Below are 72,089 nucleotides of genomic sequence, written 5' to 3'. Positions count from 1 at the left end.
GTCTGCAGATTTTGCACAATTTCAAAACTGAACTGAAGCTGTGTCGATGGTTGTTTTGCCTCACAGTTGTGCTGCATTCACAGAAGTGTTCACATGTTCAAACTGGTTTGAAACCATTAAGATGCCACAACATTACAATGTCAACCACAAACAGAAAATCCATACAAAATAGTGTCCATTTTAAGAAAAATTTAAGAAAATGTAATGGATACAAATGACACAGTCCTGTCCTATCCTTTATTGTCTGGGTTTCACCAAAACTCTTCCTTATATTAGAGCATCAGAGTGACTCCTAACTGATGTAATTTTAGAGTTTCAGTGTCAAACCCACATTGCTGTGTGAAAGCCGCAAAAAGATGGAAAAAAGGGAAAGTATCTTTTAGATAAAGTTTAAATCAAAATACTAAAACAATAAAATAGATCATCATTGGGGGGTTATGTTAAACGTGCCACTGACGATCCAAGCACGTTAAGTAGAGATTGTGAAATATGGGAAAGAGCCAAAATTACTTGTATGGATTTTCATACATTTCTTACTCATAGTAATTGGATGCCATACTTAAGTATAGATCAGTAAATAGGAAATATATGATATGTATAAATAATTAGAAGAAAAAAAAGTCAACATAAGAAAAATACAACATGACATGGTGGGATAATTCTGAAAATATTAGTACCGGTACATACAAAAAAAAAAAAAAAAAGACCGGGAAAAGCTTTTCTTTTTGTCTCTTGTGGTCTATAAAGCTTAGAGCAGTGCGTGTGAGGCAGCCAGGCATCCTTCAGAATAAAGGTATCACTATCAAGCCATATTCTCTCTGTGGCTCTCCGCCTTTTAGGTCCCATCCCGGAGCTTTTATCTCGGCGGCCGCTCCGCTGAATGGCTCCCCCGAGCGTTGTTGAATTACGCCAACACAGAGGCCGCTCGATGCGCTGTCTCTTACCGTATTAGAAAATGTCTGTCTTGATGGCCGCCGCCGTGCCGAAGGGACAGCTTGCTGACGGTGTCCGACACACAAACTGCAAGCACGGTAGCACACACACACGCACACGCGCGCACGCACACACACACACACACACACACACATACACACACACACACACACACACGCTGTATTGCCATGCGCTCGCCCACTCCACTCTTCACTCTCATGCATTATTGACACAGAGGTGAAATATGAAAGTGCGGGACGCCCCATGGGACACCCCGTTGCCCTCGCAATCCAGGAAAGGGTCAGACCCCCCCCCCCCCACACACACACACACACACACACACACACACACACACTCACACACACACACACACACACACGCACACACTCACACTCACACACACACACACACACACACTCACACACACACACACACACACACACACACACACACACACACACACACACACACTCACAGGTTCTCAGTACTTAAAAACATAGTCAGCCGTAGACCGAGATATGGGGCCGATATTGGCAATGGAGTTTCCGTCCCTTGATCACAGCTAGTCAGTATGTTTTTACCGCAGCGCTGGACCAGCCGGGGTCATGAGATGGAAAAGTCAGTCACCCAGTCACTCATGGACGTTTAGTGAGTTTAATGGGGACATGGCTGTACAGTAGCTCGGGATAGCAAGGTGGTAGAAAGTCAGGATTCGATGGGTGGGTAGGAATAGTGGTTAGGGGGGTAAGGGTGGTGTTTCTCTCCACAAGAGAGAAAGCGCACGGTTCGGTGGTCGGTGGTGACTTGTACTGGTTAACCAAGCTCAGTTGCGTATTGAGCCCATAGTTGCTTACGTACTGTACGTAGGTGACATGAAAACACTGCATACTACTTGGTCAGAGTTGTTTTTTCCCAGCAGTCTTTTGTCTTGCTGCCTTCAGCCTGTTCTGAAATAAAATGTCTACATTGAAATGAGTCGACATGAAACTAAGATAATACAATGGCTATCATCATTTTAGCGGAGAAAATACTAACATTTGGGGGTTTTCTTTTAGCATTAGCCACCGTATTGCCCATGATTCGCAAGGCATTCTCGGAGATTTCTCATAACACTCGCTTTGGAGTGTGCCTCTAAACCAGGGGTGGCCAAACTTTTTTGGTTGGGGGCCACATACAGAAGAATATAAGGAGTCGCGGGCCAAACAATATTAAGCGCGGCAGTTTTCGCGGCAAAAAAATTGGACCAGAAAACCCTTGTGCCATCAAAAATTGAATTTCTACCTAAATAAATATATGACATAGTTTATTGATGCACTCACCTATTACAATGGGTATTTCTGTATGTTATCAAATTTTCTTTTCCTGTACAGGTTAAGACAGAGATAATTTAATATAACATTAGTATTAAACATTAATTCATTTTTTTTTATTTTTTTTTAATAAATAGACCATGTCAGGGTGCCCAAGTATAACCCATTTTCAATGGTTTTAAATTGAAAAAACGAAATGGGGGGAATCTTTTTTCCCCCGTTTTCGTTTTCGTTTTCCGTTTTAAACTTTGAAACAGAAAAACAGAAAAACGGAAAAACGTTTTTAGCAATTTTATTTTATTTTATTTTTTACTTTTTTTCCCCTAAATTCATGGCGGGCCACTTAAAAACGGGCAGCGGGCCGCAGTTGGCCCGCGGGCCGTAGTTTGGCCACCCCTGCTCTAAACAAAGCTCACTTTGGAGGGCTATATACTTTAGCCATACCACTTCCCCCGAGCACTCTATCCCAACAAGAATGGGGTCACCCTACCCCGACACGTGAACGCGCCAAACGCAGGGTCAAGGGTTAAGTGCTAGGGACAAGGGGTGTATGGGGACCGGCCCTTAATCTCCTTCCTTTGAAAATGATTTTCAAAAACAGATTAGATGCAGGGGGTATGAAAGCCCCATCTGTCTCTCTGAGCCCCCCTCCCCCTTTCAACACACACGTACGCACACACACAAACACACACACACACACACACACACACGCATTTAGGGATTGTCTGCATTGTCTCTTTGACATGCTGATCTATGAATATATTAAATATTCATCAGTGTGTGATTAAAATATTCACCAGCGATCTGCGGAGACGAGCTCATCCAAACTTCAGACTGTGGCGATAATTCAATATTATCGTTATTATCGTCTTTCAAGCGGAATCATATCTTGATGATGTGAAGATATTTTTTATATCCGAACACACATTTCTGCTGTCTCAATTGACGATGACAAGCACATTTTACGCTGATGAAATGAGGTGCTTGAATAGTTCTGGTGTTTGTTTGACATCACACTAACGTTACCAATGAGATGAACATTCATTTAATTATTTTAACGTGATTTTGCGACACATTTCATGTATTGTGTGATATTATTTGATATTTGATTATCGTAATATTGATTTCACCCATATCGTCCAGTCGTGCTTCAGACGCCTGAGCTGTAATGTTGTAAAACGCTTTTCAGTTGTAAAATAACACTATACCAGCCATTATATGGAATAGACGTGCATGCATGTTAAGCATCATGAATTCATTATCTTGTATATTTTTTCAGCTGAGTATTTGAGTAGAAGGAGCGCACCTTAAGGAGATTGTCAATGTGGTGTAACTGTGGGCTTGTCTTGTCCTTGTCCACCCCAACCCCCCCGTTGCCTATTCCACCCTATGACAAATATGCAAATGCGCAAAAGTAGGCTACAGACTGTGTTTGCTTTGCATTCAGATTCATACTAGGACTGCACAGCATGAACATTTAAAAAAAATAAAAAAAATCATATTGAGATTATATTCATGGTTATTGCCATTGCGATATGAGTCACGATTTTGGTGGGAATGCACATTTTTGCATTACATTTTCACTGAGAATTTTTTTTTTATGTGATTTTTACTGCATGGTGGGTCTGTACCAAACAAGCATGTCCCTTACGTCTGGAGATGATTTGTAGGCCGGGGTATCTCTGTAGCACCACAGTGCTTCATTTATTTAATGCTATGTTGTTGTGACACATTTGACCTTAAACTTAAATAAATAAAAATATGGTTATTACTGGTCATTGCTCCACCCCCTCTGCCAATCTGCTGAGACTTGTAGATTACCAAATGCTTCCTCTGATACATGTGAAGTCGCCAGCCATTTGTTTTCACTTGACGGTGAGGAGTTTCACCGGCAGGTTAAACTCCTATTGCCCCCAGTTCCCCTCCCCTCCCCTCCGAACAAGCCGACCAGAGGAGGCGCTAGGGCAGCGACCAGGACTCATACCCCACCGGCTTCCCATCTGACCAAGCCGGAAGTACACATTTTACCTTCTTAAACAAAAATACCCAGGAAGGGGAATTAGTTACTTATGACTAATTACTCATTAAAAAAGTAATACAATTACTTTACTTATTACTTGGTATCAAAAGTAATTAGTTACGTCCCTTGTTACTTTGATATATTACCTTTAGCCACCCCATCCCCCCACCCCCCTTCCATTACCTATTTAGCCAGCTCCTTTTAGAACTGAAAGCACTTTATTGAAACAATAATTAACCTTACAGGAGGAGTCAACAATCAACCAAACTGCATACTTTTTATTTGCCTAGCTAGGACAAAAAACGGATTGTGTTCTGGCAACGAAGTGGTCTCACATAGCCAGACCTATCTCCACACTTTCTTTTTTAGCACTGTGCCAGCGCTGGAGAAAGCAATGCAGTAACTTCAAGTTACTTGGATTAGTAACTGTAATGTAATTACTTTTTGGAAATTGTAATCCCTTACATTACTAGCGGTAGGCTAGTGTTACTTGTTTGAAATACCATATGGCTGCTTGGCAGAGGGAGAAGAGGAGAGCAATGAACTGGTAGCGTACCGGTAGTTGGACGACAACGATGGTGATGATGATGATGATGATGATGAAGGACGTCTCAGTTGTTTTCCTTTGTTCCAATCCGTACTCTACAATACTAAGCATGTTCAAAACTGCCTGTACCTCTTGTTTGTACTACTAAGTACTATCATACTGGTAAGCAATTGGATACTTTCCAATGCCGGTCCCAAATAGACACCGCTCCCTTATAGACGCTGGGTCTGAAAACAGTTTTTGGTAAATAAACACCCGGGCATTTATTTGAAGTTTTACGGTAACACTGCTGACTTTTCCCAGAATTCTGACTTTAATCTGAGAATTCTGACAATCTCAAAATGTATGCATGTGTTGAATGTATTCTGGAGTTTCCCTACCATCCCCCCCCCCCCCTTAATGAATGTTATTAGTCTGTTTCAAAAGAGAGTTGTAGTCCCATTATGATGGTCTGAATGCTGTTTCAGAGGCTTGTTTAAGAATAGACTTATGGTGGAATACAGGACAGAACAATCCATGTCATTTTCTGGCATGCAAATAGTCAAATTGAGAGATATTGACGAGGCCTGTAGTCCTCAGCAGCGTTCAGCGTGCGTTGCTGTGCGTCAGCTGCAGGCAGCATTGTGGTCGCTTCACCCCCCACTGACAGGCTTTACCTCTCCTCAAAGCCCATCTGCTGGGCTGCTCCTGTTAAACAATGGCTGCTCTGTGCATTCCCTGCTTCTTCATTTCTAACTGACTTCCAACTAAGCGTTTGCCTCTTGAATGGGAATGTTGGATGTCTTCTCACAGTCCGGAAGTTGCAGTATCAGTCTCCATCTTGCTGACAACTGCAGTCCTGACTCTCTCTGGACTGTTGGCCACTGGTCAGCGCTGCGCCAGGTGCCACCACAGCATTAAAATGACCACTGTTAGAGAAAATGTATATGTCCGCTCAAAAGCTTCTTCCCTCTGTGTTTAGAATGAACACTTTTATCCAAATAAAGTATGGTAGGGCTGCAACTAATGATTATTTTCATTTGCGATTAATCGATTTGTTGTTTGGTCTATAAAATGTCAGAAAATGGAGAAAAAATTTCGATCAGTGTTTCTCAACCCCAAAAACCCAAAGATATTCACTTTAGTGTCATAGAGGAGTAAAGAAACTGGAAAATATTCACATTTAAGAAGCTGGAATCAGAAGATTTGTTTAAAAAAAAAAAAAGTACTCAACCCGAGTACCGTAATCAATTATTAAAATAGTTACATATTAATTTAATAATAATACATTTTAATCAGCTCTATGTATCAATTCAAAGCTCATTTTGTTTCATTGCGTCTCCCCCTGCAAAAACAAACCAAAGCCATGTTAAAAAAGCTGCTGTGTGTATCCTATGATTTATTGCTTGTCATTTGTGTTGCGCCCGTCGTCTTCATCATCATTGTTTGTCCTGACTGACAGCTATTAGGCTTATGGTTTGGGTTACGGGTAACAACGGAACACATCGTCAGGCCAACCGGGTCTCTCACGACGAGGAAGTTGCAAGACGAGGACGTTACGTGTCGGTGTCAGCAAATAATTATAAAATATAATATTTTACTTGAAATGCGTAAAATTTGACCAAAAATACAATAGGCGTGTGTTAGCAAAATATTGAACTGGGGAACATAGGACCCTGCTCTGTTAGTGTTGGATGAGAGGACAGTGGCTCTTCAGATGGTGTTAGTGTGTTGTTTCAGGTTGGTTGGTTGGATGCAGGCATACATCATCAAGTAAACAACATGCATTGCATATTCTTTGTATAATTTAGTATGTGGGTTTCTGAGATGGAGTATGTTACATACATTTGCACTTTAATGTATTTATGGTCTGTTGATGTGCATGTGTTTGGGTGGTGTGTGTGTGTGTGTGTGTGTGTGTGTGTGTGTGTGTGTGTGTGTGTGTGTGTGTGTGTGTGTGTGTCTGTGTCTGTGTGTGTGTAGGTCTGCATATCATGGATGGTTTATTTTTGCTGAAACCTTTACTTCACTTTTCAGTTAATTTAAAATGCACTTAGGGTGAACGTGTCTGTCTGCAGGACCTCAGGTTGGAAATGTCTTAAAATGTCTCAGATCGAATTATCTAAATTCAAGTACAAAGATAGGACTTCCTTTCCTCCCCAGTTTCACGTTCATTTCAGTGGCAAGACTGGACTTTTTTATTCTAACATGAACAAGGTCTAAGACATCTTGGAAGTTACTGAGCTGCTGTTAGTTCTACAAAGGCCCAAGTGGTTAGATAATACTGTGTATGATTTCATCCCAAGCAATGCAACACTTGGCAAAAAAAAGTGCATAAACAATAGGTCAGTTATATTCTGATGAATTTCACTGCTAATAATAGCTCCACAACTGGTCAGTTTCTGATTTAGCAGTTTCTGCAATGTTTGTGGAGAGTAAAAAAAAAAAAAAAAACTATTAACAGTACATTAATCGCCAACTATTTTAATCGATTAATCGGTTTGAGTCTTTACAAAATAAAAAGTCAAAATTCTCTGATTCCAGCAGATGTGAATTATTTCTAGTTTCTCGACTCCTCTATGACAGTAAACTGAATATGTTTGGCTTGTGGACAAAACAAGACTTTTGAGTTTGGGCGTCGCCTCACAGCGAGAAGGTCATGGGTTCGAATCTCCATACCGCTCCATTCTGTGTGTGGAGGTAGCATGTTCTCCCCCTGTTTGCCTGCATTTCCTCCTGGTGCTGTGGTTTCCTCCCACAGTCCAAAGATATGCTGTGTTTCTGTGGTATCGTGATGTCATCTAAAAATGTCTAATATGTGCAGTATGATAACCTCTCTTGTGTGTAGATATATACAGTATGATGTAGTGACTGTGATGGCGCTATGTAAAGCCCTTGGAGATATGCTTGTGATAAGGGGCTATAAACAGAACTGAACTGACGTCATCTTGGGCTTTGGGAAACACTGATGGACATTTTTCACCATTTTGGGACATTTTATACTTATAGGCCAAACAACCAATCGATTAATCAAGAAAACAATCGACAGATGAATCAACAATGAAAATAATTGATAATTGCAGCCCCTATAGTGTCTGTCTGTCCCTCCCTGTAACTTTAATTGTAACTGTAATGAGTCCATAGTATTCCCTCTTCCTGCACATTGAAACATTGGGAATGTGGGTATTTATTTCCCGCTGCTTCTTCTTCCCAAGCATTTAGAGCATAACAAGCTCCTCCAGGCAGCCTGGTGACTGTTATGATGTGTATGAAGGAGTGGGAAGAGAGGCAACTGTGTAGGAAGGAGGCATATATCATGCAGTGCATCCTGCCTCAATCTGTGGGCTGCCAGTGTGTACTGTATTTAAAGTACAACAGCTCCACCTACAGGCTTTTTGTTATAATTACATGTTTTATTGGCTGTCTACTAGGACTAACGATTTTACCTTGATGCTGAGACAGAGATGGGGACTTGGACTTGAGTCGCACTTAAGTCACACACACAGTGGCTTGAGACTTGACTTGAGACTCGTCCTCAAAGACTTGAGACTCGACTTGGACTTGAGTTTTCGGACTTGTGAACATTATTATTATTTTATTTTTATTTTGGTGCATTAACATTAAGTCTACTAATAATAAGGTCAACTAATCAATGCTGACACTGTATGCTAATAAAGGAGTGAGGATAAAGTACGTGCTTTGAATTCCTTCCTGGTTGTTTTTTAGCTATGCAGTGTTCTAAGCAGACCGGATGGCATCCAGCAGAATGATAGAACGCTCATCCATAAGAGACTTGAGACTTGACTTGGACTTCCCCCTCAAAGACTTGAGACTTGACTTGGACTTGCAAAAAATGACTTGTGAGCATCTCTGTGCTGAAAGTCAAAAATCCTCCCAGAACTACAATCCTCCAGTAATATTTCTGGATTGGCCCTTTTCACTCAGCGGGTATCTTTCATCCGTTTTGACCAGATATGCTGCATGCCAACAAAACTCGGAAAATGTATTGGGAATGGTTCATATTCTCGAGAGAATCCATAGTCACATTTGAACTCAACCAGTATTCTAGAAAAAAAAAAATATTGACACAAGGTCATATTTGGAATACATAGGCCTACATGACAACAATAAGATGTAATGTATCTTTTATCCTAATATAATGTCCTCACAATTATTGAGTGCATATTTGACCAGATGTGGCGCATATGGACAAAACTCTGAATACGCATCAGAAATTGTTCGTATTCTCTAGAGCTGTGGTAGCCGGTACGCGCAGGGAGCCAATGAGGTGTCTGAAACAAACAGGCTTAGACACAGGAAAAGAAAAGAAAGAAAAAGCATACATACATCATCAACATTCAATATTACAACGTAGTGCTACCAGCCGCATAAGCTGCTAATGATCTGCTTGTAAGAGATGTTGTGGATCTCACGCAAGGGGTCTATGAGAAACCAGCCGGGGGTGTCATCCGTTGCCCCTAACCTCATCGAGGTAGGCTAGAAACAGGTCCCAAATAGTTGATTTTTTTTAAAGTGAGTTGGTCCTCAGGAACCCGAGTATCTCCATCCGTATATACAGAGATCATGTCCATCAACCACAGTTGAAATGAAGGTGAAGAGGGTAAAACATTATTAATAATGATTGTGAGGAATTATTAGGGAACATAGCCGAGTCTCCTGTAGCCACGGTTCAATGCATATTATTCATTATTTAAAGGTAAACCGAGCAAATTTATATTCTAGAGAATATTCTCGCCCTTTTCGTCCAGTGTCAGTGTATTCTAGTTTCAATTGATTTTGATGCATTGTTTTGGTTGTTAAAGCTCTTTGAAAGACGTTTCTTTTAACACGAATAAAAAATTATATTATCTGTAATATTAATTGACATGGTTATTATGTTTCTTCATTTCAGAGCACAAAACTGATCAAGTCCTCCCAGAGCCTGCAGCAGAGTGCAGACATAAGCCAGGTCGGTTGAATTACTTATTTTCTTTTTCCAGTTTGTTCAAAGGTAGCCTTGCTTCCCAGACTCTCTTCCTGCAGCGGGAGAGTCCAAAGGTACATTCCAGTGTGGGAATGATGTATGTATAGGAAAACCTGGAAAAGTCATGGCATTTTAAAATGGCATTTTGCAAAAATGCTAAATGGGAGAAACATTTTGGAAAAGTTGTGACATTTTATTTGTGACAGAGGTAACTATTGTAACCTTGTAATTAAAGACAAATTTAACATTTATACATGCTAAACTTGCACAAACAAAAACGTCAAAGGTTAAAGTAATACAAAAAAGAGAGAAAATGAATGAAAATGAATCGATTCAGCAGATTCGTGGAAGATCAGAATTGCAATTCTTATATGAATCTTTTTTCTTTCTTTTTTTGGGACACCTTTTGTCCCCAAGTAGGAACCCTGGACTGTTGAATGTTCGGAGACACTGCATCAGACTGTGTTCCCCCAATAATAATAATTAAAAGAATAATGGAATATCATGCAAAGGAATGACAGCATGTAGAGCAAAACCATTTCCGTATCACCACAAGACACATTTTCATTCATTGTCTTCTTTGTCTCATTACGTTTAATTGCTGTTATTCTGCACGCCCTCTGCCTCACATGGCTGTAACTCTCATACTCTCAATCATCTGTTTCCATTTAATACTTCACATGTTGGAAATGCTGGCTGCTGCAGCCCCAGGGGATCATTTCCTCTTATCCTAATAGCAATGCTTATTATCACAATGCCTTGGTAATGTCTATAGAAATATAGCTCTGTTTTGATTCCATTATAGCACACAAGGGGGCGGTGTAGGCTTTCCACCTGTCTAAGCATCACTGGGCTTGAGCAGTTACAAGCCTGACGTCGCCTCAGCAGTTAATGGCTGAATTGAATGAGTGAAATGCCAATACCACCTCATGTCCCCGGCTGTTATTTATAATGCTGTGTTCACATCCTGTCACCAACAAATGACAAATATGATCTCCATGAACCAGATACAAAGCATAGCTCATCTCTATCTAATATGGCATCACATGATCATGTTTGGAGTCATATATAGCCTACTGGGAGCGCCCGTCTCCCTCTGCCCCCTCCCCCCGACCCCGTATGTACTGAATCGGAAATCGATCTTCAATCAAATCGTGATCCGAGGAATCGAAATCGAGTCGAGTCGTGAGATTGCCAAAGATTCACACCCCTAACCCCTAACAGACAATGTTTTTGTCGACATTAAAGAGGACATGATGAAACATTTAACCATATCACTAGTTCATTTGCATTTCTCCTCAAACAAGACAGGACAATGCTTTCAAGTCTGACATTTACCTAGATTTGCTAGTAGAAATATGAACAACATTTCATCTTTTCGCCAACTGGGGTGCTGCTTGATGATGTGACTAGGTTGCCTGTACAGTGCACTCCAGTGGAGTACAGGCTAGTTAAAGGAACGGAAACGGAAAGGAAGGAAGTTAAAGGAAACTAGATGAATAGTTTGACAGTTATTGAGAGTTGATTTGAGTTAATGAGTTATTAATTTGAGTTAGTGTGGACCAGTGATGTCACTGGTCCACACTTTAACACTCAATAACTGTCAAATTAAATGACAGACTTCAAAACCGTTCACAGTTTTCTGATATACTACTGATGTTCTAATGATACAAAGCTGGTTGAAAATGGGCAGAGTGTTCCTTTAGGTGGTGGCATTAAGTATTTTGAATTCTAACAGGCTCACAGCATGTGCTGTACAGTCAACCTAGTGACATCATCAAGCAGCGCCCCAGTTGGCGAAAAGGAAATCTAGGTACATTTCAGACTTGAAAGCAGTGTCCTGTCATGTCTGAGGTGAAATACAAATGAACTATACAGTAGAGTCTATGATCAAATGTTTCATGTCCTCTTTAAGTAACACTTTGACGTATTCGCTTAAGTTCAATGTAACTTTCTGATGTCTGATTATTGTAAAGTACCTATTTACTTCAAGGAAAGTGTTACACCCAGTGGCGTTTGAGAGGTTGTTTGTCAATACATATTGTATAGCGATGGGACGATATATCGCAATTCAATATTTCACATTCATGTAAATTAAGGGTAACTTGGGGCAGGCAGCCTATGAGGCAAGGAACGTTACTGAATACTATTTTCCTATTGCACTTTAATTTACAGTCACCATCATTATGCTAAAGCCATCATAGCTTTTACCTGTTAAAGGAATACATGGATTTTTTTGTATATGTATGAGATTAAAATCTAGGCCTATATTTGAAAAGTCAATAATATTCTTTTAATAGAATTAAGAACTTTGTTTTCAATGGATAATGACCAAGTAGTTGTTTCTTCTCTAAAAAAAATGTTCAAGTCTCTCCTAGAGCTAATAAACAATGTGTTGTGTGTTTATAGATTGTTGTCTTTTAAAGTAACCATCAGATGCATATTGTTTCTCAAAGCATCACCTTCGTAGCTCTTCTTGTCTCTTGGTCAAACATGGGACTTGTCAACTGTGCTTCACTGGGAAAATAAGATGCCAGTTCAGACAGATATTCTTTTTGTTTGTTTGGTTCTGTTTTTCTTTTTGTTTGATAAGAGTTAACCCCTCTTGAATGGGGTCATGAACGCAAGATATTACAGTGAGAGAGCCAGTTAAAGAATGTGTGTGTGTGTGTGTGTGTGTGTGTGTGTGTGTGTGTGTGTGTAGATGTATACCAATAATAATAATAATAATAATTAACTACATCACGCTGTATTGAAGAAGACTTGAAACTAGCGAGAGAGACGATAAACGCACGAGGAAAGTGTTTTACTGAAGGCATAAATCAAGTGAGAAGCAGGGTCATTTTCCCATTAACTTCTATACAATCAGACTTCTTTTTGCAGCCAGTGGAGTCGCCCCCTGCGGGCCATTAGAAGGAATGCAGGTTTAAGTTACTTGGCATTGGCTTCATTTTTGAGAAGTGGAGTTGCCCCTCAATTGAAACTCAGATGTGGTCCAGGTCTGATATGATGATGCTGTTTGAGTGATTACATATTTATAATTAATTAATAGTACTACTGGTTCTCTATGGCAAGATTTTAACCTGAATTGATATTCTGAGAGATTCTGATCAGATTCCACACAAGCATGAATACATACTGTATGTTTGCTAACACTTTATAATATCTATACACTATTAGGTATTAGTTAACAATGGCGCCACAATGGTGGAATGAGCTCCCCCGTTTGGTCAGTTCGGCCGAGTCGCTGCCGATTTTTCGGCGTAGACTAAAGACTCACCTGTTCAGAATTTACCTCGGCCCTTCTGGAATTGACGTTTCATAAGTGCGATTTTTATTGTCGGCCTTTTTGTGCCACTTTGTGTTGCTTGCTATGTTTTCTTTTTAATTCTATAATTGATGTTGCCTATACTGTAATTAATTTGAACTTGTTGTATTTTGTTGTAAGTCGCTTTGGATAAAGGCGTCTGCTAAATGAAATAAAGTAAAGTAAAGTAAAGTTAATACTTAATTAATTAGTTATAAAGCATTGCTCATACATTACTAAGCATTTGTAAGTAATTCATAACACAGCTATACATGTTTTATTCCTGATTAATAAGATAATTTGTAATTTCTTTAACAATTGTATTTCATCTCATTTATAAATGCTTTGTAAGGCATAGATAGTCCTCACTTTAGATTAGCTCACACACAAAGTACTTAGCTAACAACGACTAACTACTGACCATTCTTTCAATGGAGAGTTTTAGTGTCCCGTATGCTGTTTCAGAGACTTTTCCACCCTGACATGGATACAACTCATTGAATATTTAGAATGGTTTTTGAATTTAAAGATCTTAAATATGGGCAGAAAGGCCCAGCTATTGGCAGTTGAACCCATTTTTTATTTTATTTATTTATTTATTTATTTATTTATTTATTTATTTATTTATTTATTTATTTATTTATTTATTTATTTATTTATTTATTTATTTGGATCCCCATTAGCCACTACCAAGGTAGTGACTACTCTTCCTGGGGTCCAAACAAGTAAACCTGACATCATAATGCAGTTTATTTAAAATCGAAGGCAAGAAAGAGCGGGAAAAAAGAAAAGAAAAATCACCAACAATAAAACTATGTAACAACAATAACAACAATGACATCTAAAAGTCAGTAAAACATTTGATAGAGCTCAGTAGTGATAATAGTACCACTAACAACAACTTAAAAATGACCACCGCCTTAGGGACCATATACTGTATGTAGCAAGACGTCCTATCTGGAGAGGGGCTGGTGTTCCGTTTGGTATTTAGACTATTTTTAAAAACTTGTTAAATGTCTAATATCAAACCATTGCATATCGTCATTCATAACAGTACATTGCCTTGCATTAGTTTATGAGACGGTGAGTGAAAAACAACCTCTTGACACATGCCTACAGTAGTATTAAAGTTATGGCCATTAGTACTATATAAAAAAGATGGCGTTTGAACCTTAGTATCTACACATCATGATTGGAGGAGGGGAGATAGCCAGGTGACTCGCTGGATAGGCACTTCACGGCATTTTTCACCGTCACAATAATTTTTTTAAATCAACGGTGCTGGCTTGCCGACCTCATCATAGCCGCGAGTATGGATTTCAAGAGTGAAGGGTGAGAGAAGGAGGAAGGAGGAGAGCAAGAGAGAGAGAGAGAGGGGGGGTGTGAGGGTGGGAGGAGACTGAGAAAGACCCTCGCCTGTTTATTTGACAGCCGTTTACCACGCAGAGCCAATGTGCCAGCAGCTCTCCTGCCTGTGTCATGGTCGACTGGCCGCCGCCCCCTCCCTCCCTTCCCCTCCTCTCCTCTGCCCAAAGTTGTACAAGGGAGGGTCTGTATCTGTTAGCACTATAGCTGAGAGAGAGAGAGAGAGAGAGAGAGAGAGAGAGGCTCACGTTAGACCATCCAGGAGCAGCTTAGGGGACCGATCGGCGTCGCTCAGCGCCCCACCACCATGGCTCTGTTGCTGGACGGCTCTCAGACCACGGCAGCCTACTACTGCCTCGTCCGCCGGAGGTTCAAGAGAAGGCGGAAGAAACGCTCCGAACGCAAAGGTACTCCACCCAGAGATGGGCACTTGAAATTGAGACTTGAACTCAAGTCACACCTAAGTCACACACACAGTGACTTGAGACTCGACTTGAGGCTTGTCCTCAAAGACTTGACACTTGACTTGGACTTGAGATTTGGAACTTGTGAACAGTCTTTATTTTATTTTTTCTGCATTATCATTAAGGAAAATAGTAATGTCAACTAATCAATGCCGATACTGTATGCTAATATAGGAGCGAGGATAATACATGCATAGTTTTAGCTAAGCAGTGTTCTAAGCAGAGAGGATGGCATGCAGCAGATGATAGAAGCTCATCCATAAGAGACTTGGACTTGCAAAAAAAGACTTGTGAGCATCTGTGACTCCGCCTCTACCTGGCTGCAGCACTCGTGTGGGCGTTGGTTTCTCTGTTTGGAGCCTGAATGAAGTCTATTGTATTGGGAAAGGATGCTGAGGATGGTGTTTGTTTGCATGAGTTGAAGCTTGGGACAGGATAGTTTTTTGCAGAGAAGGTCGGATGTATCTGGGCAGGTTACTGACCTAAACAGATCTGTTTGTTGTGCAGCCCAGTGGTTCTCACCCTGTGGTCCGGGGACCACCAGGGGTCCCCAGCAAACTGACAAATTGTTAGGGTCTTTTCACATAATAGTCCTCTTTAAAGGAACCAAACAAAAAAAGAAATAAAGTGGACCAACAGAAAAGGTACTGTTATTTTTGTCTTCACATCGTCAGTTCATTTGAAAGAGGACTCAGTTCTCTATCTAGTCCACTTCAGTTCTGATGGGGCCTCAGTCCTCTTTCTGTTCACACTATACATACAGTACTGTAGTTCCACTGGAGCTCAGACTTTTACTGCTTTGAATCATGAGTAGTTTTCAGTTTTCACTTGGAACAAGATGGCTGTTCTTATACTTGTCGTGTACTATATTGTATGTATTGGATAAAAGAAACTCATCTTTCAAAACCTTAGCATACTTTATGCTAGCCTACATTAAACCAACGTAGGTATGTTAAGTTCTGTTAGCAACACAGAGTTGGCTTAAGCCTATCAGTAAACAGCAAATAGGCACATAGGCATAAGAGGTAGGACTCAGGCGATACACTGAAGTTGTTACGTGCAAAGAGCCAAAAATTAGATAAGTGAACCTGGAGCGAAAATGGAGGCCAGCTCTATTGCCAACTCCTCTCTGCCAGTCATGTTATTTTCTAAGCTAGAGAAGCTGGGGACTTTACAAAATGTAAGCTTTGTTATGAAAAACTAACCAAGTTAGGAGTGTTTTGAATCTACCAGATGTTTCTGTCCACACACCAATCACTCTTTTTTTTACCTTCACTGTCAGACAAAACCTACCATGCCTGGAGTGAGAAGGGGCTGATTTCCATCAGAGACCTATACATAGATGGTCATTTTGCATCCTTTCATCTTCTGAAGAGGAAATTTTAGTTGCCCACCACGCACTGGCTCAGTTACCTATAAGTCAGAGATTATGTTCGATCCAAGATTCATGACTTTAAAGAGCTCCCAAATGAACATGGCTTTTTCGACAACTGCACCATGGCCTCTACTGAGAGGATTAGAGAAGCGTGGCAGGGCATTGACTTACAATGTATCTGACATTAAATGAGGTAGGAGTCTGTCTGTGATACAACTCTGCTCAGTTAATACACCACCTGATCCCATTTAAAAAGTCGCTCACCGTCTTCACTATTCTAAGCATAAGTTGCACAAGGTGTCAGAGAGCACTCTGTCTCATGCCTTCTGGTTCTGCCCTTCACTGATGGGATTCTGGGCCAAAATATTTGATTGATACTCTAAGTAAGGCCTATAACATAAGCCTTCAGCCGGAGGCAGAACTCACCATCTTCGGCTGCTCGGAGGTCTCTCTGAACTTCCCTACAGCTGTGCAACAGTCTCTGACACAGGGGACAACTGTTGCCAAAAAAACTCATTCTGATAGAATGGAAGTCCCCCTCTCCACCTTCTTTTCAATTGTGGTTGACGGACATGAACTACAGTATGTTATACAGATGGAGAGACTCAGGTTCCTGAGGACCTACTCACTTTAAAAAACATACTGTCTCGGACCCGTTTCTAGCCTACCTCGATGAGGTTAGGGATGACGGATGACTCACCCCGCTTATTTCTCATAGACCCTTTGTGTGGGATCCCATGCACAACATCTCCTACAAGCACATATTAGCACCTTACACAGCTGGTAGCACCATGTTGTAATGTTGAATGTCGATGATGTATGTATGCCTTTTCATTCTTTTCTTTTTCTGTGTCTGAGCCTGCTCGTTTGTTTTGTTTTGTTTGTGTGTTCTGACAAAAATTAAAAATAAAATGTGAAACAAAAGTGAACCTGGAGCGCTTTGTGTTCACACTATGTGCACACAAGTGAACCACAACAGGGATTTGGAAGGGAACCAAACTCAGACCAGCTACCGAGGAGAGTTCGGTTCACTTCAGAGGGGACAGACAGACAGACAGACAGACAGACAGACAGACAGACAGAAGGCTCTTTCACACACAGATCGCGCAAAAATTGCCATTTAGGAGTCCCGTAAAGCCAGCCGCCTCGCCACAGAAATTGCTTTCACACGAGCCAAGCAGCACGGCCACATTACCGTGCTGCTGTGTACTTTCAGGTGAAATCCCCTGCTCCCGGATTGAAAGGCGAGCGGAGGGATTTCCTGCTCCTCCTAGCCCAAATGTATATTTTCATAGGTTAGTGTAGCCTAGGCTACTGTATGATGAACGAATTCATTCAACAAGACTTCCCTCCTAGTCCGCTGAGCAGGGAGGATAGTGCACTCGCATGGTGGGCGGGCAGATCGATATGGTGTCCTACTAAAATTGGAACGATACACGACCGCCCGCATATCAAACAGCTGCAGTCTGCATAACGTTCATCGGGGGAATAGTATAGGCTATAAATGCACATGACTCGTTAGTAGTTTTTGTAAGGGAATGCACAGAGCTGATTTCGAGAGGGAATAACCTCAGACCAACTCGCCACAGACAGCTATAGCCCTCTGAAGCTTATTATTATATCCGTTAATTGTAGCCTACCTACTAATGTCAACATCGTTTGAGCATAAAGCCTAACCGCACGGAGCATTCCTCCTGGCGTCCCTGCAGTCATGATTGTATAGGCTACTTTTTTTACTTTCACTCGTGCACTTTCTCGATACATGAGGTGATTTCCCCTGTAATTTTTTTTATGAACGAGCAGACCATTCGCACCTTTTCCGGCTCGCTGCGACGACCTTTCAAGTGGAGGCGGGTTGCCAGGTAACCCGGCGCTGTTACTACCTCCCGTCGCGGGACAAAAGGCGTAAAACAATTGTCCACCAAAGCGCGTTCACGACTTTCACATCGGAGGCGCTAATCCTATTTTCCGTGCATTTTTCGGCTTTCAAGGCCGGTGTGAAAGAGCCTAGAGAGACAGACAGACATACATGGACAGAGAGACATGGACAGACAGAGACAGACAGACAGAGAGAGAGACAGACAAACAGAGAGAGAGAGAGACAGAGAGATAGACAGACAGACAGACAGACGGGGGCGAAAACATACATTCTTTGTTAACGATTCTGAGTCCAACTTTCTCCGTGCTTTTGCTGTCAGCAAAATTCAGAAGTTACTTATTAGTATACCGTAGTATAGTATTACAACTATTACTAATACTGCTACTACAGACCTAGCATCAACTCTGAGAGCCCCCTGCTGGTTGAATGCCATTATTGACTACAGTACACGCCATGCTCCCGTAGTGCACCGGCACCAAAAGTTACTTGTGAATAATAATAATAATAATAATAATAATAATAATAATAATAATAATAATAACGAATATGCAAATTACTTCGAAAAATCTCAAAATGCTGTAGAAAACAATATTCAGAATGAACAGAGAAACCACTGGCTGATATCATAGTAGGCTATCATATTGATGGGATGGGTGACATTATTTAAGACAGCATGCATTTGATACACCTTCCAACCTAAAGCATTCAATTGAACAGTGACACAGTGGATACACACAGCATATTTAGAGTTTTGAGCTGAGAAAGTCTCCCGGCCTAGTTGCATATTTGTGTTGAGATAGCGTTGAGTCCCCTGCAGGCAGAGAGCAGTAATAGGCTTCTGCTGAAGTAATTTTCGGTTACATCCTGCTTCATTGAGTTTGTGCATGATTGCAGAAGTCTGCTCATATTTTTCACTGGCTGGAAACATCAAGTGCACTTAATCCTCACATTCATTCAAATTCCCCCCTATAGCTCAATAAAAAGCCAACACAGCACTCACATCGCATGTGGTTTCTCAGCTCTTTATCCCACTTGAGAATATTCAATTTCGCATATAACTGTAATTCACGGGAAAGCGGGATCGACCATATTGTTACTTTAAAAACGTGTAGGGGAGAGTAAAAAAAACAATCTCATTGCCGTGTCCCTGCTAAGCGGGCTGTTGTGAGATGAACTGAAGTGTGAGTTTAATCTACTGGGAGCGAAAGTGAATTTCAGACGGCGTAGGAGCGGATGTGGTCGGCCATGCGTGCTCGGCACGCTGCCTGCGCTAAGGGATGTGTCTGTCTGTCTGTCGGCAGATCTCTGTCTGGCAAACAGCCTCCGCTCACTCTGTGATCTGCTGGGGCTGATACAGCGCCTCCCTCCGCCCCTCCCCACTCAGTGTGTGTGTGTGTGTATGTGTGTGTGTGTGTGTGGGGGGGGGGTTACGTTTAAAACCGATTTCATTACAGATTACTGACTACATGCCCTAAAATATAATTTGTAACATATTCCATTAGATTGCTCTAACATATTATTCTAAATACTTTGAATTACTTTTGGAATACTTCAAAATCATTTGCCTGCGTCACTCCGAATGGATGAATGCCTACAGTACATACATGGATGGATTATTATATTATGGATGAAACAGAGTGCGCTCCTTTCTAGCCTACCGTGCCTCGTCCTCGTCCTCGTCCTCGTCCTCGTCCTCCTCCTCCTCCTCATCGCTCATTGGTTCATCGCTCATTGGTTCATTGCTCATTGGTTTCCCTCGCGGGCTCGCTCACGCAGCTTGCCGGCTGCGCGGCCTCGCCTGCTCAACATTTGTAGCAGTTGTTGTGCGCCACACAGTGCCAGGCTATGCCATCCCACTCTCCAATTATAGGGTGGTGAGATTCTTCTTCTTCACCTTCTTCTTCTTCTTCTTCTTCTTCTTCTTCTTCTTCTTCTTCTTCTTCTTCTTCTTCACCTTCACCTTCTTCTTCTTCTTTTTCTTCTTCGCCCTCTTCTTCTTCTTCTCCTTCTACAAACAAAGCAATCCTTTAAAGTAATCTATTTTTAAAGACACGTAACTGTATTCAGAATATCACCAGTTTAAAATGTAACTGTAATGGAATACAGTCACTCATATTTTGCACTTTAAATACTGCGATCTGAAAACATGTATTCCGTTATGACCCAACCGTGGCTCCGCCTCGCCCTCCCTCCTCCCAGCGCTCATCCACCAAGACATGGTTTGTTTGTGTGTTTGGTTTGCCTGAAGCTCTGCTGATAACCGGAGTCTCCAGCGAAACCGCCGGGCTCTTCTGGCTTGTGAGCTTCGCCCGCGGGCTCTGACACAAATGCATCCACCTCTTCCTCCGTCGTCCATCAAGTTGCCCCTTCAGACAGGTGCAGCAGGAGGTATAGCGCCACTCTCTCAGCTTCCTCCTCCATCAACGCCATCTCCAAAATAATTGTGAATTATCAACGTTGGTCCACACAGCACAAAATGTTGTAGTTTCACCATAACGGCTCGGAAGTTGTCGAACCTCAGTGTCCGGTTGAAAACAAATGTTGGTTAATTTGAAAATGTCACGCAAATAAAACCACGTCGGTTATGTTTAGGCAACAAAAATGACATGGTTAAGGTTAAGGTTAGGGTTAAATACGGAACACGTCGGGAGGCGAACCGGGTCTCTCAGGATGAGGAAGTTGAAAGACGAGGCTCCAAAGCATAGTCTGCTTTATCGTCTATTTGACCCTAAATGGGACCATAATCTACAAAACGAACATCATGCTGTATTGAAGAAGACTTGAAACTAGTGATTGAGATCATAAACTCATTAGCAAAGTGTTTACTGAGGTCATAAATCAAGTGAGAAGTAGGCTCATTTTCCAATTGACTTCTTATACAACCGGACTTCTTTTTGCAACCAGTGGCGTCACCACCTGCTGGCCACTATAAATAATGCAGGTTTAAGGCACTTTGGCATTGGCTTCATTTTTCACAAATGGAGCTACCCCCTTGATCTCAAAGTTGAAATCCAGTTGGGATATCAAGAAGACACAGATCACTTGTTATGCATCAGCATCGGCCTTCAAAAATTCATATCAGTCGAAACCATAATGCCTGCCCTCCCCCCTCCTCCCACTCCGCCCCACCCGGCTGTCCGTCACCCCCTGGTCTCACTAATCCTGATGCCGTGGGGTGTGAAATTCAACATTACCCCCCAGCTCCCCCCCCCCCTCTCTCTCTCTCTCTCTCTACCTCTCTTGCTCTCTCTCTCTCTCTGGGAGATAGCGGAGGACGTGGCCCGGCCTTGACTGGGGTGAGGCGTACAGCGATAGCCATCTGTTGTGCGCGGCGGGCTCAGTGATGCAGAGCGAATGGGGTTGGAGGAGAGTCACTGAACGCAAGGAGAACCAGAAACCTCTGCCGCCGTCCTTCTGAGACCTCAGGAGGAACACTGCGCCCTGGGGAGCACGACTGAGCCCGGGCGCACTTCCCTCGGGGCGGCCAAAGTCAAAAAGCCTCAGTCACACCCCAGTTTAACTTCGGAGAGAGGACGTCGTTGGGCAGCTGTCTGTCACGCAGGCCAAGAGGGATTTACGTTTGACATTTTAGGTATTTCGCTGATACTCCATCCAGAGGGACTGGCACAGTAGGACTATAAGCCGCACCGGTGTATAAGCCGCACCTGCAAAGTTGACTATTTTTTTCTTATATAAGCCGCACCGGACTATAAGCCGCGGGTGTTTTAATGGTATTTTTTTTTATTTTTTTTTATTGTGTTTTAATGTTTAATTACCATATGTAAGGGTTCATGCACAGAGGGGATTGTCGGGAAAGAGATGGCTGTTTGAGGAAGCTCCCATTTATTAACATTTCAACAAAACAACATAACACAACACCACCTGTGTTGTTTTTTACAGTGCACACAGTGTCATACAGTGTCATACAGTGTGGTGAAAAGAGGGCAAGAGAGGAAATTAAAACTTATTATAGTTATATAGGATTTATAGTTAGAAAGAGTGCTAAAAAAGAGAGTTTTTTTTTTTTTTTTTTTTGAAAAAATCCATAGATAAGCCGCACCGTTATATAAGCCGCAGGGGCCAAAAAAGGCCAAAAAACGGGAAAAAAGGTGCGGCTTATAGTCCGGAATTTACGGTACTCTCAAAACCAACTTGCACAGAGGAAATCCCCAGCTCAAAACTGCTGTGACAAATAGGTATTAAATAAATAAGGTCGTTCATGGCATCCTCCACTTGAATGAGACAGTTGCTTGGATCACGTTACAGTTTGTTTGTTTGTCCCACCTGCTAAAACCACTGTCATAGCTTATTTGAAATATCTAAGGATAAGAAGTTGGTACTCTCTTGGGAACACATACATTCTTGCTCGTTTGCGTCACTCATGGTTGGAGCAGAGCTTTCATGTAGTCAGTAGCAATTTCCAGGCCCAGGGCTACCTGTGATGGTGTTAAATGAAAATGAGAGTGTGTGTGCCAGGGGAGCAGTGGAGAAGCGTGAGAATAAATTGGGAAAGTTGCTCAGAGTAGACAGAGTAGACTAGAACACAGTCTTGATGCTGACTTGGAAAATAGCTTATTGCAATCTATAAGCATTCAGGTATTTCAGCCTGTTATCTGCATTTCTGGTTTATTTGGGAGTGAGTCAGTACGTGTACACAGCGCCGCTGCTGGCCATTTGGGTGCTCTACATTTTTTCATTTTGCGTGTGTGTGTATGTATTGAGAAATCTGGTAATAGTAATTTCATTATGTTTTAGGCTACTTGAGATGCCTGAATTATTTCATGTTACAAGCAGAGGCGCTTTATTTTTAAACTCCAAGAAGGAAGTATCTGCGCTATGCAGGGAAGTAGCTTAACTACGAAAATAGTGTCTCGCAAAATGGACTGAAAAGTCCGCTGTTTATCTCCCTTTCTGCTGCAGCATGTTGAAGAAATAAATGTTCAGTTTGAACAACACCCGTTCTGGTCAGTATAGAGCAAGATGATCGCTTCCACTACACAACACTATTTATGTAGGCTATGTTACATATTTGCAGGAATGAGAGGAATCTCGCACTTGTACTGATGTCCAGCATGACTGGTGATGAGGGAAACATGAGTTTGTTTACTGCGTCGCATGTAATTAACGAGGAGATCCCGCAACTTTCTTTTAAGGGGGCACCGTGACCAGTTCAAAAATGCCAAACTGGCCGTGTGGAGAGTTACTTTTAGAAGGGGCATTACCAAACTGCGGGGCAACCACCCCGTCTGTTTGACCGTGGTATTCCTGTTCTGGATGATGCCCCTAGGCCTAGACGACACTTGGTGCCCTACGCTCAGTGCGTTGTGTGCATGTAAGGGGCAGCGGCCCTGCGTTTACATGCACTTAAAAAAATCAAATGATTGCGTTAGTCCGCCTAAAACCAACTTTTGAAATGCATGTAAACATGTTAGCTCGACTGAAATCAATGTTATAAAAGTCTGACTAACACACCCAGATAATGCGATTGGAAGTCGATTTACTCCTGCATGTATACAGGCTAGTCGGACTGGACCTGGATCAGCGCATGCCCTAACGCTCTTTGACCCGGAAGTCGAACAGTGTATAAAACTGTTATGTTAGCGGCCTGGGAGCGATTAGCTAAAGCTAAATGTGAAGTCCGTTGATTCAGTAGCTAAATCTGTGTCTAGAAAAAATATTTTTTTAATGGAATATCTTACTTTCAACTGTACTGAGCTCACAACGGGCAGCTTTGTGTTATGTGACCATCCTTGCATTTGAATGGTTTATCATTATTAAGAGACTTGCTACAGTTGTAAGAGTAGAATTGGCCGAGCCTGCATATCGCCACATATCGTAGCGGAGGCAACGTGATTCCATAAAAAAAATCGATTTCCCACCCGTGCATATATACTTGGACAAGGACAGTAGTCCAAGTAAATAGCCTAATCAAGCTATAACCATAGCTCGACTTAACTGTGCATGTAAACCTACTGAGTGAGTGAGTGAGTAAGTGAGTGAGTGAGTGAGCAGGATTGTGTCCAGCCACAGCTATGCCATTGTACGTGCGATCGCGCTGAATCTTTCAGGAAGTGTAAAGAGCAGCCCTGCGGGTGACCTAACAGAGCTGGATTTTTTAATTAGCTAATTAGGGCCAACAAATTGCCAAAAATGGCTAATTAGTGGCCAAAATGCCTCCAGATCGGGTTCAGCACCATGGAGAGCTCCAGAGTGGAGGAGCCCACAGATGCTCCAGAGTGGAGCAGAGCACAGGTGAGCTGAGTTGTAATCAGCCAGTGAAGTGGACTATAGAAAACCCTCTGGGAAGAGAGAGGAGAGGCTGCATGCCAACTCTGTGAGCGAGGCCTGACTCAAGAGTACGATATAGTGAGACATGAATCAACTTTCTCCAGGCAGGTGATGCATGCAACAAGGACGCACACGTGCACACAGCGGAACGTTGACCTATTTACCAACGTTAAGTAATGAAAAATCAAAAGAACTTTCTATTTTTGCACAAAATATATAGGTAAATTCAAGCACTTTCAATGACGAATGTCTATTTTCAAAAACTTTCGAGGCCCTGACTTTTTCCCCTGAAATTCACAAACTTCCACGGATTTTATTCCTGAAATTCACAAACTTTCAAGGACCTGTGGAAACGGCAGTGTTGGAAGCAGATAAACCCACTTTGTTGTTTTACCTTTGGGAAGGCGGACAGTTCTCTCCGGGCCCTAGAGAAGAGGACACTACACTACAGCGGGTTGAATAGTTTGCTGTCAGCACCACTGATCTGTGGAGGTGTATCAGGGTTGATTAGGTGTGTGTGTGTGGGGGGGGGGGGGGGGTTGGGGGTCTGCGCGGGGGGTCCGCTGGTTAAGTGACCTGCATTAGCGTGCAGAATTTATCAAGCGTATCGCCCTGCCCCGCGGAGCCACCGCCACGGCCACACGGCAAATTAAAGCCGTCATAAAGATTTCACACAGTGCCTGTGAAAATGCTACAGACATGGCCCATGCACATGATGCACCAAGTGTCCTTGAGAAGCAGCGCAGAATTTTTATTCATTTTTTCATTCATTTCTTTTCTGTCGTTTAGCAGCACTGGTGCAGTTGGCCTATATAGAGTGCCAAAGTCACACCCTCTTTCTTCCGTGTTCAGTCGGGCGAATCAATAAATGAATGAATCAATCGCTCGCACTTGTTGCCGACACTCGTATGATACAGTATATATGAGGAGATAATAGTTATGTGTGTTTTGCTGCGCAGCTGGCACGAGTGCTTTGTGAGACTGTTTCATTCTGGCTCTGCCGTCCGTATAGGCTACCAAACATGACTGGAGGGGAATGGAATGCAGTCGTCAATTTAGCGGAGGTAAGAAGCTCTTTTAACCTCTGCTAAATTGACAGCCTACATCGGGCGAATCAATCAATGAATCAATCGCTCGCGCTTGTTGCCGAGCGATTGATTCATTGAGCGAGTATGATGAGGAGATGAATCAAAATGCTTACCACCAATAAAGCCGAAGCGGAGCCAAGAACGAGTGCAGGAGAGCTAACGCAGGTGCCAGGTGTGGAGTGGGAGAGAAAGGTGTGTAGCCCAAGTTGTGTGCTGTCTGCACTGAGACTGTCGCAGTTATTACTTTTAGTTGCGTTGTTTTTTTTTGCAACAATTTAAGCTCAAGATTGACTTGACATGTATTGATAAGATGGACTTGACATGTAGGCTATTGATTAATCAATCATCAATCAATATATTAAAATAATTTGCTTCAAATTTTACTCTGCCCTCTTATTTAAGTGTGTATTCTTCAACGTAATACCTTATCTACTTGAAATGTACTGAAAAAAATTGATATATATGGATATATGTGACACAAAAATGTGTTTTTTTTTTTGGCCGGTAAGAAATATGCTTGGCGGGTAGATTTTTTCCATCTACCCGCCACTGGCCGGTGGGTCAAAAAGTTAATTTCGGGCCCTGTACCTATTTATTGGAGTTTGACATAAATCTTCATGACATAAATTCATAGTATACATCTAAGTCACGTCAATTCATTTGTGGATAGGCTCTTTCAAGGAAAAATGCATAAACAAATGCTTTTCTTATTGCATTGTGTTTTTAATGGTGGTTGTTTGCCTCATTACGACCATATAGTTTACCCATTATTTCATTTACCAGTACATCCCTGTTCACACATATCCCCAAGGAGGTGGAAATTGAATCTGAATTCTGTTTTGCAGTGTAGTCAAGTCAAGTCAAGTCAAGTCAAATTTTATTTATATAGCACCTTTCATACACAAAGGCAATTCAAGGTGCTTTACAAAAAAATAATCGCTACACTCGTGCAGTGTAGCGTGTTGGCTTATTCATCTACTTGCTTGCAGCATGATTCAGACTTGAACGGTGATTCCGGGATTCTGTCATTAATTTCTGAGTCGTATGTGTGATTTGGTCTCAATCCAAATCCTGCAAATGTCGCATTTCCATCCAGCCCCAAAAACCTGAATAAGTAAATAAATAATAAAATAATAAATAAATAAAAATAAACTTCCCAAGACCTGCAGGTGAATCGCATTCCTTTTCTATTTGTACCTGTCAAGCTGAAAAGGTCAAGCAGTGAGCTTGTTGAATCGAGCCAGCTTGCTTTTGTTCTCACGCACACAAACACAATCACAGTTAGAATGTCAGGAGTTTGGTTTCTCTTTTGTCAAACCTTCAATTAGATTTACATTACAATACCACCACACTGTAGATCCCATTATTTGATTTGGGACGGCGTAACTATGGAATGCATGCCCTATCGTTTTTAATAGACTCACAAAACAACTTTCGCTTTTAATTTAGGAGAAGTTATAGCCTGAGACGCTTTTCCCCCCCATCCGATGTGACGAGAAAGTCTTTTTTCCAGGTGACTTCTCTCAGTCCCTTCACATCCACCATCTCATCACCTTCTCCCTGGGCCTACCAATATGTCACACCTCTCGCCCGTCAGGGTCCCCATTCGACACGTCTCCAAATGTCATTTCACGGGGGAGAAAATAGGAGTTGGTGTGGGAGAGAGGAGAGGAGAGGAGGGGAGAGGAGAGGAGAGGAGGGGAGGGGAGAGGAGAGGAGAGGAGAGGAGGGGAGAAGAGGGGAGAAGAGAGGAGAGGAGAGGAGAGGAGAAGAGAGGAGAGGAGAGGAGAGGAGAGGAGAGGAGAGGAGAGGAGAGGAGAGGAGAGGAGAGGAGAGGAGAGGAGAGGAGAGGAGAGGAGAGGAGAGGGGAGGAGAGGAGAGGGGAGGAGAGGAGAGCAGGACAAGAGAGGAGAGGAGAGGAGAGGAGAGCAGTGCTGCCGGCAATGTTCAAGAAATCGATGGGATCCATCTGCATTAGGGCCCCTCAAAGAGTTCTGTGACAGTTGTTTTCAGTTGTTTTCCCTCTCAGGCTGCGCTTGTATCTCGCCTCTGGCACCAGAGCAAGCCTCCCAAATCCATTTGTCACTGTCGGCTCAGTCGCTAGTTAGCGCTGATGGCTGCTGTCCGCGTTCCCTCTCCCTCTTGATGGGCTTCCCTGAAGGCTGTGAGAGGGTGACATAGGCTAATGTCCCTCCTGACTTGATGCTCTGCAGTCTGAGATGCTTCAGTGGCCAACAAATGTATGCTATGATTTGTTGCTATGATTTGTTGCTATGATTTGTTGCCATGATTTGTTGCTTCATAAGCCCCTTTCCCCCAAATTAAATCCTCACGCTGTATTTTGTGGAATTTGTGAAGCCTGTCTTCTGATTTAGCAGTCTAGACGTTGTGCGCCACGTCTTTATTATATTATATTAATATAGTTATTTTCTGTCCCCCCCCCCCCCCACAGGAGTCATCTGCAAAGCAATGGCAGAAGGTATGTGTATAATTTGTCTCTTACATACAGTACCTGTAGTATAGAGCTCAACAGTGACCCCCACTTTCTGGAGGTTCTGCTTCCTAGAAATGAATTTCCCGTTAATTTCTCCATTGATGTTTCAGAAAATCCGTATACAGTACAAGCCAACTAGCTATGAGATGAATTGTGCCCATAAAACATTTGATTACCCGAAGAAAGAAAGAAAGAAAGAAAGAACAAAAGAGAAGAAAGAAAGAAAGAAAGAAAGAAAGAAAGAAAGAAAGAAAGAAAGAAAGAAAGAAAGAAAGAAAGAAAGAAAGAAAGAAAGAAAGAATTTCCCCTCCCCCCCCGTCTCTGGTAATCAAATGTGTTATGGTCCAAGTACTACAGGTATGTAAGAGACAAAGTATAGGTCCAAAGTAGGGCTGTCACGATACTAGAATTTCTACTTCGATACCGATACCCAGGAAAATATCGATACTCGATACCATTTTCGATACCACGGGAAGGGGGGATGACGACACATCAAAAGGCATAAAAATAAAGTTAGACAGATGGACGGACAGACGCACACTTCTCCATAATCTAGGCCTGATCAAACTTTGAATTTAGACAGCAGATTAGCCCTGCTCTAGCCATCAGAACACGTTTAGCTTGTTGAAGCAACAGATACCCAATGATAAGCCACTTTCACACATGTCTGGAATTCAGGAGTTATCTAGAGGGCATCCGTATAGCGGTGTATGTGGGAAATAATTTTGGTGGCTCATGCGCGCTCCCGCGAGCCTCCTCCTAGCCGGAGGTAAGTCTTGGGCTCAGGGTACACACAGGGGCGGATTGTCCCCCCCCCCCCCCTCCAGAGCTCCATGAAGTAGCCAGTGCTGCACTCACTGAGCTGCACTCAGAGTGCATGAGGACAGAGACAGAAAGCCGGCGTGACAGATTATTATAATATAAATAGTCGATGTGAATGAGCAAGCAAAAAAACATCATGCCGTCTCAGTTTTTCCAATGAAGCGCGAAGCGCCTCAAACCTGCTCTGTGTGCGACAGCCAACATGTTGCTGGATTGAAAGGCTCATGGCTCTGATCCGATTTCCTTTCTGCATAGCTTCGCACAGCACACACATTTAATGAGCATTTTTGGATGCGAGGGTCGTCCCGCTTCCCAGTATTGGACATCGCTAGGTAGGGTATCTGGATCTGGTTGCGTTCATGTCTTTGATTTAACGTTTACACAGCGTTTGTGAAGATTCAAGGGTAGAACCGCAAATTACAAATAGCGTCAAGTCAGGCAGTATAAAACGAAAACTCCCGGGTATAACCTTCGCAAAAATGGCAATTAAATAAAGTAAATGCACGTGTAATGTTTTTTTGTGTGTGTTTTGAAAGACACAGAACAGAGATAAACTGGAAGAATATCTGCTCCCTTCGAAAAGTCAATTTTAACCCGTAGTGAGTCGACCATTCTGATTTTTTGTTACTAAGTAATACAACATTTATTTTATTTTGAAGGTAAAAACGTCTAGCTTCCTGTATTCTGTATAATTCTAGTAGGTTTGATGCATTTTAGGACTGAACATAGCAAAGACCTGTTTTCTTTGTAGTGCTTGCGACTCGAGGAAATCGATGCATCTGGGCGTGAGTTGTAGGGTTGTTTAATTACTTACTAACGTTATGCGCAAACGATTATATGCCGTGAACGTTAGGCAGTTATCGCCCATTATGTATTTTTAGTTTTCACAACTCCCCATTGTGTGCTCATGCCCAAATTCCCCCACCCCCGCCCCCGCCCCCGCCCCCACCCCCGCCCCCGCCCCCTCTCTACTTTACAAACTCTGCGGAGGTGCTACTCATGTGTGAATGCAACATGCCTCATGTGTGAAAGGGTACACTTCACGTATCATCCGGGGCAGGCTCAGTGGGGAGCAACCCTCACCTGATCCGGAGTTCATGTGTGAAAGTAGCTATAGGGAGGTACAAACCAGTGATTTATCATTAAAAGAAAGCACTGATGTTATCAAAACTGTTGCAAATGAGTATTGTATCCATTTCGAATTTTTAGTATTGATAATTATCGATACTATCGATACTTTTGACAACCCTAGTCCAAAGTCGCCCGACATATCCTTTAAAGATCATGTTGATGGGGAAGTCTTAGTCCAGGCAACATGGAGGCAAGGTCAACATTGTTCATTTCCATATACTACACACATTGCAATGATACGCTGGTTGAAAATTGGCAAAGTGATCCTGTTTTGAGGTGGTTAAAACAGGAAGTACAGCAGATGTAACCAATAACATTAATGAGGGCCCCGGCACTGCAACACCTAAATGGAATGCAACCACCATTAATGGTATTGGTCACACCTGCTTTACTTCCCGCTTTACCACCTCCAAAACGGTTGCTGCATGGGGAAAGGGTCTATAGCCTCTATCAACCTCTATAGAGTACCGCAGGGATGACGTATTTTTGTAGTCGGAACGTGGAAGTCCCAGACTTCCTGGTTCTTCACTGTTTCTGCCTATGGGATTTTTTAATGGGTTTTTGGCACGATGCTTCAAATAAGGTCTCTGGGCAACGCAAGCTTAATCAAACGCGAACCTGTGTTCAGCGAGATAATCTTCACACATGAGGACCACTTTCATGAGTTTTGAAGCGTAAATGCGAGCCCTAGAAGTAAAAAGCTCGTGCTAAGCTAATCCAGAACTACACACAGTGTCACCACAGCCAATTCAACCTGTAGTGTTGTTGATGTGTGCGCTGCTGTGTGCACTGATTACCCCGGGCTGAACCAGGTGAGGGAAAGAGAATTTCCGTGTTCGTCCTTTGAAGTGATGACGTTATTGACGTATAATATCCCCGTCGACTCAACAGTGTAGTCTCATTTAGCCGTTTGCTAGCTAGCCGCCCTTTTAACAGCACGTAAAAGCTTCAAAACTCATAAAAGTGGTCCTCATGTGTGAAGATTATCCTGCTGAACACTGGTTCGCGTTTGAATAAGCTTGCGTCGTTAACCACAGACCTCATTTGAAGTATCGCGCCAAAAAACAATTCAAAAATCCCATAGGCAGAAACAGTGAAGAACCAGGAGTGTTAGCATCGATGTTTTCCGGACTCATTCCTGCAGCTCTCTATTGATGACCAGTAGGAATTGCACCAACGATGTTAGAGCTTATCTCTTCCTACAAAAGTCTCTGGGTGAGTTGCGGTGGCCTGCAATTGAGACAAACCTGGAAGTCACATTTACACAATAGAGTAAGCTTCTCATTTTTTTCATTTTTTCCCCCTTTATAGACGGTTTTAACTTGACAACAAAAACATTCTAAATTGAACCCCCGCTCATTTCCTGTTGCAGTGTTTGCTATGGACATAAAAGAAAAAAAATCATTCAAGTGCAGGACTGACCATTCCGTGAAAACCGTCTATACAGCTGAGCAGCGAAAACAAAAGTAATGATGTTGAGTGGAAATTTCTGCAGTTTGCCGAATGCTGAGAAAAAGGAAGTGCTGTGGGGTTGCGCTCTGGTGAAAACCGTCTATAGCTGTAGCTCGCTAGCATAGCAGAATCCTCCATTGCAGAACTTCTGAAAATGTGAGCAGATGTACCGTTTCAGGTCAAAAAACAGGCTTGTTTGCAAAGGTGCTCAGTTGGTGAAGGAAGGGTGCTGCTAGTGTTAGTGTGCTGTGGTGCCTGATCTTTGTGTCTGAGGCAGGATCTAGTGTTAGTGTGCTGTGGTGCCTGATCTTTGTGTCTGAGGCAGGATCTAGTGTTAGTGTGCTGTGGTGCCTGATCTTTGTGTCTGAGGCAGGATCTAGTGTTAGTGTGCTGTGGTGCCTGATCTTTGTGTCTGAGGCAGGATCTAGTGTTAGTGTGCTGTGGTGTGTGATCTTTGTGTCTGAGGCAGGATCTAGTGTTAGTGTGCTGTGTGATCTTTGTGTCTGAGGCAGGATCTAGTGTTAGTGTGCTGTGGTGTGTGATCTTTGTGTCTGAGGCAGGATCTAGTGTTAGTGTGCTGTGATGTGTGATCTTTGTGTCTGAGGCAGGATCTAGTGTTAGTGTGCTGTGGTGCCTGATCTTTGTGTCTGAGGCAGGATCTAGTGTTAGTGTGCTGTGGTGCCTGATCTTTGTGTCTGAGGCAGGATCTAGTGTTAGTGTGCTGTGGTGCCTGATCTTTGTGTCTGAGGCAGGATCTAGTGTTAGTGTGCTGTGGTGCCTGATCTTTGTGTCTGAGGCAGGATCTAGTGTTAGTGTGCTGTGATGTGTGATCTTTGTGTCTGAGGCAGGATCTAGTGTTAGTGTGCTGTGGTGAGTGATCTTTGTGTCTGAGGCAGGATCTAGTGTTAGTATGCTGTGGTGAGTGATCTTTGTGTCTGAGGCAGGATCTAGTGTTAGTGTGCTGTGATGTGTGATCTTTGTGTCTGAGGCAGGATCTAGTGTTAGTGTGCTGTGGTGTGTGATCTTTGTGTCTGAGGCAGGATCTAGTGTTAGTGTGCTGTGGTGTGTGATCTTTGTGTCTGAGGCAGGATCTAGTGTTAGTGTGCTGTGGTGTGTGATCTTTGTGTCTGAGGCAGGATCTAGTGTTAGTGTGCTGTGGTGTGTGATCTTTGTGTCTGAGGCAGGATCTAGTGTTAGTGTGCTGTGGTGCCTGATCTTTGTGTCTGAGGCAGGATCTAGTGTTAGTGTGCTGTGGTGTGTGATCTTTGTGTCTGAGGCAGGATCTAGTGTTAGTGTGCTGTGGTGTGTGATCTTTGTGTCTGAGGCAGGATCTAGTGTTAGTGTGCTGTGGTGTGTGATCTTTGTGTCTGAGGCAGGATCTAGTGTTAGTGTGCTGTGGTGCCTGATCTTTGTGTCTGAGGCAGGATCTAGTGTTAGTGTGCTGTGGTGTGTGATCTTTGTGTCTGAGGCAGGATCTAGTGTTAGTATGCTGTGGTGCCTGATCTTTGTGTCTGAGGCAGGAGTGAGGAGTCTGTTGGAGGGTGGAAGTGGACGGCATCAATAGATGTTCCTCTATTTGGTCCTGGTTGTCTGATAAGTTGATTCGCTGTAGGACATGGATGGCAGAACACAGATTTCTTTAATATACCCGCCGCTTCCCCTTCCCGTGGGCTATTTATCCTCGGGAATCTCATTTTGTGTCCCGTTTGCTGATGGTCCTTTCTTTGCATTACTGCTCGACAAACAGTGTTTCATTTCAGGTACTCCTATAGAATTTGAGCAGCATACACCAACATGTGGAGACCCAACCAAGGTCTCATTCAGAACCCGCTATATCGTTTGTTTGTGAACACGCAGTACTACAGTGTTGCATACATCATGAGACAAGAGGTATATGGTTACATGAAACACATTGAATGGTGTTTTTAAGAAAGCAGAAAGACGGTGTCAGCATCAGACACATCAGATTGTTCTTGAACTAACATCTTTCCATTAAAAAAACTACTGTTGTTACTTATTCCTTCTCAAACTACTTTCTACAAAGTGCTACTCTAGTCTATCAAAATGTCTTCGCTGTCATTGATTGTGTTGCATAGTTGGTTTCTGTACTGTTGACAAAATGTGATACTGTAAGTCGCTTTTGACAAAAGCGTCTGCTAAATGATGTAATGCGATGTAATGTAATGTAAATGGGGGTCCGTGGTCTAATTTGTGTCAGTTTAGGGGTCCTTGCGTGAATAACCATTTGCCTAACTTATACTACTTATACGTATATATACGTAGTGTTTCCCCTACCATTCTACAGGCCTGGCGGGCCCGCCAGGCCAACGACGAAAACAAGAAAATGCCCCCAGATTATTTTTCCTGCTCTCCCCAAAATTTCAATAAACCTTTATGGCATATTATTACAATACAACAATACTGGTGTCGACAGTAATAGAAGATGCCAAATCATTCAAAACAATACGCATTTTGCTTTTAGGAGCATCGTGCCAGCGTGCGGGGCTGTTCCAAAACGTGTCAACGTGTGTCATTGCCTGGGAAACGCACATCCCATAATACAACTGTTCGCATCGCATCCCGTAATAGTATGATGATACTTGGGATGCCATTGCGATATCCCTCCAGGCCTGAAAATCTTTCTAGGGGAAACACTGAGTCGTATATACTAACTTATAACATCATAAAAACCTAAGAATCCTCAAAGGTTTCTGTGTAGCCTCCTGCCAACATCACACAAGTGACAATAACAAACCTTGCGGTTAACTACACTTGTTGACATTTTACTTCCTCTCCCCAGCTAATTTCCTTCCTCCATTATCTTGGGAAGAGCAACCTAAGCTGCTCTCTCCCTCCAGCCGTCTCGCACAATGGAGGCAGTGGAACGCTCAGCCCGTCACTGATAACATTGTCATTTCTAATGTTGGGAGCCACACAGTTGAGTGGCAGCAGGGCACAAGGCCACATGTCTATGAACAGAGAAGCGATTATACAGACCAAGTATGAGGCCCTTTTCCTGTCAATCTCATTGGCTTGGAGTTTTGCTCTGTTCTTCTGCCAGAGCAAAGCAGATTAGTCGTTCTATTGAGTCTAATTGACTTCTTGTCACTTGTAGCGGAGTATATAAAAAAAACACACATTGTGAATCACCAACTTCTATGTCTGGGATTGTTGCACAGACAGAAAAGCAACAGTGTCACAAAGACATAGATACGATGAAGGTTCCATTCCTCCACCATCAAAGGATTATGTGACAATAGCACACAATTGGACACCGCATTTCTTCACGTGTTTGTTACATGATAAGCTAGCTGTTAGGTTTAGGCACGTCCAACATGTTTGGTTAAGGTTAGGGGTAAGGTTAAGGTTAGGTTAAGGTGGTTAAGGTTAGGGGTAAGGTTAAGGTTCGGGATAAGGTGGTTATGGTTAGGGTTAAGGTGGTTAAGGTTAGGGGTAAGGTGGTTAACGTTAAAGTTAGGGGTAAGGTGGTTAAGGTTAGGGGTAAGGTTAAGGTTAGGGTTAAGGTGGTTAAGGTTAGGGGTAAAGTTAGGGTTAAGGTGGTTAAGGTTAGGGGTAACGTTACGGTTCGGGATAAGGTGGTTATGGTTAGGGTTAAAGTGGTTAAGGTTAGGGGTAAGGTTAAGGTTAAGGTTAGGGGTAAGGTGGTTAAGGTTAGGGTTAAGGTTAAAGTTAGGGGTAAGGTGGTTAAGGTTAGGGGTAAGGTTAAGGTTAGGGTTAAGGTGGTTAAGGTTAGGGGTAAGGTTAAGGTTAGGGTTAAGGTGGTTAAGGTTAGGGGTAAGGTTAGTGTTAAGGTGGTTAAGGTTAGGGGTAAGGTGGTTAAGGTTAGGGGTAATCTGTAAATTAATGCAAAGTAACGTGGGTGTGTTTTTTTATGATGTAAAAATGCACATTAAAGCACTATACATATTCTATATAATTCTATACATAAATAGATATGTGGAATTGTTTCACAATATTCAGATGCTGATGTATCTTGTGCATTTGTCTATGAGACATTCCTGATTATTCATGTCGCATTATCTTTTAAAATAACAATGTAATGGGAGTTACAAGAACGTATTAAAAAACGGCAGAGAATCTGCGGCAGTTCAGCCTTTATTTTAATTATTATTACCTTTATTTATTGACAATCTGGGATGTTAAAACTGAAGTGTTGACTTGGTCCCCATACTGTCCATGCTTACTGTGGCTGATACCATGTACAGTGATGCAACAATATACAGATGAGGATCTATTTCTTCCATCGCTGGACAATATCTTATCATCTGAAAAATCCATACTGAGCTAGAAGCCAGATATGTTCTCCATGACGTGACTGTTTAGCTGTAATCATTCTGAAAGTGTTCTGCACAGTATGGCAGGCCGTGGGTGGTTTTGCGGGAATACATCTTCAGATTGGCATAACGCGAATGTGAAGTGTGACTGTATACGATGAATGTGTGGAGGAGGAGGAGGAGGAGGAGGAGGAGGGGTTTGAGACTGATTGAGAACGCCATTTGTAGTGGAGGACATTTATCTCCAATCGGACTGCTCGTCCAATACAATTAAGGCAAAGTATGATGGTGGTGTTGTGTTATCATTTCATCCGTCGTAGTGATTATGTACAAAGCTTGCTGGGGGAAGATGACATCTAGGCCTGCCGTTCCTGAGCTGCATGCATGTCAAAGTATCTTACAAGTCCGCATTGCTTTTTACACAATCTTGGTGTGATTTGTTTGGTGGTGTGGAGACCTCTGGGCGTTATAAGACAAAAATCATATCTCTGTATTTGTAGGCTGAATGGCGATTATGATATACGTCATAATATCTGTCTGTGTTTTCTATGAAGTGGATTAATTGTTTAGTTGTAAGTCAAAGCCACATGTGAGATGTCGCAAACACTTTTTTATCAAAACAAGACTGTGATCAAAATAAAATGCAAAGACAGGGTTTCCTTCCCTGACTATTGGAGCTTTCACAAAATATTTCCACAATGAGATTTTTTGAAAAAGAATAATAATATAATAACTGATAATGATCAGTAATGTGGGTATAATGACCTAAGTGGGTAAAGGCAAATCATGAAACCGCTAGAACAGTCTAGTCTGTGAATTCAGAAAACGACATCACTTTACTGTAATGCAGCCTTTAAAACCAGGAAAAGACAACGCTTATGCCATACCACCATATATCCAAAGTCTAAGACTATATCTAGGCTCAGATCATGATATTGATTTAATACTGATATATTGCTCAGCCCTAAAGCATATTCAGATGAGCCTAGTCCTTGAAGTACACATCAACCTCATGCTGTAATATTTTTCATCCAATCTTTTTATTTTTTTTATTTTTTTACTACAGATCCATTAGTACTGTAACTAATGGGGACATTTGAGCAGAATATGTCTATTTCCATGGCCACTGTGCTGGGCCATGTGTGTATGCTTTCCTCTGCTAAACTGTGCTGTGCTGTGCTGTGCTAAGCTGAGAGGGGCATTGTCCATGGTGCTGAAATATGGCTTATCTCTTGTGAAACCTGTTTCAAGGGCCTGCATGGCTGTGGCCCTCTCAGTAATACCCATCTATCTCTACCCGCTTGGCAATGCTATTACAGTGCCCTTGTTTAAACAATAGCCATGTTGGATTTTGCTATTGGGCAATAGCCATCCAATGTAACATAATGAATCTCTAAGTTGAAGGTTGGATCTCCTTCCAATGCTCTGCCGTAGTCCACCATGAAACTCTGGTTTTATATTATGAACATTTTGCCTGAACTGGGATTCTGTTTGACATTTTCTTCTTTGGTGGGTAATTAGGGTTTGGTCGGGAGCCATAGTGCAGCGCCGCTCGTCATTGTCACATTACGGTCGATTAGCCAATCAGATCAAAGAAGAGGCGGGGTCGTAAAAGTTTTCACTACCGATAACGGTGGTTCATACAAAGGGACCGATGTTTCAACGTGAAAAGTATATGAAAATTAATTAAGGATGGGTTCAATGCATAAAAGAAACTCACTGGTAGCGAGCACACTCAAAATCTTAAAAAATGTAAAACTCACTCAGGTGCAGGGCAAGCAAAGAGTTCAGTAGTGAAAGAAAAAGCCAGCACTCCAAATGTCCTTTCACAGGTTTTAATAGTTCCTCAAACCAGGCAGCAGCAACGAACGTTTCAATCAAAGACCTCCCCCACGCCCATTAGTGCTCATTTTAATTTATTTATCCTGGTTGCTGCTCCACCCTCTGCCGATCCGGGGAGAGCCAAAACTGGCTCCATGCTTCCTCCGAGACATGGGCAGTTAGCCAGCCCCTTCTTTTCACCTGACGGGGGAAGTTTCACCGGTAGGACATACTGTAGCACGTGGGAGGACCAGAGGAGTCACCACTTCAGCGACCAGGATATTGCATGTTTTGGTGAGGGGTCCTATATGAAGGAAACCCCCAGGGGCACGGGGAGAACATGCAAACTCCACACAGAAAGGCCCTTTTGATGACCCCACCCGGGCGGCGGGCACTCGAGGACATGCGGACGGGCACGCACTCCTTCAGCGTTCACAGCTGCTGCCCGGTTTGAGGAACTATTAAAACCTGTCAATGCATAAAACACTTTTAATAACTAGAATGTAAGTAGTAGGCTACATGATGCCAGGAGAGGAGTCATATTCCGCCAGAGAAGCAAACATGTTTATATTTGGACAAAATAACCGTTTAAGTATAATCATTTGTAGAGGTCGAGAAGTTTGCACTTGGTATTTATTTTTGCCGTTATAGTCTTGTATCTGTTATGTACTGTTAAATTATCGCAGTTGACTTAGGTTTCAATTTCTTGCATTTGCAATAAAAAACTTTATTTTTATTATTATTTTTGTTAAAATGTATCGGTTCAAGCACCGTCTAGGCACCGGTGCCGTTTTAAAAATGACCGTTTCAGCACTGTTATCAGAAAATTACAAAATTATAGACTCCAGGGTCAGTCTGGAAAACCGACACCTCTCAGCCCGGCCAGATCCCACACCATCTTGGAGCACCTCAGCCAGCCCGAGGAGCCAAACCCCCCCCCCCCCCCCCCCCCGCGCCCACCGCCCTCGCTCCGACAAAGCGGCGATAATTATCCCGTAATTTCTCCCGTCCGCAGTTTATTTATTTATGTCCGCGGATGACATGCTGAGTGACAGCTTCCTGATTAGGCCGGAGGAAATAATGGCAGCTCAATGTCTGTTATGGGCCTGGGAGGGGAAGCACCTCTGTCTGAGAGAGGAGGTAGCTGAACAGGCTGATGGAGGTTTGCTAACTGAAGGGCAGAATGAAGTGAGGACTTCACTGAGCAGGCGAGGTGTTGAGGGAAGGGGGAGACTTTGTTGGCTCGCAACAGGAAAATATGAACCAGTGGAGGTAATTGCTTTAAGGCTCTCGCTGTGCGTGGCCAGTTTGCTTTACATCACTTATTATGAGCAAATCTCCCTCAGGTTTTTACCACAGCGCTGCGCCGTCATAAGATGGAAATGTCACTCAGTCATGGACGTTTTTGTGAGGTTAGTAGGAAAGGCGGGTAGGAGAGAGTCAGGATTTGAGGGGTGGGGTAGGTGGAGTGGCTAGGGGAATATGGGTGGTGTTGGGCGGAGGGGCTAGGGGAATATCGGTGGTGTTGGGGGGAGGGGCTAGGGGAATATGGGTGGTGTTGGGGGGAGGGGCTAGGGAAAAGAAGCCATAGGGATGGGAAGGTGGTAGAGAGTCGGGATTCGAGGGGCGGGTAGGGTTAGTGACTATGGGGATGTGGGTGGTGGTGGTGGTGGTGGTGGTGAGAGGGACATGGGGAAGGGGCCATAGGGATAGGAAGGTGGTAGAAAGTCAGGATTCGAGGGGCGGGTAGGTGGAGTGGCTAGGGGAATATGGGTGGTGTTGGGGGGAGGGGCCAGGGCCGGTTCCAGAACAAGATGACTAGGGATGCATCCTAGATAGGAAGGGGTGCACATGCACGGGCCGACCCGGGTGGCCAAAATGTGACATGTTATTTTACTAAAAAATAATGCATTTGACCATCATTTCAAGTATGATACCAGCCAAGCAAGAATATTTCAAGTGTTTCAAGTGCTTTACTGAAATATTTGGACCATATAATGATAATACAATTATCTCAACCTTAAAAGGTTACATATAGGTGCCAAAAAGCCCTAAATTCACATCAAAGAACAAAGAAAAGCAACAATTATAATTCAAGTTTAAACTGTAAGTGTGCAGCTGCAGCATTTATTTAAAAAAATATATATTTATATATATATATATTTTTTTACCACTCTTTTCAACTGAGCATGCAGACAATTAAAATAAGGGTGCAATGCATGTTTTTTGCACCCCTGTAAAACCGGGCCTGGGAGGGGCTAGGGAAAAGGGGCCATAGGCTAACGTCTGTTCAATTCCCGGGACCGGCAGGATAAATCTGGGTGGGGAAATTCAAAAGGCAGCGCTTGCCCCTCCCTCATTACCACCACTGAGGTGCCCTTGAGCAAGGCCCTTAACCCCAACCGCTCCTGTGGAGCTGCTCAGTGGCCAGCAGGTCAGACTGTGGTTGTACTGGTCAGCTTCCAGGTGTGAATGTGTGTGTGTGAATGTGAACAGGGTGCTCCTGAAAAAGAGAGCATTGCTCTCAGTGAGACTCCCCCTGTATAAATAAAAGCTTTTATGTCTGGTGTGTCTGCATTGCATTGCATTGCTATTTAATTTATGTTCCTTGGGATTCCACTGATATCCACTGACTCCTAACTTCCAAACGGATTCACGTAACACCACGAAACTTTGTCGAAAGGTTGGCGGAGGTATGCACTCTACTGAGCGCCCTTTAGGTATCACCGAATTTTGCAAGTTAATATATTATATATATAATATACGACCTCGAGCCATTTCTCTGCTAATTAGCTAGCGTACTCCTCTCGACAGTATTATGAAAAATGTGATTTCTGCAGAGACTTGTCTAGGAAGAGGTCAGTTCTATATCGATGTTGTAACTTTGGTCGCCAATAGAGGTCGATAAAGGTGATAGCAACGCCCCTTTAAGCTCGGTAGTTTGTTTCAGTGAGAAACAAAATTGGACAAAATTAGCACAAAAAGCTCTAACAATGTGACAAAAATGCAGTGTGTCAAGGCGTAGCCCTCTGGGGTTCATTTGATTATAATATGTTGTACCCCAAAAAACAATGAGGCTTATTTGTTTATTTCCTGCAGGTGCAGCTGGAGCCCGGCCACCTCGAAACCAACAGAGGCTGCTCGCCATAGAGGGAGACGAACAGGAAAGCATGAGTGAGTCCATTTCTCCACTTCCAGTCAAAATGGTTGTAGATGTTCTGGTTAAATACTCTTTTGTCAGTGAACTGCCCAACCATTTTCATTCAACTCCAAAACTGTCTCTTTTTCAGCTTTGAATATTAAAATAATATGATTTTTATTATTATTATTACGGTTATGGAAGAGGTGCATGCATAATAGGAGAAGGGAATACAATGCCTTCAGCTTAAGTCTCCCTTGTGCACCATTTAATTCTTCTAGGTCTTGTCTTCTCGGATTGTCCTTGAAAATGTGGTGTCTTTTCCCCTGCTCAGGAGGCAGGATCAGAGCTTAATCCTGGGGTCAGGCTGTCTCCACTGTGTTAGTTCAGTCCAGTTTGATGACGGACTCTAAGCTTGTCCCCCTGGTCTCAACAAAAAAAAAAACCTGAGCTCCACCTCTGCATTTGGACCATGCGTCTATTTCAACCTCAAATCACCTGAAGAATAAGCCCCAATAGGATTTGGTGGGAAAAGATGGATATAGCGAGAAACTACGTGAAGTTAACATCCAAGATCACGAAAAAAATGAAACGCAGAGGCTTAAAGGGACACTCCACTGAAAAACAATGCAGATTTATTTTTGCACATAATTTCATACATGTCTGAAAAGTGTAAACAGTGTAAACAGACATTCATTTAGTTTGACACTTATTGAGAGTTGGTTTGAGTTAAGTTGTGGACCAGTGATGCTATTTGTGCACGAATGACATCACTGGTCCACAACTTAACTCAAATCAACTCTCAATAACTGTCAAACTAAATGCATGTCTGCCAGACTGTTTACACAGATATGTGTGAGATTATGTGCAAAATAAATCAGCATTGTTTTTCGGTGGAGTTCTCCTCCTTTAACTTTTGTCTCGCAAAATTCACAGAGCGGTATTTCGTCCCCGACGCCTGAGCTTTTTGAGTATTGTTTTATTCAGAGTGGGAAGACGTGTGGCCTGATAAGTTGACCGTATAGTTGGAAGAATCATATTATGATCAAGCATCTGGCTGAGAACGCAATCCATTTTCAAGCCTGAAGTCTTTGTCAGGGCAGACAGAAGGGAGTCTCTGTGTGCTCCAATACATGAACCAGATAGACAAATTGGCACAGCCACCGTTTTGCCCCAGTGCTAACTGTAACTGATGGGCCCCTTTCATACGCTTCATTATTTGTGTTCCGACACCAATAATCCCGTCCCTGTTCTCTGTGTGTACGCCAAAGTGAAAGCAGACGGGAGAGCGCGCGCCGCGCGGCGGCGTGGATTATGCCCGACAGCGTAGGGAGGCTGATGACGGAAGTCGTCAAGGTTGTTGGCCAAGGACTTTGTGCCTGAACTATACGCGCAAAGAGCTGTGGTGGGACCAAATCCCCTCTTAGATGCCAAGTAACACATTCAGACGTATAAAGAATTGACAAGCTGGACGTGTCCTGTAGATTTGATTCTTAAGAAAATTGCTGTTTATGGTTGTAGTGAATATTATTGCTCGTGGAGCTGCAGCAGTGGAGTCACAACAATATGTGGCACTATTAAATCTCTCCCTCTTCCTCTCTCAATAGGCCTATAGTCACTCTCCCCCTCTCGCTCTTCTTGCTCAGGGCGTTAACCACTATTGTGTTTTTCCTGTTTGCGTTTCCTCCCCCTCTCGGATGCTTGCTATTTACTTTGCACAGCCTACTGTGCTGTGAGGTCAAGCCAGAGACAAGTGTGTCTGGACACTGGGCACTTTCAGGACATGGTGTCTCTCAGTGCACATTGGCTTTCATGAAACTGAATTTGACACACATTGGTAGTCGGTACATAAATATCTGAACTTGCATAGATTGTGTATGTGCTGACGTCACTCCACTGCAGTGTCTGTCTGAACAGTTGCTCATTTCTCAAACAAATCCCCTATCTGTCAACAAATGAATGTCACAGTACTATAATTTCTGACCACTTAATACAGAGAGGAGTTAGTCTTATATTTTTGATGATTTTGTAACAGCAGTATTTGTAACGCAGTTTTAACTCATTCTAGCGCGTCTCCTGGTGTCCTGTTCGAAGTAAATGCATCCCGAGAGAGTTGATTGTTCTCTTGGACAGCTTCCTCCAGGCTCATTATTTCTCAAGTGCAAAATCCATTTTGGGAAAGTTGACATCCTTGTTTGCATCCCCATCTTTCCCCACAACCTGCATTTTATAGGATTACTTTCTGTCCTGAGCACCGAAAGGAGTAACCTATCGAGCTTTTGCTGGAGGATGTTATAAATGGAAATTTATATTAAGTTCCATCCGCTTTGTTAACAGGGCCCGGTGATATGTGTTCCCAAGGTACCGAAGAAACAATACCTTTTTCAAGATGGCTTAGTAGTTTTAATTTGGAGGCCCAGTGATAGGCTAACTCATTGATCTAATATGAACATTTCGCTTTTTTTAATGCTGATTAAGCTCTCAATCATAATTTTACTTTGGTAAAGGAAGTGGTAAAAGTCAAAACATTTGATATGCCATTGCCAATATATTCTCCTAGTAATGAACGAGGATTACTCGTGATTGTTAATATTTTGGATGTGCAATTAATGTAACATCAATTTGCTCAAAAGTCCTCATTCATAATAACTGTAGTGATATAATTGACTGTTGCTGGATTATTGCAATGCCACCACCAATATATGATAAAGGAACACACATCACTTGTTCAGTTACAAAGAGAGATAAAGGAATCTCTAAATTTTACATTTACAAGATCCTGCAACGAAGGCGTTGTAAGTTACTCTTTCTGGGCACCGCAGGTTCGTGCAGCACCGATGTTAAGGAAAATCGCAACTTGGACAACCTCTTCTCCAAAGGGGGGGTTGCAGCCGAGGCTGCTCGGCTCCCCAAAGGGAACGCTGGGGGTGGGAGGAAGCGGCCCTTAGAGGAGGGCAATAACGGGCACGCAAATTCCAGGTACAAGCCCAAGAAGCGTAAGAAAATCCCCGGGCCCGTTCTCCCTAAGAACGCCCTGATGCAGCTGAACGAGATCAAGCCGGGCCTGCAGTACAAGCTGCTCTCGCAGACCGGGCCCGTGCACGCGCCCGTCTTCCTGATGACCGTGGAGGTCAACGGGCAGCTCTTCGAGGGCTCGGGTCCGACGAAGAAGAAGGCCAAGCTGAGCGTGGCGGAGAAGGCCCTGCGCTCCTTCGTCCAGTTCCCCAATGCGTCCGAAGCCCACCTGGCCATGGGGCGCACGCTGTCCGTCCACACGGACTTCACCTCGGACCAGGCCGACTTCCCGGACACGCTCTTCAACGGCTTTGAGACGTCTGCGCCGGCGGACGACCCGTTTTACCTCGCCTCCAACAGTAACGGTTCCTTCAGCTCACTGGGATTAGAGTACCCGTTGCTAGCCTCGCCTGTCCGAAACCTGGTCCAGACCCCGTTGTTACCTCCGGCCCCCTCCACCTCCATCTCCCCCGCCGGCGGCAAGAACCCCGTCATGATCCTCAATGAGCTGCGGCCGGGCCTCAAGTACGACTTTGTGTCTGAGAGCGGGGAGAGCCACGCCAAGAACTTTGTCATGTCGGTGGTGGTGGACGCCCAGACCTTCCAGGGTTCTGGGCGGAACAAGAAGCTGGCCAAGGCCCGGGCTGCCCAGGCTGCTCTCTCTGCTCTCTTTAACATACAGCTGGATCAGGCACCGTCACGACAACCCATACCCAGAGAGGGACTGCAGCTTCACCTGCCACAGGTAAGCAGGCTCTATTAAAGGTACTACACAGTATAATGTGATTTTGGAAGAAATATTGAGTCACCGTTCTCGTTCCCGCGTTCGACGCTTTGGGTTGGTGCACTGGACCGATCGCCAAAACAAAGCGTCGGTATTTGGTGATGACGACCTCGGAATGAGAACCGTGTTGAGTCAAGCTTTCTCCAAAATCACATATAGTGCTGTACCTTTAAAGGAACACTCCGCCCATTTTCAACCAGCTTTGTATCATTAGAACATCAGTAGTATATCAGAAAACTGTAAACGGTTTTGAAGTCTGTCATTTAATTTGACAGTTATTGAGTGTTAAAGTGTGGACCAGTGACATCACTGGTCCACACACTAACTCAAATTAATAACTCATTAACTCAAATCAACTCTCAAACTGTAAACGGTTTTGAAGTCATTCATCTAGTTTGACAGTTATTGAGAGTTGATTTGAGTTAATGAGTTATTAATTTGAGTTAGTGTGGACCAGTGATGTCACTGGTCCACACTTTAACACTCAATAACTGTCAAATTAAATGACAGACTTCAAAACAGTTTACAGTTTTCTGATATACTACTGATGTTCTAATGATACAAAGCTGGTTGAAAATGGACGGAGTGTTCCTTTAACGACATGCTTTTGTTGGTTTTGATTCATTTTTGTTTTCTTGGATCTTGTTGAAAGACGTGACCAAGATGACGGCAACATCAAAAGATACTGATGGCATACAGTTGTGTTGCCTAAGGCTGTGATCACATTGAGTTGTGTGTGTGTGTGTGTGTGTGTGTGTGTGTGTGTGTGTGTGTGTGTGTGTGTGTGTGTGTGTGTGTGTGTGTGTGTGTGTGTGTGTGTGTGTGTGTGTGTGTTGTGTACCTTTGTTCAGTTCTTCTGTTCAATGGTTTGCTATGGCAGTTGCATGTTTTCAACAAACTATTTCCTTTCTGTTTTGCCCTATCTTACGCCCGGTGCAAGGGCAAGTGCAAGGGCAAGCGTTGTCAGTGTAGCACCCCTTTCTTCTTGTAATTGCCACTGGTTCAGTACATCGAAGGAGGTGTTTCAGCGACGCAGTGTTAATTAAAAGACAAATAAAATCACACCCGGGTGTTGAAGTAAGCGGTGCAGGTTTGCGCAGGTCGGGCCATCGGTCGGACCCTTCTCCCCCACCCCCCTCTCTCTGGCACTGTGTGTGCAGGCATGTGCGACTGTGCGTGTGTCTTTCACCGGCTTGGAGCCACTCTCACTTCCTTGTATGTACTTATGCCAATGTCAGACAGAGAAGAAGGTCTGCTGCATCTGATGTAAGCAGCCTCTTACAGTGAGTTATAATCAATTACTTTCGCAAGACAACGTGAAGGGGGTGGATATTATCCTAAACATTTAAAAGTTTGTGACAAAAACTCATAGCTGTATGATGCAGTGGCTCGTTTGACGTTAATGCTGCGTCCAACTCCTTGTCAAATCTCAGCTAACGAAAGATTTGTCGACAACTGTCAGCACTCATTACAAACCTCTGGCAGAGTTCAACGCTGTGTGCACTGGGAATCTATTTACACATAACCTAATCCCTGTCTGTAATCCCTGCCCACAGATAACAAGGGCACTATCTTAATTAACATCACCCCCCGAGTGCTATTCAAACGCTGCTATTGATTATCCCCATCCGTCTGTCTGTTAGTTAGAGATCAGTCAGTGAAGCGCAGGATTTGCCTGTTGTAAGCCTCTCACATGTCTGGCTGTCATTCACACCGTGCAGCCTTGCTTCATTGAGATCTAGTGACAGCGTGGATAAGAACCCAGCAAACATTTTTAGACGTTGAATGTTCGTTGTTGGACCGTCCAATCAAGACGTCCCGTCACGGTTCGAAAATAGTTCCAAAATGGCAGTTGCGCCGACGTCCGTGATGTTACAGTATCTGGCCGGCAGCTGGACATGTTTCCCAGCAACGTCTCAATATGTCGTTATCATGAACGGGCATGTTCAGTTATTCTGCTATAGGTTCCAAGCGAGCCATATCATTGCTCTAGCAACACTTGTCACCTTGAATATATACCGTATTTACATTGTACTGTGTACTGTTGTTCGTTTCCCCTTTCCAAAGGCGAGTGCCACGTTTAGTTGTGACAGTTTTTTAAAAATCTGTAACTTATGTACAGTATGTGGTTTGCAGTCTAGGGGGCACAATAGCCAGCAGTAAATGTAGGCAAAGCTTAACTTAGCCTTCTCTAGCCTACATTACCTGCCACTCCTGCATACCACACGCTACTGACGCACGAGTAACACGTAAAATGCATAAACGTGTTTATTATATAAAAAATAAATTGGTGTCAACTCCTTATTTGTACGTGAAGTGGACATTACAGTGTAGCTGTCTCATCACAACCATTTCACAACCAAATAGATTGTTGTATTCAACAAAAAACAATGACACGTGCATTTTTTATAATATGGTTGAATATTCCTTGATAAGAGAGAGTCTGACTGGACCATTATTGGACGTGGATGTAACCATCTGGTGGTCCGCCTCATAGTTTTTGGCGTCCGACCGGGACCATTTTTGGCGAGGCACACAACGTCACCGTCCGAACAATGTTTGCTAGGAAGGCCTCTCAAGTAGCCGTTGCCTTTCAGTAGTTGTCTCACTCTTAATCCATAGACCTTCTTCCTCCACCTCCAACAGCTTCTGCATGTTCCACCTCCTTCCCCTCTCACACTGTTGTTGTTATGTTTGTGTCGGTTGCCGCCTCAGGTCCTTGCAGACGCCGTCTCTCATCTCGTCGTCGATAAATTCAGCGAGCTGACGGACAATTTCACATCTCCCCACGCTCGACGGAAAGTCCTGTCTGGTGTGGTCATGACAACAGGTAACAGCAGTCCGTTTGTTTTTTTACCCCTGTGATCAATCAATATTGATCCTGGGTCACTTCAAACAATCAAACATACTTTCAGAAAGTATTCAACCCCATGGGAGCTTTCGATATTTCATTCTCAATACATTTGCTTCCAAACACGTTTTCAGTTTCATTGTGGAGTTTTTGTGTAGATTGTTGGGGGGGTGGGGGGTGGGGGGATGCTGGATCAAAATTTATTTTGAATTCAAGGTGCAATACTTAGCTGGGAGCCTGGGACTAGGGCTGGACAATATACTGTAGTTGAAATCAATAGCATGGTAATCATAAGGATTTCTCTATCTCTATCATGATATGGTTTAAGTATGCAAAAGCACATTCAATAATCAAATTAATTCTCATTGAACCAAATTGTAATGTTAGGTGTGATGTCAAACAAAATTGAAATTTTCAAATAAATTATTCCTCTCATACCTAATTTTATCATGTTTTTTTTTCATCAAATTTGCTTGTCATCACTCATCATCAATTTAGACGGCAGAAATGTGTGTCGCGATATTAAAATATCTTCATATCATCACGATATGATTAACGATAATATTGAATTATCGTCCAGCCCTAGCTGGAACAAAGATTCTCTGTTCCACTGCAAACGTCTTTCTTCAAATGTGCCTGTTCAGGCACAGACGTGAAGGAGGCCCAGGTCATCTGCGTTTCCACGGGAACCAAGTGCATCAACGGCGAATACATGAGCGACCGCGGCTTGGCGCTCAACGACTGCCATGCTGAGATCGTGGCTCGCCGCTCGCTCATCAGGTACCTGTACTCCCAGCTGGAGCATTTCCTCAGGTGAGTCACTACGCTAGAGCGCTAAAGGCTGCGTTACCGAGACTTGCTGCACATATGCATTCATTATGCATCTCGTATATGGATTGTGTAGATTTAGCTTGTCAAAAGTATTGATAAGCATCGATACAAAAAATTTGACACGGTTACAATACTCATTTGCAACAGGTATCGATAAGTATCGATACAAAAAAAAATGGATGCAATACTCATCTGCAACAGTATTGATACCAGCAGTGCTTTCTCTTAATGAAAAATCAAACATACTACAGATTGTTCCCTCCCTATCATTGGTGCACTGGGTATCTGTTGCCTCGGCCATCTAAAAAGTGTTCTGATTCTGATTCCGAAGTGAGCATATCTCTTTTCTATTATTGTATTGCACATTTTTTTAACCATAAATTATTGATATTTGATTTATATATGAAGCTTATGTTTTGTTTTGTTTTGTTTTGTTTTATTTATATTATTATGTAAAGAAAAGACATCATATTATCGTTAATCAGCCTGACATAAACACAGGCATAAATTAAATGTCTTAAATAAAAAGTAATAAAAGTAAAAAAAAAAAACAATAGGCTATCTCACTATGTACATATTATCCATCAGCTGAGGTAGTAATGGTAAATAATAGGGGTGGGGGATACAGCATAGTATCGTGATATTTTGTGGGCAATATATCGTATCGAATGCCAAGTATCTTTTGTGATATTTTACTATACAAAATGTCAAGTGCATCATGCAACATTTATGACTTATGGCTTTTATGACAGTGTTGGTCAGTCTGTCTGCTTGACAATCCCATTTTGCTCCAATAAAAATGATTGAAGTGAGATGAACATACTGGAAACTTTATCTGATTAGATAAAACATGTTGACAAAGTTTTTACCTTTGGGACATCATTTGCAGTTGAAAAAAGGTAATAAATCACAATATATCGCAATACTCAATATATCGCAATACTAGCATATCGCAATACTATCGGATCGTGACTCAAGTATCGTGATAATATCGTATGTTGGGGCATCAGTGATTCCCACCCCTATAAATAAGGTCCTCTTAAAACTGTCATGCAAGATTGAATATGAATACATGCAAAAGCATAAGGAGCTTCCCCATTTGCTAATAGTTCAAATCACATTATTTGTATAACCATAATGATGACATTGACGTCATCCTTATTGGAAAAGAATGTCACCCTCTTAGTACATGCCTCTTTGATTGTGTCCCTCCAGTAACAAAGAGGAGCAGCAGAAATCCGTCTTCACCACGTGTGACAACGGGCAGGGCTTCAGGCTGAAGGAAAACGTTCAGTTCCACCTCTACATCAGCACCTCCCCATGTGGAGACGCCCGCATCTTCTCGCCTCACGAAGCTGCAATGGAGGGTCAGTGGATAAAGTGACAAACTACTGTACATGCTGCTACGTTCAGTATGGATGCAGTGAAGAGTTTTAAGTGGAAGTTGCTCAGAAAGACTGTAGATATGCCAGGTGATGCTATTCAGAATCTTAAATCTAATTTTGGGCGTGAAAATAATGAGATCAGCCATTTTCCTCTTTGCCAGAAAGCTTTAGCTCTCTTGGCATAGTGGTTAGTGTCTGCACTTTAGAGGAAGCGCGAGGTCGGTGGATCGGTGGATCGAATCCCAGACCACCCCTGGGCAAGCCCTCAGGATGGGTTGCTGCCAGTGCTGTCAACACAACGCAGGTTACATGAGCAGTCAGTTTACTCTGAGCCGTGGAGCTGGAAGGTTGTTTTGTAAAAAAAAAAAGCAGTCGAGAAAGAAGACATTCGTTCCCATTTTGAACCCAATGCGAGTACTGTAGAAGTGTTAAGCTGTGCATTCAACTTTCTATGAACTATCTCCATTGTGAGCAAAGCTATAGGCTGCTGACTGTGTTTCTATCTCCAAAACAGCCCAGTGGACACAAATCTATCCGTCAGTAACTCTGCAGTTTTCTTCTTTCGTGCCGTTCCGCTTCCATGCTGCATCTGGTGGACATTGGACTTTAGATCAGCATTAAATAGGATGGCATGAAATGTGTTGATCTTCAAAATGGCCATGCTTGTGTTTCATATTGTTTCTCTGCCACAGACCAGGGAGACAGACATCCAAACAGGAAGGCCCGTGGGCAGCTACGCACTAAGATTGAGTCTGGGGAGGGAACCATCCCAGTACGCACCAGCAATACCATCCAGACATGGGACGGTGTTCTCCAGGGCGAGAGGCTGCTTACCATGTCCTGCAGTGACAAAATCGCCAGGTTGGTATTTTATCCTCCTCCTTTTTCCCCCTCTGGCTGCAAGCATCTTTAGAAATGGATAATCGGATGTTTTTCATGAGTTTGACACTCTTGGGTATTCCCTTATATACTGTAAAAGAAAAATACGAATTGTTATTTTGCCAAAGTTGTGAATCAGGCCAGTCAGAAGACGGTCGGTTTGTGACGTAGAAAGCTGAATTTACTGGAGTGGACTCATCATGTGACGTTTGGGGTGGACACTCTAGTGCTGCCAACCAATCAGAGCAGTGGCTCTTTCTGGCTGCTGGAAACGCTGGCAAAACAGCCTGTAGCTTTTTAGGTGGGAGAGGGACATTAGAGAATGAATTACCGGTATAGAAAAAAATATTCATGAATTATTTTCACTTACAAAATCTTCACCGGCGGGTTTCTTTTTTTTATTTTTTTTATAACCATATATTTATTGGTTTTGCATGTAATTACTGTACATGTATTCTCATCATACATCTTACATACATCTTTTATAACCCCCCCCCCCAACCCTGTGGCAGTATAAAAAGAAAAAGTAAAAAGGACAATGCAAGAATTAAATAACCGGCGGGTTTCTTATACTCAAGGCAATGATATAAATTGTAGGAAAGGCGAAAAAGGAAGGGAGAAGAGAGATTGGCCCATTGGTCAATGTAGACGTTAATATAATATTTCAATCATGAGAGACTAGTAGAAAGTTTAACAAGCTTTAATGATGCTTTAATGATACAACAAATTAATTTTGGCGTATGACTCCATGATATGATGACGCTCTCCTGAGATGATGAGAGGGCGTCGTCAGTGAAGAATAGGATAGGAAATCCCCCATAGGGAATTCTTCAATCAGGAGTCATGACGATGGTGGTGGTCAGGGGAGGAGGTGGGGCAAAAACTGCTTCAGCGATGATGATCAGCAACTGAGAATGACATATGGCACATACACAGCACATAGCAAACAGAGTAAAACATGGACCCTGATATACTACGCTGGTTAGGTGATTGGGATCAGCTGGAGAGGAATAGCTTGGGCTGAGTGGTTATTGCCGCATGTGTGGTAAACTTTGAATGGGTGAGGAGACAGCATCAGAGAAGGGGGGCGAGCCTAACAATGAATGGGTTATACAACCTCAAAGAAAGGGGGCGTGCACTGTGATATGACCTGAACTGGGCGTTAGCTGCTAAGTAGTCTTCATTATTGAAAATAGTCCAAGACATTATTTAAAGTAAAGCATTTGCAGTGATAGGCACCATGGCTGAGCAGAGAAAGCAAAGAGCTGTAGCCACACCTCCAATAACTCAAACTGTATCAACATAGAACCCAAGCTCTGCCCACAATGATGCTGTAGCCACACCTCCACAAACTCAAACTGCATCAACATGGAACCCAAGCTCCGCCCACAATGATTGAGGATGGACCCACTCATTCTTACCAACCAGGCTGAGAAGTGTCCATATTGTGTATTGTATTGTGTGCATTACTGTAGGATGCACAGTATTGGATTTTTTTTTTGCAGATATCCAATATGCTGATATTTTCCAAATCGTTTGGCCGATTGCCGATACTGATATATGCGCAAATTCTTTCCCACCTAATTTCAGAGAAATGGGGCTGCGTGGGGCTAGCAACTAGGGGTATCAAAAATAATCAATTATAAGATGCATCGCCATGCGGACCTGCACGATTCTGCATCGATTCACAAATGTCAAAAATCGATTATTTAAAAAAAAAAATATATATATATAATCAAATAAAATATAATGGAACTACATGCAATTGTTTATTTTAATTATGGATCATAATACAATGCAATTCCAAATGCACTTTTATTTTAAAAGTAGCCACACAGTGAAAAAAAAGAAAGTGATCAAAAATAAATCATGTAGCCTAGGCTATTGGGGAAAAAAAGTGATGCATCGATAATCGTAATCAAATCGAATCGTAGCCCTCTGAATCGTAATCGAATCGAATCATGAGGCCAGTGAAGATTCACAGCCCTACTAGCAACCCCTCCCCGTTAAAGAAAAACAAAACAAAAAGACACTTGCTACAGCAGGGGTGCCCAACCTTTTTTGACCCAAGATCTACTTTTCAAGTAGCCAGCCTCCCGAGATCTACCAGTCCAGTTTCAACATCGCAAACGCACACACATCGTTTCCAGCCTGCAGTAACTAACCTCACAACACTTTCTCGTTGTCCCACAACCACTTGACATTAGGGCTGTGAATCTTCACTGGCCACATGAATCGATTCGATTACGCTTCAGAGGGCTACGATTCGATTCGATTACGATTATCGATGCATCTTAAATCGATGCATCACTTTTTCCCCCAATACATGATTTATTTTTTCTCACGTTACAATACAATTGCATTGTATTATGATCCATAATTAAAATAAACAACTGCATGTACTTCCATTATATTTTATTTTATTATAAAAAAATAAAAAAATACCCCCCCCCCCCACTCAATGCCATGCGATCTACCACACTACCTTCGCGATCGACCGATCGATCGCGATCGACGTATTGGGCACCCCTGTGCTACAGGAACTGTAATGGCAGTTTTCCTCTGTATGAGAAACAAAACATGTAAGATTCATCCTACTATACCAGGCTTGGATGATATCGGCAGGAATGTCATATCCGGCCGATGCCAATATTTTATTTTAAAGTCTTTATCAGGCGATACGATGACGTGCTGATATCATCGTGCAGCCCTAGGCCCCTATCGTTGCATCGCCGTTGTTTCTAGGCCGAGCGCCTGGCGCAGCGCAAATCAGTGGGCGTGGACCAGCGCACTTGATATCGTCGTGCTGGCGCTAAACGCAGCCTAAAGCATTACAACCACGCCTTTTAAGCGTAAAATTATGCACCGTCATGCTCATTGGATAAGTGCAATAAACGAATCGCACGCTTGCCTTTTTAGCTCCAATTCCAGTGGTCCCGCAAAACCTGACGAAAGCCAAGCGCTCTGCCCCCCCCCCTCCCTTCATCCAGTCTGTCTGTCTCCATTATAGGCTATTATTCCATATTATTATGCTTCTCAAACCAATCTAACTGCAGTTTAAATACTGCAAGCATGTAAATACGCTACACCAGTGGTTCCCAACCTTTTCCAACTCAGGGCCCACTTTTATGTCTCAAAAATGTTCGCGGCCCACCTCCGACCCCATAAATACAAAGGCCATATAATGCGTTCTCAGAGCACTTTTTTATTGAAAATTGAACATAAAGGACTGAACTGAATACAGGAGAAACATGTTGGAAGCTCCACAGTCACTAACACAGCACCTGTAACATGTTGCAACACCTTCAGTATTACAGTTTTCAAGGAGCTGTCCACACACACACACACATACACACACGCACACACACACACACACACACACACACACACACACACAGACACACACACACACACACACACACACACACACACACACACACACACCAATCATTCAAGGAGCTGTCCAGCACCACACAGATGTCAGAAATGACAAGCAAGGGGCTGTCTGTAACAGGCTAATTAACAAATGATTAATAAATAACGGTATCCTTCAACAATGGAAAAATGCATTCTCATAACAATTTGACATCCAATATCAGATCCAAACAAAATCCAAATATCAGAAGAAAGCCCATTAAATCGATAGGGTTACAAATAAACACAAACCCAATATAAAGATGATGTAAAGATGAAACTTCAATTCAAGCAAAAGCAATAACATCAAAGAAACAAAAATCATACTTTTTCAAGTATGATTTTTCAAAATCTTTAAAAAAAAAATGTTTTTTTTTTTTTTTTTTCGATTTTTTTTTTTTTTTTTAATCATACTTTTTTGGAAATGATTGGCGGCCCACTTGCAATACCTTCGCGGCCCACCAGGGGGCCGTGGCCCACAGGTTGGGAATCACTGCGCTACACTATAGTGATCAAGATCAAGATCAAAGTGAAAAGAATGTTCTAAAGGCATCAGCTAGAAAAATATAGCCTATCCCTATATGATGAGATTAATTTATATTGGTGAAAGTTTGTCCAGAACGATATCGTTTTCTCTCCCCTGCTGCAGGTAGAATGATGCACATAAATATACCCTACATTATGTAAAGTCATTGCATAAATGTGTTTTTATTGTAAAACTAAATGTTAAGTAGGGCCAAGTTATTGGAGCGGACATCACAGTATAGCACATGACAGTAGAAAGCGTTCCACAGCGCGTTCCCCTGTCACTTATCTAAATCACGTTAAATCGACAAGAGATATATATAGGCCCAGGAGGACATATATGTTTCACATAGGGTGGTGTATTCATTTCGATGTTTCATTTGGTCCAATATTGAAATGTGTACAATTGCAGGTTGTGTTACCATTACACATTCATTTAGATCGACCTTTTATATCTATTTCGCCTCATTTGGTTGCTATTTAGTAGCGAAATGGAGAAGCACAATGCATGCTGGGACAGGCCAGACAACTTACAACTTATTTTTCCTATATGGGAAGTGTGTTGTGCCTGTCTAAGCGAGGGAGTCAGAGAGAGAGAGAGAAGGGTGACAGAGAAGAGGCAGAAGAGCACTGGCGCACTGAATAGGCCTGGTTTCAGAGAGAGACAGAGAAGGGTGACAGGGGAGAGGCAGAAGAGCACTGGCGCACTGAATAGGCCTGGTTTTCAAAGGCGCAAAGCGCTAAATTTACGCCAGGTGCGAAGATATCAGTACGCCGAGATTTAAGGCCGACACGCCCACTTTGGCCCATTCTGGGACTGCGCCACGCCCATTCGGCCTAAAGCGCATTTGGCAGCGTAAAGCCATATTGATATCGTCCCAAAACAGGCGCAAGGCACGTTTTTTTGCGGTTAAGGCCCGTTTTAGCGCCGAAGGCCTGTGGGAGAATAGGGCCCCTAGTGTGCATATAAGTGTCCATATTGAACTAATTGAATTTAATCTAAAAGTCTCTCATTTAGTGGGGATTGGACGCGCTTCCTTCTTGTCTTGTGACTTCGTCTGTATTGTTACACTAAAATCTTGTGTCGCAGCTTGAAAGATGTCTTTGTGCTGAAAAAGCAAACATATATTGTATGAATGACAAAATAGCACACAGGATTATTCCACAGAGCCTATAGCTGTATTATGTACTTTCCCCTTTCAAAACAGCCGGCTGCAGACCCACTTTAGGTGTGGAGGGGCGTCTTTGACCAGTCACTTTACTTGGAATCCTAATGCTTATGATTATGTGCATTTGTAAACAGGCTAAATTAGCTCGTTGTCGTGCTGCAATCACTCTTGTTTCTCTGTCTCACCGCGAGCTGCGGTTCTCCAGGTGTCATTAGGGCACTGATGGGGACTTGGATTTCAGCTTCTTGATTAATCTCCAGGCAGCCGGTAACAGCGAGGAGGACCCCCTCAGGCCAGAATCAACTCTGCCTTTTCAGCAGAATTACCATGAGACAATAACGTTGATTTTTAGATTCCTGTGTTTGCTCCTCCCTACCAAGGTTATTGTTAATGAAAATTAAATAACGAAAACTAGGTGTGAAAAAATATACTAAAATTATAGAGAACATGTCTTTAGTTTTCGTCTCTGTCAATTTATTTCACTAGGCATCTCGCGCGCTATGCACGCTCAATTCCTAGGCTTACCCGCTGCGTGGACTCGCTAGCTCGGGCGGTGCGCGGCCTCACCCGCCCTGCAGCTCCCCGAGCTGGCTGGCCCTGCAGCTCGCACACGCAGCTAGGCCGCTGCGCGGCCTTGCCCGCAGCTCGGCTGCTGTGTATCCTCGCCTGCTCTATTGGCATGCGGCCGCTGTGTGGGCTCACATGCTCTTATGACATCACTGATGATGTCACAACTTCGCATCACTGATGACATCACAATTGCCCTTATGACATCACTGATGATGTTACAATGCCTATGACATCATCAGTGATGAGTGAGACATTCAAGGCAGCTCATTGTCGTTTTCCCCGCGGAAATGCGGTTTGTTTACCAAAATGCTGCTCAGCTGATCCCTCGAAAGAAAAAGAAACTTGCACTGAAACGAATTAAATATATATATATATTAAAGTCCGCATTTTCAAATCAGTAAATAAATAAATACATAAACTTGCTTTACAAACGAATTAAAACTAACCTGAAATGGGGTTTTAAGAGATGTGTATTGATGAGTTGATTCGTGGAGAGACTAGTAATAAAGAGATTGCCCCCTCACTGTTTCCCCCCGTCAGGTGGAACGTGGTTGGATTTCAAGGCTCTCTGATGAGCTACTTCACTGAGCCCATCTACTTCTCCAGCATCATTCTGGGCAGCCTCTACCATGCCGACCATCTGTCCCGAGCCATGTACCAGAGGATTACCGAGATCCAGGATTTGCCGCAGTTGTTCACCTTGAACCGACCGCTTCTCAGCGGTGAGAATTTGACCTTCATCATATCATCAATCATATCTCAGTATTTTCTACGACGTGGGTTAAATTGTAGCCAAGTCAAAGCCACATGTCACAAGCAATTGTATTAAAATGATCAAAGTGATCAAAATAAAATGCAAAGACAGGGGTTCCTTCCCTGACTGTTGGTGCTCTCACAAAACATTTACACTACAAGATTTCTTTTTTGGATAAATAATAACCAGTGATGTGGATATATAATGACTTAGTGGGTAAATGCAAATAACAGCTAGAACAGTCTGGTAAGTTCAGAATGACATCACTTTACTGTAATGCAGTCGTGCCATATCACGATATTACGATATCAAAAATCTAAGATAATATCTAGTTTCACATCACGATATTGATATAATATTGGTATTGCCCAGCCCTCCATTAAATGCATCTTGAGTACCACTGCTCATGGAATAATTTCTAGAACGTCATGGAATTTTGAGAGATGTTTTTTTTTTTTACAAACTTTATTTAAGTTTTCACATTATGTAATGAAGCAATATTACATTGAAATGTTATCAATACACTTTAAACCCCATACCCTCCCCCACCCACATCTTCCCATCCAGGGTCATACAACAGACAAACAAACAAACAAACACAGTCAAAGAAAGAAAAAGAGGAAAAATAAAATAAAAATAAAATAAAAAATAAAATAAAATAAAATAGTTGCCAGCTTTGTCATTAGCGTTTGTATGTATGCCAGGTAGATAATATTCAGTCAAAGGTTATACTTTCAAAGTGACTAATAAAAGTTGACCAGGTTTCATAAAATTTCTCCTTTGATCCACGTACAGTATATCTGACCTTCTCCAATTTCAACTTTGAGAGATGTTTTACTGAAAATTTGTAATTACTTACGGTTACTGGTTACTTGTCTCAAAAAGTAATTGAATTACTTCACAAATTACTGCATAATAAAAGTAATTAGTTACTAGGGAAAGTAACATGTGTATTACTTTTAAAAGTCTGCTTCAAAAGTGCTTCAATTGTCTTATTAACTTATCTTATTTGATTTACCATTGTACCTGCATGGGATACTTGAACACTTGCTTATTGGGGGGGCTTATAGCCTACTCAAGGTCATTAGCCTCTGGGGCTTATAGCCTACTCAAGGCCATTAGTCGGCGGCATCTCTCCTCTTTCCTCTGAAGTTGTCCACTTTTTTCATGCCCTAAAGTAACTGGTAACTAGCCCATTTAAATCCCAGTCATTATAATTGAGTTACTAAATTTGAAAAAGTAATTTGATTACTATTTACTCTAAAAAGTAGTTTAATTACAGTAATTAGTTACTAAACTCCCCAAACTGCTAATGAGTCATTTACACGAATATATGTATTTGTATATTATGTATTTTGTATATGTATATGTAATATATGTATTTTGCATGTATTTTCCGTGTTCTGCAGGAATAAGCAATGCAGAGGCTCGTCAGCCGGGAAAAGCACCAAACTTCAGTGTGAACTGGACGGTGGGAGACCAGGGACTAGAGGTGATCAACGCCACCACAGGGAAAGACGACCTGGGCCGACCTTCCAGACTCTGTAAACACACCCTCTACAGCCGCTGGTTGCGCCTGCACTGCAAGGTACCACACATCACACACACTACTGTCATTTCATGTACGGGTTAACAATGGGGCAACCTCCGTTACTGAAAAATTAAACCAATGTGGAAGTGCCTTAAACCTGCATGGCCAACTCCACTGGCTGCTAACAGAAATCTGATTGTATGGAAGTCAATTATCATTCAATTTATGATCTCAGTCAACACTTTCCTAATGAGTCGGTCTCAATTGCTAGTTTCAAGTCTTCTTCAATACAGCATGATGTTCATTTTGTATAGCTAGGGATAGGACGGTCATAGAGATTCGGAGTTCAAGGGGTGGGTAGGGGGAGTAGCTAGGGGTATGTGGGTGCTGGGATGGTAGCTTTAGGGGTAGGCCTATTTTCCATGTTGAAAACTATTGGCTGTGTTGTTGGTACCTCCAAACCTTCCCTAAAGTGTCATAGAGATCCAAAGTCACACCCACTTCCGAGTTAGGCATACGCACCAAGAGATTTCATCTGCCATTTATTTCCCCATAGATGTACAAAATGCTTATAAAAATAGATGTACTTAGCCAAACCAAACGATTCAGCTATATTTAGAAACAGGAGAGAACATAGATTTAAAACATTTCATTCAGACCAAAAAAAAAGTCTGAGTGAAATGTTCGATAATACATTCAGCTGAATAAGGCTGAATGGACACACCACTTGCGGCGCGGGCTTCACGGTATTTGTGCTTGTATGAGACTGGACAGACATGGACGTAGACTGCAACTCGACTTGTTACGTGGCGTTTTATTTCTAGTTCTTTTCTTCATACTTTTATGTTTATATTTTCCATGCTACGTGTACATCCTCTCTCCAGTGGTGTGGCAGGTCCAACTTTGCCATTCCACTGTGTTGGCGTTGTTGTCTTCACTAATTGCACCCTCCCTCTCCTTCCCGTAGCTTTCTTCCACTCTGCGGATCCAAACGGCGAAGCCCGGCACCTACCACGATGCCAAGCAGGCGGCGCTGGAGTACCACTCCGCCAAGCAGACGCTCATCAAAGCCTTCCACCAGGCCGGGCTGGGTGCCTGGGTGAAGAAACCCACAGAGCAGGACCAGTTTGCCCTCGCCACCTGAGTCGCATGGGTGAAGGCCGGGTGAAGGTCAAACTTCTTGCTTTCCGTTCTGGAACTGTTTTGGGAGCCTGATGGGAAAGAATCGGAAACCTCTTTCAGTAGCGGAACTCTTTTCCTTATACTGGATTCTGATGGAAAGGATTGGGTGTGACTGGGGAAGAGAGGCCAAATGCAGACAATCCAGAAGTCATGCTCCATGAATTGTGCATTCCACCTAAATTGTTTTATAGCCTTGTGCTACTTCCCCTTCGGCCAGCACTATAACATTAAATGTTGCTTCAAAACAAAAACAACAATTATGATCGCTCTTATTCAGTCAATTATGCAACTTTATACAACGGACAAAAGTGAAAAAAAAAATGAACTTGGGAATGGGAAATTGCATACGTATTGTTAGTTGAAAATGGCACTTGTCTGTAAGTAGAGTAATTTATTAATTTTGCATGTATGAATATACCAAATTGATAGGGAGTACAGTACACGGTTTGCTGTCATGTTCAGTATTGGGATATTTTGCTTTCCTTTTCATTCCGAGTTCCATGTATGTTGTGATAACTGGAGAATGTCCTCTTGCAATTTTTTAAAAAATCAGTCTTATTTTATCCGATTTCTTGCGGTTGTTTTACTGTAAATTTGCTGTTACAAGGACCATGGGCCTCATGCAAGAACATTTTCCTATTCTTATCTTAAATTTCTCTTCGTTTCTTCGTGAGGTTGACTCGTACGAGTAACCTGACGCTACCAGATGGTTTGTTTTCACATAACCATTATGGGAACGAGTCACTCGGGAAACCGTTTCAAAGGGGCAGGCACTTTCAAGAAGTACCTGGCAGGTGATTGGATGAACCCTCTGTCTATCACAGGCTCGCTTCTCACTGGCGTCGCGCCAAAGCCCGCCCGTAGCTGCTAAGCTGCCTGATAGGAGGCCAATTGGTGCGAACCACTAGTGGTTCGGATTCAAACCAGTAGATTGGAGCAAGACGGATTTGTTGCGTGATCATGATCTCATGATCTTGTGTGAATTCGCCCTGGACAGCGACTTGCACCTCAACCTGGTAAGACCTAAATCTAGATTCACTTGCACTAACCCACATTAACGTTATCAACTGGAGTGAAATAGCCTAGAAATCAGATTGAACTGCCTCTATAATATATTTCCCCCAATACAATCTAACTCATCTGAGAGTTTGTCAAATAACCTGGCAATCATTATTCGTGCATTTTCTTTTGTCTTTGTATCGAGCCCACTTACTGTATAGGCTACTATGTAACACACATGGATACTTATGAGATTGTATGTGGCTCTGGTGAAATAAATTACGCACTACCTTGAAAGAGCATCAGTGCACCCTTGCTATTTTTCCTGTTGCACTGTACTGGTTAATCTCAAAATGATTAGACATGAGTTTACAGTGTCTTACATTTATATATTCAAACTCAACATTTCTTCAGAAAGTGACAGAGATACAATCCATTAACAGCAGGAGAACCGCAGAGAAATGCAAGAACATTGGTGAAGGCGGCAAGTTCTCTTAATTCGCTCGTACGAGTGATTTAACCACAAATGTGTTCTGACAAGTGGTTCTTGCATGAGGCCCAATGTGTGTGTGTGTGTGTGTGTGTGTGTGTGTGTTTTTAAACTTTAGAATACTTTCTGAAACGTCACTTCCCTGCTCCTTTCACAGCAAATGACACCCAATTACTAAAGTGCATGTTCTACATTTGCCTGAGTTTGCTCAATTGTGGCATTAATTGGGTATTTATTTGCACACTCAGATTGGTAAATGAACAGTTCAATTGGTCATTAAAAGATATTAATGTATAGTATGACTCTTGCCCTTATCAATGCCATACGGATATACAGATCCACCACATCTACATGTATAGTTTGTTTTCTTCTGTATTTTTTTTTTATATTTGGTTCCACTTCCTTTAGGTTCCCACTACCCAATTACAGGAGAACCAGGCTTGTAAACAAAGGTCACTCAAGTCGCTTGTTTATTTTGACAGAGTTTTGGCAGCAAGGGAGGAGTCAAAACCAAATCTGATTCCAATTCCTGTAGCTTTAGCTACTGTAAGCATGACGGACTTGTGTACGCTCCTCTTCTCTGGTGGTCATACTGGTTAGGAAGACATGAAGAAATAGCTGTAGCATCAGTCCAGACCTCGTTTTGTTATGCTAGGCTGTCCCAAGCCCCCAGGAATAGCGCTGGGCTGTGAAGCCGTTTGAACATGGTGGCGAAGCTCTGTATTGCAAGTCACGTGACGCCATGCAGGCCAGAAAGGAAAATCCCCATCCACTTGCATGGGGACCCCGGCAGCTGTTAAACCCAGTGGAATTTTTTCCGGGTGTCACTCAAAGTATAAAACGACTCTTTTAATTATCAAATATTTTTTTATGGGGTAATCTTTTCTTCAGAAGCCAGTAAGAGCCGTATACGGGTGTATTTCCTTCTTATAATACAATCCATGGGTGGGAGGGGTGGGAGACGTCATCGAATACGTCATGGCACACATGCACACTTCGCCTTGGGCCGCATGGTCAGGAAGTAAAACCCCGGAAGAAAAACCCCCCATGATGGCTTCATGCGCCAGTGAGCAACCTCCGTCTGAATGCATGGGTGGGCGTGACTCGTCCCCTATCCAGTTCTTTTAATACATCCATGGGCTGTCCAAGCATGAAGAAGTGCTGCCTGCCAGATGTCAACATCTGTCTCCTTATATCCATAAACGAGGGGTGGCCAAACTATGCCCCGCAGGCCAACTGCCACCCATTGCCCGTTTTTAAGTGGTCCTCAGTGAATTAAAAAATATATATAAAGGAATTTTTCAAGCCAGGTGCATTATGCATAAAACAAGCGCACCTCTACAGTGACGTCATGTCACATACACAACTTTACCCCAACCCTGCCCCCCACTGGATTACACACATGCTAAAGAGTGCTCCTGTCTCTGTCTTCAATGAAACAAAAGATGTCTTGCAAAACTTGTCATCTTGCAGCCGGAGTAGAACTAGGTAAGATACGCTCCTGTGTTCTGAATATCTGTCTGGTTGGTTTTCAGCCCAAACACCGTGCCACACTCGGACAGGCTAAAAATTAAACGTCATGGTCAAAATTCCTAGATTTTTTTTCTTTTCTTTTCAAACGGCCCAGCAAGAAGCTGAAGCACAGGAACACGTAGATAAGATAGCTTGTTGGATGTCAAAGCTAAGACAACATCCAAGTCTGTTAGCTCCAGTATTTAACCTTAGTGTGTTATTTGGAGTAAACAGCCCCACGCTCTCCATACCATTCTTTACATGAGTAGCGTATTTATTCAGTGACTTCAGTGTATTCATAACGTGTTGCTCTCCTTAACGCAGAAGGAAGTGACTCGGGGAGGACAGAAAGAGACCAGACAGTTACAGGTAATGGAAATATCAGTCATCTCAAAAAGTGTACTGTAGCCTGACATCATCATTCACACACATGCTTGGATGATACTCTGTCTCTGTCTCTCTGCAGTTCGTCTTAATATGCATTTACACGCTGAGACAACATTTTATCTGTCACTCACCGCTGAAAGCAGTGTTGTCAACTCTTTTCCAAGCAAAGTCGCTATTGGCTGCTCAGAAAGTTGCTAGATGACGTCACACGCTAATTTGCATATCAATATATGCACACAAAAAAAGTACGCCTCGGCATAGCCGTTGTAATCGGACTGTATGTTTTATTCTTTTAGAGCTGTGAACATCCCCTTGACCTTATACCCTTCAGCCTCAAACGTTGACTCGATCATACAGAACGATCATATAACTTGTTTACTTTTAATGTATTTTGAATTCTTCTCATGACATATTTTTTAATGTTCATTCCTCTGTTCCTAAGTTCGGTGGAAATATGTTTTAACTTTGAGGATGTGCAGACATATTCGCTCTAGGCTTAGGCTCTCAGGGGTTTTTGGAGTTTGCACAGAATTTGCCCCTGTCAACTTGTTTTCCCCATTGACCTTGACGTAAAGCAGACTGATAATGATACTGATAATGATGTATGTCGGTCCTCTCTGCCCATATTTTGAACGGTGGTGACCTTCTGCAGTCCTAGATGGGTTCATGGCCTTTGGTATTGATTTGCCCAAGGTAATAATGGCTATAGCAGGAGTGTGGGGCCTAATGCATGAGCTCTACTTTGTAAAGCATGAAAAAAAGCAGAAAATAATACAAATATAAAATATGTTGAAAAAATTAGTCAATTCACTGATCTAATTTAATAAAATGTTAATATAGTCATTTTTTGTATGTTTGTCTTTGCTTTTAAAAGTGGAATCCAGCAAGTATTTTGAACCTAATGTTGACATTGTAGTCTTAAATGTGCAATAAGCGATATTACAACTTATAACCGATCCTGAAACAAACTTTGAGAGATTTGATTGAGACATAATGATATAAACCAATATCCACACACATCCTCCCTATATAAGCCAACTAGCTGCAGGGGTCCCCGTGGGAAGAAGAACAACATGGCCTGGCACAGTCTGTGTTTGAGGAGCTCTCACATGCTACATTTTTAAGCCGTAGCAGATATTTTGGTATTAGCGAAAACTAGAAATCCAGCTGAATACGTAGGTATCAACCATGTTATGCTAGCTCACTGGCAAGCAGGGGTAAAATAGCTCAAAACTACAAAAGTGGGCATGCCTATTTTCAAATGGGTCCCCTGACATCACACATCAAGCTATCTGAATAAAATTGACCTCATTAGAACTGCTAGATTCTTAGCTTTACAGCCATGTCTGACGTTACTTCAATACCAGACGTTATGTTACGTAGCGGTCGCCTCTAGCGGCCAAACAAACATTCCACTGTAAGAGTTTTAAAGCCGTCTTGCCATCTTTGGGCGGTGGAGCAACATTATTGCCGTATGTCACAATTTCCCAGAGCCTGGGTTGAAATATCCTATTTTATTCTTTAAAATTCTTTATTTCTTTAAAAAAAAAAAAACTGCATATTGCAGCTTTCATTTGATGAGCATTCAGGTGTCTAATGTCAAAATGCCAAAAGTCTCTTCAGTAAAAATAGTGGGAATGGTGCAATTGGCTTTTGTTGTGCTTGACATAACGCCAGGCGGCTGCTGTTTATCTGCTGCTATCTAAAGCTTCTCCTGACCGCCGTCTCCACATGGGCTGTTAAGGCCATTTACTTTGTGTCATATCAGCCACTGGCACCTGTGCAACATGAGAGAGGCAGATGATCTCACTGTGGATTACCAGGGAACAGCCGAGCGCCTGCTGCAAAAAGACCTTTCAATATTTTCACATGCGTCGCTGGGCCCATATTCCCTCCCCAGCCCCCGCATACATAAAACAAAATGGGGTGGTTTTTGTTGGTCTGATTTCCAGGCCTTTCCAGGATGTCAGCTGATGGTTAGAATCTGTCAGAGGGGGGGGGGATCTGAAGTCAAACGGCTTCAAGGTGAAGTGGGATTAGTGAGAACAGCTCTTCATACGTCTCCACCTTTCCTCACTTTAACTGCAAATCATGTTCCTGGGGGGGTATAAGTGTCTGAAAGGTGAAAGACAAAATGGACGTTTTCCTCGACAAGTTTAAAGGAACAGTTGACCCCGAAATGAAAATGTACTCATCATCTACTCACACCCATGCCAGGGGAAGGTCGGGTGACATTTTTTTTAGTCCACAAACCACTCCTGGAGCTTCCCAGGGAAACGGCATCACCAGTCACTTTAGTGCTCGGTGTTGTTAGTGCTGGCTATCTTGATTTTCTAATTCATCTCTTGTGTTAAACTATTTACCTGTGTCTGCTTTTTCGAGTAGTCTTTCAATTCGCTTCCTGAAGGATATGACTAATGGATCATTTCCTGTCTTTTTTTATTTGACTTTAAAATAATTCGAATTTTTAAAAATCCTGAAATACAGAGACTGAGATTGCACTGTTACATAAAGCTCCAAGTAAGAATAGGCCACAAAACTCGTCATTATGAATTGACACTCGGAACAGCCCTTACTGTGAGAATCAGTGGGGGTGGGGGTGGGGGTTAAAGTGTTGATTAGGGGCTTTCGGGTCTCATTGAAGAGGCAGATGGCAGTTGGGTAGAAACTGTTCCTGTGACGGGGCGTTCTGACATTGCATCACAGTTGAGAAAGTGTATTGAACAGCATCTACACTGTACTTAAAGAGTAACTTAACCCCAAACCCAAATCTGTGCAAAGTCTGACATATAATTCTAAAAGGCATGCTACTGAAATTGCCATCTGCTATACGAGGGATGAGCCGAGCAGCATTTTGGTAAACCAACGACAATGGGACCCTATGGAGCCAGCTTTGAATGTCTCACTCTAGCCCCGGCTATGTTGTTTACATTGTAAAAACTGCGACAGTTCACACAACTTTAACACGACATGCATATATTATACATCTGACTCTTGAGCTACTTCTGCTCTCACTCAGAATGTCAAAATATAAGCGATGTCATGTATAGTTTTTGAGACATGAACGGTTGTTTGGCACAACTCATACTAGTTAACTGCCATGCTTCGGGGGGATTTGCGGTCTCGTGACGTCACGCTGATTCCTCGTATTGACTGATCTGGAGCAAAAAGACTTTCTTCCAATGTGATCATCTGCTTCATTGAGGCTCCCTCCCGAGGGACAGGAAGTAAAGGGGTTATGGGAAATGTTGTCTTAATGTTGCCACTGTGTGAGATGCAGTGTTGGGAAAGTTACTGAAAATTGGTAATTAGTTACAGTTACTAGTTACTTCTCTCAAAAGGTAATTTAATTACTTTAACGTTACCAGTTACTTCAAAGTAATTAGTTACTAGGGAAAGTAACTTTTACGTTACTTTTAAAAGTCTGCTTCGATTGTTATTAATGCACACATTATGTTAGTGTTGCTGTGCCACAGTGTGGCATTGAACCTTCGCTTATTGGGGAGGCTTATAGCCTATCAAGGTCATTAGCCTCTGGGGCTCTGGCTGCAGCTCTCTCCCCGGACCTGAGCATCAGAAACTGGGTAATCCTCTGAAGTTGTCCGTTATTTTCATGTCCTAAAGTAACTAGTAACTAGCCCAGTTACTATTTTAGTAACTGTAACTGAGTTACTGAATTTGAAAAAGTAATTAGTTAGATTACTAGTTACTGAAAAAAGTAGTTAAGTTACAGTAACTAGTTACTTAGTAACTAGTTACTCCCAACACTGGTGAGATGGAGGCTAGCCAATTACCATCTCGTCATTTCAAATTAAACTATGCTGCTGTAATTGCCATTTGTTTAAATGACAATTATACCAAGTTAACACTATTAATTTGGCAATGATATATTGATGTTTAAAATGCTATACATAACGCCTTTAATTATTGTATCTGCTCTTCATTAGACTTCAATGTTATTTGTCTGTTATATCAAAGTTAGCCTGGAAGGAAAATGATCATTTATGGCTTCGGGTTCATTAAACAATGATTTTGGTGGGTCTGAAGAATTCATGTATAGCCGCCACATAGCCTAGCCTTGTTTTGAATGTTCACTTAATCGATTTGAAAGCGAAAAAGTGACATAAATCCAACAAGATACATATAAATAAGGGCAGGTTTATTCCACCCTGTCCCTTAACATAATATTCCACCTGAGGAAACAGACTCTGGAGCAACGCCCAGGTACCCTGTCCTTCTCCATCAAGCGCTCTGGCTAGGTCACTGAAGGTGTCCATCCATTAGGACATCTCTTCATTTGTCACAGCTCGTTTCCTGAGCAATCAAAGCCCATTACCCACCTAATGGGCCTCTGCATGAACTTCATGTACATACAGTACTCAGCAGATGGCCAACTCAACTCAACTCAACGTCTTTCCATCTCACCGCACCAGCATTGTAAAACCGCATGCAGCATTTCCAATTACCCCTGTAGAATATTTAAATTGGAGATATTTGAGTGTAATGTTGCATTCCATCTTTAGGTTTGGATAGTATCACAGGATATAGGTATATATATATATATATATATATATATATATATATATATATATATATATATATATATATATATATATATATATATATATATATATATATATATATATGTATAACTTCAAGTTATAGGAGAATTCCAGTTTTTTTTACAACCTGGACCTTATTTCCAGCTTGACTTATGATTTTTAACTCACCCTGAATTTGTTTATTGGCCCAGCCCCCCCCCCCATGTGTAATACATGTATTTACATCCTGTAAATAGCTTATTTTCTGACACGCATCGGCTCATATGCTTATTATATCCTAGAGACAGTGAGAAAATGAACAATGTATTTACCTTGGTGCATCATGTTCACCCTTTCTCTGCCTGCTGTCTGTCACATTGGTAATGATAGAAGCTTCCATTCCCCCTGCTCCTCAGTTTGTAATCTGACGTTAGTCCGGACCGGCTCAAATAAATAGGGGGGCCATTGAATTCAAATGCATCGTCTATATTATCGAAATCAGATAAATATCCAGCCATCCTGTTTACCATGTTTACCATGCCATGGACTGTGATGGCGGCTTGATCGACTGCTCTGAGCTCTGAGTCCCCAGATGGAAAACAGAGCAATGGATGGCTGGCAGAGGTAAATAGAGTGGATCACATGTATGTCAGTATAATATGACATGCTGCGTGTCGGAAAATAAACAATTTACAGAACGTAAATACACGCATTATGCACCTATTTCCTCTGCCTATAATAAGTCACTGACAAGTGTTACAAAGCTCGTCAGTTGGCTTTACACTGTTTAAGATATTTTCACTTTCTTAGCAAACTGCTAAGATGCTATAGCTATGAGAGGGATGGAGAAGAAAACATGGACGTCAGCTTTTTCTGTCACTGAGAAAGCATAGGGGGCCTGCTGTTGTCGGGATGAGAAATCTTGGGAGTCAGACTTGGCAAAAAGATGGTTAGCCTCATTAGCCCTGAGAGACGCCTCATTGATGCTGATGCTGGCAGAGCTACATGCAGGCAGTGATCTGTTTCCAATCCCAGGGTCACTGTCCTGTAACACATCCTTCAGCCAGGGTCACTGTCCTGTAACACATCCTTCAGCCAGGGTCACTGTCCTGTAACACATCCTTCAGCCAGGGTCACTGGCCCTGTAACACATCCTTCAGCCAGGGTCACTGTCCTGTAACACATCCTTCAGCCAGGGTCACTGTCCTGTAACACATCCTTCAGCCAGGGTCACTGTCCTGTAACACATCCTTCAGCCAAGGTCACTGTCCTGTAACACATCCTTCAGCCAAGGTCACTGTCCTGTAACACATCCTTCAGCCAGGGTCACTGTCCTGTAACACATCCTTCAACCAGGGTCACTGCCCTGTAACACATCCTTCAGCCAAGGTCACTGTCCTGTAACACATCCTTCAGCCAGGGTCACTGTCCTGTAACACATCCTTCAGCCAGGGTCACTGCCCTGTAACACATCCTTCAGCCAGGGTCACTGTCCTGTAAAACATCCTTAAGCCAGGGTCACTGCCCTGTAACACATCCTTCAGCCAGGGTTACTGCCCTGTAACACATCCTTCAGCCAGGGTCACTGCCCTGTAACACATCCTTCAGCCAGGGTCACTGCCCTGTAACACATCCTTCAGCCAGGGTCACTGTCCTGTAACACATCCTTAAGCCAGGGTCACTGCCCTGTAACACATCCTTCAGCCAGGGTTACTGCCCTGTAACACATCCTTCAGCCAGGGTCACTGCCCTGTAACACAACACAGGTTTCCTTTGTCAATCTTGTTTTCTAATTTTATTCTCATTCCCTTATCAGCTTTAAGATGGTGTGTTTCTTATAGTTCTATTTTGTCTCTATCCATGCCATGGCATTGGACAAACCTTATACTGTAAGGCTGGGTTCACACCGACGACCCAAGCCTTGCCTATGCCTTGCCTTTACCCACGCTTTTTAATAGGCGTCCGTTTTAGTCAACGAGGCTGTGTACACCGGCCGCCTGAGCGTGAACCCTGCGTGTACCCACGCCTTGCCTGTGCCTTGCCGATTTTATCGAATAGGCGTGAGTTCTATTTTGAAGCCGACAAGGCGCGTGCAGGCAGACTTCTTCTGTCAAGCCATGAAAGAAAAACGCACAATATCCGTCGGAAATGGCAAAGTGAACTGAATTTCAAAATAAAATGGAGTTACTACAACATGTTGAGCAGAGAGACAGAGAGATTGACGGGTGGCTATCACGTGGGGCTTTCTCCCCGTCGGCAAACAAATCTTCATGAGAAAGAATAGCGACCGAAGAAGCAAGATGGACAATGTCTTTGTGCCAGCACATATTCTTGCAAGATCACCTCTCTAAAATGTCCGACTATAGTCAGACCTGGTTATACATATCCAGCATCAATAGAACATTAAATATATCCGATTTATTTTACCTAGAGGCTACCCATGACAATTCTGGACAACACGTGAAAAAATACAGTCGGGAGAGAGGAGAGGCGCTTGTGACTCGGCTCCAGGTTCGGCGTGCAAAAGGCGTGCGGTGTGATCGCAAAAGCGTGTAACAGGTTCACGCCCAGCTCGGCGTAGGCGTGGGTTGAGGCAAGGCAAGGCGTAGGTTGGCTGTGTGAACGAAGCGTAAGAGTGTTACGCTATAGCCTATACCAAAATTTTATTTGCAGAAAAATTCTTCAACATTCTTCATTATCAAAACCTGACTAGCTGATGTGACAGATTTGAATTAAATGTCTAGCTATTAGGGGTGTCACGATACACTTAGTTCACGATACGATACATGATATTGGGTTCACGATAACGATACGATATTTTAACAATATTTTTTTGCGATCGATTTGTAAGTTGAATCAGAATCAGAATCAGAGTTTAATACATGTCCCAGAAGGGCACTTTGGTTCACATCAGACAGTAGTGGATAATTACAACATCATTACTAGTTTGAGATTAGTAATTGAGGGGGCATCTTCCACGCTAATTTGAGTAATTTCACCATTTTCATCCTCCGTGTCTGTAACGTCCCTCGTCTGTTCAAACAAAGCAATGAAAAGGAGAGCGAGCATGCAATCAGATGCAGATCAGTGCCACCATGTTCAGCTTCTTTTTCTCGCGATAAGAGATTTCATCTCAACGATACATATTGTCACGTTTTGATATCGCGATATATCGTGGGACGATATATTGTGACATCCCTACTATCTATCCATTTCTCTGGATAGAGCTTTTTTTCACTCTTAAGTCTCAATACTGTAGGTCACTTTCCCTTCACACTCAAAACCAAAAATAACAATTTCGGAAAATAAGCTGAATAAACAGTGGGAAAAGACCCAATGTGTCTCTTTCTTTTCGTCATGCACCTGAGGATGCTTTGGGGAGTAAATATTTGGGGAATTAACAAAATGTGTAATTTGAATCAGTTTAGGTTCAAGTCTCGGACAACCAATGTATTATTGATCAATTCTACAATAAATCGAATCAATCAAACTGCATCATATCCATGATATCAGACTACAGCCGTACCGTACCCTTTACCCGACTACAACATTTTGCTCTGAAAAATGCAAGAGAAAACTATAGCTATGATGCAATGATTTTTTTCCTCAATTTTAACAATATATATGAACAAAAATGAACAAGCAGACACAGTAAGGGAAAAAAACATACATATATTAACAGTTATCATAATGTGGTGCTACTATCCATATAAGGTGCTTATTTACTTCCCATGCATGGGGTCCCATGCAAGGCGTCCAACAGAAAGTAGCTGGGCAAGTCACCCACCGCCCCTACCCTCGTCGAGGTAGGCTAGAAACGGGTCCCAAATAGTTACAAATAGAAATTTTTTAAGTGAGTTGGTTCTCAGGAATCTGAGCCTCTCTATCCTTATAACAGAGACCATGTCCGTCAACCACAGTTGGAAAGAAGGTGAAGAGGGGGACTTCCATTCTTTCAGAATTAGTTTTTTGGTAACAGTTGTCCTCAGTTTCAGAGACTGTTGCACAAGCTGTGGGGAAGTCCAGAGAGGTCTTCTCCGAGCACCCGAAGATGGCGAGTTCTGCCTCTGGCTGAAGGGTAATTTTGTAGTCCTTAGAGTGCTATGCAATGAATGAATGATAACCCAGCCAGGAGTCGGTTCCTGGCCGCAGAGGGAGGGAAGGTGAGAGTGAGACAGCATGTGTTCTGGGCTCCTGACTCTCCAACCTTTTTAAACCATTATTCTATGTTTTTAATTTTTGCAAGTTTTAACTTGTTGCACTACCTGACTTTTATTGCAACAGCAACTGACAAACAACCAAAAGCTATGGATGGTGTTTGTAATCCTTGATATTTTGGTAGATTCTCTCTACCCCGGCCTACTCTTTCTGCTGCACTGGATCCAGCCTAAGCCTGTAGTAGGCTGCAGACCATCATCTGCTAGCTTCAGCCTGGGCCTGGGCTTTTACCATCTACCATCCAGCTCTGCTAGCTGTGGCCTGGGGCTTTTCACCATCCACCATCCAGCTCTGCTAGCTGTGGCCTGGGGCTTTTCACCATCCACCATCCAGCTCTGCTAGCTGTGGCCTGGGGCTTT

The 72,089-nt window shown here is 42.7% G+C and overlaps 1 protein-coding gene across 1 annotated transcript; it reads left to right on the top strand.

Annotated features, from left to right (window-relative positions):
* Window positions 1–28,008: 28,008 nt before the first annotated feature.
* On the top strand, window positions 28,009–61,233 carry LOC310772817 (double-stranded RNA-specific editase 1-like; the record flags this gene model as incomplete). Its single annotated transcript, XM_083632748.1, has 10 exons — window positions 28,009–28,018; window positions 40,654–40,728; window positions 43,516–44,453; window positions 47,208–47,322; window positions 47,988–48,156; window positions 49,390–49,541; window positions 50,252–50,420; window positions 56,657–56,838; window positions 58,280–58,458; window positions 59,369–61,233. The coding sequence occupies 10 exons, from the start codon at window positions 28,009–28,011 to the stop codon at window positions 59,543–59,545; spliced, it is 2,166 nt and encodes a 721-aa protein (XP_083488874.1). The 3' UTR covers window positions 59,546–61,233.
* Window positions 61,234–72,089: the final 10,856 nt, after the last annotated feature.

Source organism: Poromitra crassiceps, assembly GCF_964638095.1.
Source record: "Poromitra crassiceps genome assembly, chromosome: 3".
Taxonomy (NCBI): Eukaryota; Metazoa; Chordata; class Actinopteri; order Beryciformes; family Melamphaidae; genus Poromitra; species Poromitra crassiceps.
The sequence above is the reverse complement of the archived record's forward strand: the minus strand, read 5'-3'. Positions and strand labels throughout refer to the sequence as shown.